Here is a 72,089-nt window from a genome sequence, read left to right on the forward strand (position 1 = left end):
ACACACACACACACACACACACACACACACACATATATACACACACACACATTCATTATAATTAGTGAAAGTGACATCACACTAGATACATTGTTTTGAAACCAATAGTGATTTATTTACTGTCTTCTATTATTGGACATTGGTTTGTAATGTTTCTAAGGATTGCTTAATGACTAGCACTAATTGAGAAATAGAGCAAAAAGTAGCAAAACATCTCACAATTCTGAAAAACTGAAAAAAATAGTTAAAAATTCAAATAAGATTGTGAAATCAATTAACAATGTGCCAAAATAAATGAACATGGAAAAGTCAGGATTTGGATATTATCATTTCTGATTTGTGATTCAAATCAATTTGGTGACAGTATCCTTACTTCTATCCATTTATCTTGTTGGGGAGGACGATTTCATTTTTTAAAAAACATGTTATCTGGCTCCAAATACCAGTCATTTTCTTTTCAGGCATGACCCTCTGGCTTCAGAATGAGAATCTTCATCACCTATAATATATAAGGACCTACTTTTCTGAGACAAGAGGATCAGTCCTTCTACCGACTCTGCCTGCATCTCTCCTCTAGCTATCTGCCAATATTATTTTGTTGTGATTAATATAAATCCATGTTCCGGTGTTATTTGTCCTCCCATAAGAAGGACTTCTTTAAAAAAAAAAAAAAAGATTTGGAGGCCCCAAAAGGACCTAGAAGTGCCCTCTATATGGTATTGGTAAAGAAAGGGATCTACTTTCTCCAGGAAGGTCCAGGCACAGCATCAGGGTGCATGGAGAGTGGGATTCCCCCCTATACCTTGTAAAAGGGTGGAGCTAAGTACTCCCCAAAGCCTGGAGTTGACAGGGACAATAGAGGAGCAAAGTGAAAAGGCACAAGAATCATGATGCCCTTCTCTACATACTCTTGGTGAGCACACATGAACAAAATCTGGAACTACCTGACAACAGGTTTTTTTTTTTTTTTTTTTTTTTTTTTTGAATGGGAAGAATGAATGATAGCATGCCTTGGGCATATCTGGTCAGCTCAAGAACACTCCAGATGGAACAGAGGATACTGTGTCTCCTGGTAACATTAGTGGATCCTGCTGTAGATGTTAGGATGGTGACCAACTATGTCATCAGAATCTGGACATTCAGGAGGCCCAAGACATAGAAGTTCTGGAAAAAGTCAGACTTTGGGGCACAGAAAATCCCCACAAACCTGCAGAGAGCACAGGAAAAGTCAGAGTTAGGAAGAATTGGGTCTCTGCAACTGTGTTTAGAAGTGGGGTTTTCAAAGAGGTGATCAAAGCAACATAAGGCTGTTGCTGTGTTACCTGATGATGTGACTGCCCCATGGTATGATTAAGGGGAAGGGTTTTGTTGTAGATATGAGAGAGAGACCATCCAGAGGCATCTAAAAGAATCCAGACCAGAGACAGAGAGCGAAGGTAGTAGACTAAACATGGCTAGCCAACTGGACCTGGCCAGGACAGAAACAGGAGCAGAGCAGAGGGAGAGAGGAGTAGGAGAGGCATCGATGAATGAGATGTGAAGACGAAGAAAGTGCAGGCGAAAGAGAGAGCAAAGAAGAATCCTAGCCAAAATAGCAGGGTTATAAGGAAAAGGAGTAGCTGGAGGAGAAGTTTAGAGTAGGGCAGGAGGTGAGAAGATCTAGGATGCCAGCATTGACTCTGAAATGTGTAACAGGCACTAGTGATACAGAGGGAGCCTGGAGGCCAGCTTATACTTTGGTGTGTTACTAGGCACCAGAGGTAGGCCATTTGTTCCTTCTGCCGCTGATAATAGGCATCACAGGTAGCCAATGGCTCTTTTGTTAGAGGGAACTGGATTCACAAGTTCCTAAGGCATACTGGCTTTGATCTCACCACCAAAATTTGTGAAAATGGAGTTTTCATTGGGCCTGGTGGTGTACATCCTAGTCAATAGAGCTGGCCCTCTCATACAAAGTGATGCCATAGGGCTGTGGTGACAGAAGAAAAGTTACCTGATGAAATAGCAAAAATTAGTCACCTTGGGCACCAAGGAAGTATGAAGCACCCTAGTCACCTCCTTGGTCTTGGATTTCCAACCTCCATAATTGTGTGTGCAAACAAATTAACTGTTTCAACCACCCAAATGGTACTGTTTTGTGATGGGAGTCCTAACTGAGCAACACAAATGTTTTAAGAGCTGTTAAGTACAGTGGAGATCAATGAAATGAGAGGAAGAGTGAAGGTGAGGGCATTCTACAGACTTCTTCTCATGTTGGCAGTCGGGAAACAGAGTGTTGAATGTGGGTGTTCACTCTGCTGTCTCCCTTTTCTCTTTTTATTCAGTCTAAGTCTCCAGTGCATGGCATAGTGCAGCCCACATTCAGGGTGAGTTGTTCTTCCTTAGTTAAACCTTGTGGAACACCTCAGAGACATACCCAAAAATTTGTTGGCTTGGTCATTCTTAAATCCAGCCAAATTGACAGTAAAGATTCACCATCTCAGTAGCCAATCCTGCTTCAGGAAGGAATATATCTTTAAATACTCTTAGGGCATATGCTAATGGCCTGGAAATCATTGACTCAATGATTCTGTCAGCTGATTAACACCTGTGTGCTCAGACCATGATCAGGGCATAATTGTAACCTGAAGCAATAACCATTCAAGAGTGAAGAGACTGAGTACAGTATTCTGCTGCCCAGAGGAGCAAAGTCAGACCTGGGAGGTCTTGGGACTGGGCTGTATGGTCCAATAACCTAGTTTTAGTTATTACATCCTTCCAAAAGATCCAATTAGACCAAAAGAACATGCTTATTCTCTCTCACAGTTTTCTCTCTCTCAGAGCTCAAGGTCAGGTAGTTACCACTGGGCACAGCAGACACCTGTTTTCACATTACAGCTATTCCAAAGACAGGAAGGTCTGCATAAACACCAAGGTTGTATTTTATTTTTAGGAACAAAGTAAAATACACCTTCTTATTTCATTATCTCAAGGATGGCATTGGTAAATGAGAGCCAGAACACCTGATGTGAATAAAAATGCTGCTGAGGGATGGACATTCTTAACTGAAGAGGGAGTTTGGGGTCACACAATCAATGTCCAGATCTGTGAAGTCAGTATAAAGACAGAGGTGAGCTGAAGAAACAGAGGTGAGCTGAAGGAGTCTGCATCTTTATGGGAGCTGTCTCATTGTTATAAAAAGGCATCATTCTCCATGTGCTTCATTCCTAGTAGTTCAATGCCAAGAAGACAAAGAATAATAAGACCTAGCCTCAGAATGACGACTTAACATGTAAGAGGATCTGACTGGCTCTGGATGACAGGGAAGCAGTTACATTTTCTAGTGAGAGAGGAAGTTGATTCAGTGAACCTGACAGAGATGATTCTGGAAGCTTGGGATTCTTCAAGCAAGAATGCTGTCGTGAGAAGAGAATAGCAAAGGGTTTTGTTTTGTTTCCAAGAGAGATGAAATAGGCAGTGTTCTAATTTTCAAGTTGTCTGCTCAGAGGCTAGCATTCCCAGAGGGCACTGCCAAGAGACCTTGAAGAGTATCAAAAGACTCTCATAAAGTCCTTCCTCTCCTCCTCCTCCCACTTCTTCCTCCTTCCTCTCTTTACCAACTCCATCTTCTACCTTCTCTTCCTCCTCACTTCGCTTTTTTTTTAGAAATCATGAATTAGGCTTAACTTTTTTCTCACTTTCCCTATCTTCTCAAGGACTCTTCTCAGGGTTCAAACAGTAGTAACACCCTAGTATGCCTAGACAAACACCCTGTGGCTCTATCTTCTTCAATTCTTGAGTTGATCAGAATCATACCAGTTTGGGACCCTAAAAGAAACATACTCTGGTGAAGGATCACAGAGGCATTAGGCTTTTGTGTGGTCATTAAAATTCTTGCAGTTTCTTTGCTAGACTCAGACTCATTTCTGATCTCTAAGGACATCTGAGCAAAGACTGCAACCTGTGCTTAATGCATGAGTTGAAATTCTTAATCGTGTTCTAGAAGAAAAATCAAAGGCTTTTATGGAAGGTATCACACATGTCAAAAGCATCTGTTTTTAAAAAGCTGATCTCCCCTCTGGCTTTTGAATATTAAAGAAGTTGGTACCTCCCATGTGAAGTAGCAAGGGACAAGAAAGAAAAAAAAAGGAAGAAATAAGTCTGTTTCCCATGCTCTGCTAACTGAGAAAAAGTTCCTCAGAGTTGAGGGGTGTCTACCTCAAGTTTGCTTGGTAAGGTGAAGTTTTTTTCTCATCTGACTATAGTTTTCCATGGGTAAAATGGGTAAGGTTAGGAGGATCGTCTCTGAAGGTTCTAGGAATTGTTAGACTGTGCTATTAAATGAGGAAGCAAAAGACAATTCTTTACATAGTTACCCATTTATGTTTGAAAAACTGCTGGGCAGTGTTACAGTCACAGTGTTGCCCTATGTTTGAATGCCCCTGCTGAATTGCACTTAGAAGGCTATGGAGCCTTTGGTAGGCTGGGTCTAGCTGGAGGAGGTGAGTTACTGGGGGTGGGTCTTGTGGTTTACTGGGACCCATTTCTAGTGAGTTCTTTGCTTCTTGTTGCATTAGACTGTGAGAAGGTGAGTAGTCCCAGGCACCTGTTCCTGCTACCATGGAGACTCTTCTCTGCTATAACGGCTTTTAACCATCAAAGAATGGCATGGATCATGTCTTCTCTGCTATAATGTCTTATATGCATCAAAGAATGAGTCAAAATAAGTCCTGCCTCTCCTAAATTGCTGTAGCCAGGCATTCTCACAGCAAATGCTAAAAGTAACAAATGGAAGATAACTACAAAAAGGTAAAGAATCATAAGAGTTAAGCTGTGAGATAGTGAGAAAATTAGAAAGCAAAATCAATAGCATTATCTATGGAAAGCAAAAACAAACAAACAAAAAAAACCAAACAACAAACAAAAACCCTTGCCAATCACATGCAGAGAAGGTATACAATATAATTGTTCACAATAACTGTCAATTATGTTGTGAAAACATTCTGGATCTGTAGGAAAACCTTATCACATGGAACCAAGGAGAGATGCTAAAATAAGAAAATGTTTTTAAGGCAAACTCTTACGATGGAGTTCTTCACTTGTTTGCTTGTTTTTTTTTCTTCAACAAAACCTACAATTTCAATTTAACATGCTAACAAAGCAATGGCTTCCAACTTGATAAGGTAAGAGTGAATCATGGACAGTGATGATAAACTCATTCAATCCCCACTATACCCTATTTGAGTTAAACTATGCCGGGCTGGCACAGGGAGAGATGACCTAAGGGATAAGGATAATGGAGTTCCAAAGTCATCACTGCTATTTAAGCACCACACACCTGGCAAGGATGAAATTCAGAGCTCTGGAATTTGATAGCCAGTGAGCTTTAGGAATATCCTTCTACAGTGCCTGCACCCCACCTGCCAGCATCCCCATAAAGAACTAAGGATGGCCCTGACACAATTAGATAAAACCACAAATAAAATGAAAATCCTTAAGAGAAAATGAATGTGAACAATATACAGGTGAGTGTTGAGCACAGCCATGAACAGCAGCTACTGGATGATAGAGAGCCAGGTAAAAACAAATCAGAAACCATTTCTTTGACACATATGGCAAAGATTAGTGACTTGATAAATGAGCAGAAAAATGAGTCGGAAGTGACAAAATAAACAATGAACATGAAAAGCAATTCAGACTTAGAAAAAGATTTAAAATACATACCAATATAAACAGACATATTATCATTCACTTGTCTCAGTGACAAATATCAAAATAATTCCTAATAATCAGTCTTGGTAAAAATATTAGTAGTTAAAATGCTTTCATGCATATTAGTAAGAGAAAAAGATATATGGCAGTTTCCAAACAAGTAGTTAACAGTATGTTGAAAATCTTGAAGTATGTATTGCTACAATAATACATTTCTAAGAATTCATGCAAGGTCATAGTCACATAAATTTCTAAAGATACATACACATTCAAGATAGATATTTTAAAGCAAATATTAAAGGTTTTTCAAGGTAACCTTTTAATGAAAAAATATAAGTTCCCTGGCTATGAAGTTAACCAGATAAATTTAAAACAGTATTTGTGATTATATTAGCAATGGAAAATATTGAAAACATTCTAAACCAGTGGTTCTCAACCTTCCCAGTGTTGTAACTGGACTCTTTAATATAGTTCCTCATGTTGTAATAATCCCCAACCAAAAAATTATTTTGTTGCTACTTTCATAGCTGTGATTTTCAATCCTCAGCTCAAAAAAAAGTAGAAAGCAATGAGTGTTTCTTTTTTAACCTTTCACTTCTAGTATTTCTCTATCATTTGGGATTCTGTAATATGTTTTTTAAAAATAATAGATTCAAGTTTAAGCAAATAATGATATTCAAATTTCAGAAGAAAATGGATGTATTCTTTTCATTATTTCTTGACAAGTATGATGTCCTTATTTCCTTAACATAGATATCTACTAAGATTACACCCAGTCCCAAATGACAGTGGATATTCCTTTGAAGGAGACTTGAAATATTCAGCAGATGGCCTCAAATCTTTTCATATTCCAGTCTGGCTTGTGAGGGACCATTCTTGGTTTCCTTTTTTAATAGCCCGACTCCTGGCCATGGTGGCCTTCTGACATTCAGATCTCAGACTCAGCTTAACCTCATCTTCATAGGAAGCGGTGGGAAAGTGTGGAGGGAAGGAGCGGGCAGCAGGGAGTAGGACCTGGGAATGTGCCAGGAAGACCACACCACTGTGAGCCACTGTGAGCCACGTGTGAGGACAACCAGGGCCTTAGGAGAGAAAAGCTGGTCTCAGTCATGATCTGGGTGCTACCACGAGTTCCTCTGATACAGAAACAGACTCCTAACTCTGTCCTCTTGATTGTCACCATCAGGTAGGTCTTCAGGACCCACCTCGACAACAATGAGACTCCACATGTTCCTCCTGGTTCTCTTTGCCATCTTCCAGGTACTGCACGGTAAATACCAACTACCACGGCCGTTCTCATTATATTTGCTATTTCCTCCCAACGTTAATGATTATTGGAAAGTAAAGCACTAAGGGATGACTCTGAAATCACCTGTGTGCCCCCAAAATCACGTGCATGGCACAGGATACTATGCCGGGTACTGCCAAAAGGGGGAGAAGGAAAGGCGAAGGGCCAGAAAGGTAAAGGAGGAAAGTTAGCTATGAACATTCCTTTGGCATATGATCCCCATGTCTTCATGATACTCCAGTCTTCTTAGGAAAGTCATCTTCAGCTGCCTCTCTACCAAATGAACGGGATGAGTTGACATCGAGACTTATCCACGTGGCTGCTGTAAATGTATGTGGTAGCAAAGACTCTTTCCATATGCCCTGGACAGAGACCTCCAAGCATTTTTACCACAGCGATGACATCAGTTTTTCTAGACTTCATACAAATGTTCTCTTTTGCTTTTTAGCTATCAGCAGTGTGCTCCATTTTGAAAGACCTTGCTACCTCCGAGGAGGCATCTGCCTGAAGCAGGGAACACCAAATTGTGAGCCTTTCCGGGGACCCTGTAGAGCTTTCACTGTTTGCTGCAAAATAAGAAATTGACACCAGAGGATCAAGGAACTGGATGAGGGATATGAGTATGGGTTCTGTTGTCTGAGTGACAGCAACACATTCAAGTCTAAATCACATATTGCCCTGTTATTGCTGTTGATTCAAGAAAGGGATGTTGCCAATGAAGAGGTAGGCAGAGGGAGAAAATTTTAAGAATTCATTTGTATTATATTTAAACATTTATAAAGACTTTTATTCACGGATAGAATCTTTGAAAACATTCTGGCGTATCCACCACATTTTATAGATGTAGAAATAAAATATTAACTAGGTTGACTAACTCACTCAAAAAAAAATCACAGACAATAAATTGAAACGCAAAGTTGAAGATTCTTCTTTCAATTTTCCAAAGACAACTCTGCCTACAATGGGAAGTGTCAGGATGTGAACGAGTTCACTAATATGAGGTGGATGTGGACTATGGTTGGCTTGAGACCAGCCACAGCAAAAGTGTTAACACAAAGGTTCACTGAGGAGGAGGTGGATGGCCCAGGGGCATTGGGCCGGAGGAGGAAGCCTCCTTAGTTGGGTTTCTATTGCTATGATAAATGCCATGACAAGAAAACAGCCTGTGGAGGAAAGAGTTTATTTCAATTTATAGCTTCTAAGTCCATCTTCCAGGATAGTCACAGGATGAACTCAAGGAAGGAAACTGGAAACAAGAACTGATGCAGAGGCCATGAGGAAGGCTACTTACTGGCCTGTTCCTTGTGGCTTCCTTAGGCTTCTTTCTTATAGAACCCAGGACCATGTAGCCAGGGTTACCAATGTCCACAGAGAGCTGGGCCCACCCACATCAATCATTAATAAAATGCCACACAGGCTTGTCCATACACCAGTCTGATGGGGTTTATTTTCTTACTTGAGGGTCACTCTTCCCAAATGACTCTAGCTTGTATCACAGTGACATAAAATTATCCACCATACCCTCAGTGTCCCTACACAGCCTATAAGAACCTGCTCTGTGTGGAAATGTGGTTAGAAGCCAGAGGAAAGACAGGAATTCAAATTACAATCTCAAGGCTTTCCCCGAAGGGCTGGAGTCTTGGAGTAGAGGTAACTGTTTTCTACCTTCCTTCGTCATTCTTTTGTCCCCTTCTGGACATTAGCTGGGGTATCCTAATCCTTTGTATTAGGCCTCAGTGAGGGACTTGACTGAGATGTATCTGTTCCTAGCTGGGATATACTATGCAAAGTTGGAATGAAGAGGAGATGGAAACAGGAAATATTACAGAGTAATCAGGGAATTGTAAGGCAGAAGAAAAAATGCCAGCTAGACCAATATATATATATATATATATATATATATATATATATATATATATATATATATATATATATATATATATATTTTTTTTTTTACCAGACACAGTACCATAGAAAGCAAGAGGTTGCAAGTGGTCTCACAACTTGTGACAAACAGGATCAGCTGTGCAATGTGTCCTTATCAATGGATAACTCATGTAAATGCAGTGCATGTTTGCAGGTCAGGGCAGGTTACCACATCTTCAAGTCAGTGTTTGTAAAGTGTTTGCAAAAATGTTGAGTCATTGGCATCAGCTCCCTATCCAGTCTGTTAGGAGGGATAAGCACAGGATTTTGAGTACCTGTCTTTTTGATGGTTATATTCTTGTGAATGTAAACATACACTGGATCCTAGAGGCAGTATGTGAGGATGGGAACTAAAACTCTAATCCAGACATTAGTCCCTTCTGGCGAGCAGCTTTGAAATCTCTAGCTTTTCATGGTAAACATAAATTATTACCTATTCTCCAGTTTCAGCCCATCTCCTGAATGATTTTAAGATTGCCTCTGCAGAGGCAGAGGTGGGAATGTTACAGCAGCAATAAAGGCTGATTATGGGAAAGTTCTTTATGGTCAAGGGAATCGAATCCCCGACCTGATGGAGACCTAACAATCCAGTTGAGTATGTCAATCACCCGGCCAAAGGAAGATGGTTCTACCTTAAGCCATGCTAAAGAGAGAGCAGGGATCATTGATGCCTTAATGAGCCAATGCATTTTTCCTTCCCAGAATCCCTGCCCCTTAACACAGTTGCTCTAGATGCCTTTAAGATTCTATTAGGTCTGTTCACCTTTCTGTGTCTTGATTTTCCCTGCTTTTCCCCTGTCTGATTTTCCTGTCAGGTTTTAGCCAGAGCCTAAGCCTGCTTTCCCTGGTCATTTGGGCATTTTTCATTCCTTCTTTATTGTCTGCCATATGGCTGACCTCCACGCTAACTGAGATGGTGGGGCTTTTGCTTTTCTCTCCCATTTCTCCCTCCTTTGCCAAGATCTAGAGCTAGCATTCTCCGTAGGTTTTATTTGAAATTCTATTAAAATTGTCCCTGAGCATAAAAACAATAACAAATAAGCAACATTCGGCATATTAAATCTTTACAAATGTAAGATTTCAAAAGCTATCCAGGGAGAGAGATATGAAGTGGTGATGGTTCTGGAGCTGGGTCTTCGTGAATGGCCTCACTGAATACATAAGCCACAAGTGGCTCTTCAGGGCCTGCTAACATCTGCTTGCCAGTTTGGCTGTTTAGTTCTTCTGAATCTGAAGCTGGTATCTCTGGGAATTATCAGATCTTCTGAAATCAAGGCCCAGAGAACAGATTTTGCAGCTCTGAGATCCGTGTCTGTTTCATTCATTCTTCATTAGCTAGCACTGTTATTCATACCATCCATTTGATTCATTTATTTGCTGCAAATCATATGTTCATATTAGTTGGCAAGCAAAGCTACATATATTTATTATATAATATGACATGTTGCCATAAGTATGCATTGTGGGATTGCTAAGTCAAACTATTTACCAGTGCATTTTTTTCACTTATTCTTTTCATGGTTTTTAAATAAATTTATTTGTTGACAGAAGTCTGTGAAACCTGCCTGCTGTTATACAGTCAGTCCTCCATGGGAATACTTGTATGTATTTTTAGTCTCAGAACCAATTGCTTAAAATAATTTATTGATGTCCTATCTTGAGGGTGTCAGGTTAAAAAAAATACCTGATTCCTGTTTTCCTCCATCCTACAACATGCTGGAACAAGCCACACAGAAAGCACTATAAGAAATTCTTTAATGCATCAAAGATGCCACCAAGGCTTTGGGGCAGACACCCATGTGGAACCCCTGACTTACTCTTTCTGCAGGCAGAGGCCCAGCAGCCCATGCTGTGAACTCTCGGATTAAGATCAGTCTTCAAGAAGATAGAAACCACAGATCTGCCTGAGAGTTCATGATGCCTGAATTGCTTTTGGTTAGTTACACCAAACAAACTTGTAGAATTAATAGACTCGATGAGCCAGGGCACACGCAACAATTCCTTCTTTACATGGAGCATAGCAGAAGTGGACTCAAAGCAATGAGGACCTGCCTCCCAGTACAAGGGTGCTCCAATTTTGTCCCATGAAAGATGTGCCCCACTTGTATCATGGAGTCAGTCAGCAGGGATATAGATGATGATAGTGGAACCAGGCAAAGCTGGCATTCTTTTTTTTTTTTTTTTTCTTCGAGACAGGGTTTCTCTGTAGCTTTGGACCCTGTCCTGGACTAGCTTTGTAGACCAGGCTGGCCTCGAACTCACAGAGATCCATCTGCCTCTGCCTCTCAAGTGCTGGGATTACAGGGGTGTGCCACCACTGCCCAGTTAAAGCTGGCATTCTTAACAACTTCACTGTACCCACAAGAGACCACAAGTGTTGCCTAGAAGCCATGTGCACTGTATATTGTAGTCTGAGAGACTCCACCACCTTCACTTCTGTCTGGCCTCCCTAGCATCTTGCTGTCGCTTGACTTCCTGACTCTTCTCTGAGGGGAATTGTTGGATCCCAGGAAGCAGCTTGGAGAATTAGGGGTAGAAATGGAACTTGTCTGAGTTTCTAGATACCCAAGTGCTTCCCACTTAGAGCTGCCCTCTTGGTTCATGAGAGTGAACACATTATAGCTGCCTCACATTCACCAAGAAGATGGAGACCTTCTACAAGAACTCATTTTAAATAGTACCAGAGACAAAGTACATTTTCAGTAGTAACTATTCAAATTAAAACATTTTTATATCCCCACACCCAAGTCGGGAGAGGGACGTAGGCTAGGGATGAAAGAGAATGGGAAGATGGTCACCAAAGGTGAGAGACACTAGGCTCTAATAATCTAGAGTCAAGGAAAGCTAGTGTTTGGGCAAAGCACATCGAGAATCTAACCTGTAAATGATGACTTCATTGCCACCACTCCTGCAGCTCTGACTTTCATCAGAAGAAATAATCAAAATCAAAGAATTTGGAGATTTCCATAAGAATCTCAGTTAAATCCCTTACAGTGTGTAGAAAGCTTTGCTTCCTCCTCCAGCCCCTGACATCTATGCACACAGTATAGGAAAGAAAGAGATGCAGGGATGCAGGTTATTGTCACCTGCTGAGCATTTGGTCCTTTTAATCAGGTCTCTCAGGTTTATGCAACAGTAGATTGCACCAACAAAGGAGATCTCAATGATCATACATGATCTTTGTTTATGATAACTGAAGCATTCTTGCAGTGATAAGAAATCCAGGGTTTACTTGAAAAGCAAATTTAAGTAGCCATATTTAAGTCCACATATGATAGATGAAGATAAGGTCCTAAGAGGTGAAATTATTTTTGCCAAGGACTAGGAAAATGCTGAGGCAAAAGACGAAATAGAAGGTGTTTTATCTATTCTGAGATTGCAATGAAAATAAGCAAACAATCCCAAACTACACAGCGATTTTAAAAACATACCCAAATCTTATGTTAATAAATGACAGGGGAAACAGAACTGTGAAACTGAGGCATTAGAAGCCTCAGAACCCGAGGAGGCAATTAGATGTGTTATGTTTGTTCAGGACAACAGGGACCTTGGGCTACAGGATTTTATGAATGATGGATGGATGGCAGTATGGAGGAGAGGATTTTGACCACAGAGCTTCACTGGAAAAAACAGGATCTAAGACTTTTTCTTGAGTTCCAGCTGGCTGGTGCAACTCTCGTATTCTCACTGTGCATCAGGGTATAATCTAAACAGAAGGTGCATTGTAAGCTCAAGGCTGTACAGTGAGGCATGCAGAGATGAGAAGCCAAAGGTCTTGCTTACTGAAGCAAGCAGTCTCCAGAGTGCATGCGTTCCCCAAAGTAGAAAAAAGGATATATTCTGTTGATTTTTAAACATAAATTTTCATTGTAATATTAAAATTTTCATTTTTAAGTACATCACATTGCTGACCCATTGTTGCCTCAATTCATTGCCAGCACTGTTTAATTTTGCAAGAATTGTAAGTCTTCTCATTAAAAAATAACAACTCACTAGCTCCTTTCTTCTTGCATGTTTGCTATACAGTCTGCCTCCAGAAGTTTTAAGGTGGTCCTCCCACCTCAAAAGATGTGGGTTTGGTGTGGGTCTTCCCACTTCAAATGAAGTACCCAGGTTCTTGGGTTTTAGTTAATTCCATGTGTAGTCAAGTTGACAACCAAGAATAGCATTCACAGATAAGCAGACAGACAGACAGACAGTATATCCCAGTTATTGTGAATAAAATTGCTATGTATGTTTGTGTACAACTAGTCTAGTCTTTACTTTTATTTCTTTTGGTTATAAGCTAAATAGAATTGCTAGGTTATGTGGTAGTCACACACACACACACACACACACACACACACACACACACACACACACACATGTGCGCCTTTTGATGACTCATCATATGCTTCCCATAGTCTTGTGATATCCCAAATTTTCATGAGCCCAATTTTTCCACATTCTCACCAACCCTGGTAATTTCTTTTCTTTTAAACAATAGTTTTCAGTGTGAGTTTCATGTGGTATCTTGTGGTAGCAAATCATTCTAAGACATCTATATTTATATTTTCTAGTAGATACATTCCAATGCATTGCATTGGACATTTTAAGTAAATAAACATATATGAGGTACTATCTGGCTTCTCATAAGGGGAACTACCAGAGAGAATAGATGATGAACATGAAGGAACTTGCCTTATTGAGCCATCTTGTGGTTCTGAATCCACAAACTTCCTCTTTCAGTCTGTCTGGAGGTGGAAAACACCAGTTAGACTGATTGTTAAAAAATTCTGAAAAGTCTTGGTAAATTTTTCAAACTCTGTGCCAGAAAGAGCTTGGCAAATACAAAATCTTCCTGTAGATATTAACAATTATTATGTCTTTTTCTGATGTTACGTATAAAAATAGTCTTGTTTACATTTTGCTTTTAAAATTTATTTTGAGATGGGTCTCATTCTATAGCCCAGGCTAGCTGGAACTCTGTCTCCTAACAGGTTAATCATATCTGACAATCCTGCCACCTCCTTATCCATAGTGTGTCTGAGGAACCCTGTCCTACACAACAAGAAGACTCCTGCAGTATTTGCTGCCGGTATATTTTCTCATTGAATGTGGAGTCCCATAGGGGCACTTCCCTATAACACTGTCTCTCAACAACTAAAACCTTCTCTACAGTTAAAGGATTAGTTCAATCCTAATTGGCACAATTATCGCTGTGTATTTACATAACAAAAGGATCTGGGATCCCATGAAAACATAAAATGTATCCTTTGCTGATGCCTTTGCGTGTGTGTGTGTGTGTGTGTGTGTGTGTGTGTGTGTGTGTGTGAATTCTAGAGTAAGACCACTGACTTCTAAACAAACAAACAAAAACCAAAGCCCTCTGCCAAGCATTAATAGCCTCATAGTGAATGTACTGACAAGAAGACCATCTACAATGCAGTGATGTCATCCATTTCCCAATGTCCCACAGTGAAGACCACCTTTTGGATAATTTAATCTCCATTTTGGGTTTCTTACAAAAAAGGAACTAGAGTCTGCTGGTTAGAATATCCTGTATCACATATAAACTATGTTGTGAGGAAACATGCTTTTTAAGATTATGAAATCTTTTCAAAAATTAAAGATTGCAAAATCATCTACTTCCTAGTTTTCACTATAAATTAAGGTACCTCAGGTTACAACCTCTTTTAGGTATGTCAGAACCCATTGGAAATAAAAAGATGAAAGGAAACAATTGCATATGAAAATAGATAAAATAATGTGTATCATTTAAAGGAAAAACATGTCAGGTGTATGTTTGCATTAAGGAGAAAAAATAGTTTTTTTTTTTCTGGAAAGAAATAAAATTGTAGAATTCCAGAACAAGAAAGAAAAGAAGTAAGACACAGACTAAACAGAGATAGAAAGTTACAGTGTGAGAAAATAATTAATGTATGATTAAACTGTGATGGTTAGATGGATTTGTTTACAGAGCATTCAGTAGACGAGGCTCATGATGAAGAGATCAGTGTCAGAATTTCATTTCCTTTCTATGTTCTCTGTTGTTGGTTGTTTTTTTACTCTTTTGAGGGGCAGCCCCCCCAGCCTCCCAAATAAACCACAGAGAGGCTTATTCTTACTTATAAATAAATGCCTGGCCTTAGCTTGGCTTGTTTCTTGCCAGCTTTTCTTAAATTGTCCCATCTACTTTTTGCACTTGGACTTTTATCTTTATCCCATATACCTTTCTTTACTTCTTACTCCATGGTTTGCTGTGTAGCTGGGTGCTGGCCTCCTGGAATCCTCCTTCTCACACTCCTTGATCTTCTCTTCCCAGATTTCTCCTCCTATTTACTCTCTCTGCCTGCCAGCCCCACCTATCCTTTCTCCTACCTTGCTATTGGCTGTTCAGCTCTTTTAGATATTTTAGACAAGCAACGTAACTCAGCTTCACAGAGTTAAACAAATGCAAAATAAAAGAATTCAACACATCTTTGCATTATTAAATAAGTGTTCCACAGCACAAACAATTGTAACACATCTTAAAGTACTATTATACAACAGTTCTCCTGCAATGTTGGTCAAAGACATCACTCAGAAGGAGCTTTGCCTTATCTCTTAAATAGTCTGCCTAGAATCTTCAGATTTGTTTGATCTTCTTTGCTGTCTTCTCTCCTCCACAGACCTATATTTTTATCCTGCCACTTTCCTGAGAGCATCAAATGCAGCTAGTATGCAAATATCAAGAGGTTCATAAAAAACACTGGCACATGCACAGTTCTAAAGACCACATTACCAGATTAGATATGAATTTTCAGACCTCGAATGGAAAACTTATAAAACGGCTCATCTGTCGTCAAGCATAGCAGCACTGTGTGACTGATGAATGAATCATATGGTACTGATTTTTTATGACTTTTATCATTGTTCTAGAATTTGGAAACTCCTGATGACTATTCTTGCCACAGTCATAGGACATCTGCAAAAATCCAATAAGAAGGTAGTCTCCAAATGGCAAGGTGGAATCAAGGAAGTCCTGGGCTTGGTTTCTTAGCACAGGAAGCTTGCTAAGGTTCCAGTGTGATATTCCTTAGTACCAAGTATATATATATGTGTGTGTGTGTGTGTGTGTGTGTGTGTGTGTGTGTGTAATATATTCATATATGTAATGTACATACATATGTGCATATACCTATATAAACTATGTATATAATGGATATTATAAAACTTTGAGTAAAAATAAAATTTAAAAATGTGCCTCAGTGCTATTATTGCTACACTTACATAAATCATCAGTTCAAACTTAACGATTTTATAAAAATAATCAGCTCTCCTGTGATCATGTTGAATAAAGCCAGTGCTAGCCATAAAGATTATTTTTCTATAGAAAATTTTCAGTTTGTCCTTAAACAATTTTACTCCCATGTATTTCTTGAGGCTTTGTCATCCATCTGTAAACGGGGTTAAATCCTCTGTTTTCTACCTGTAGCTGATGTATGCATGGCTTACTTATGTATGAAGGCTTTCAGCACTGATGGGCTGTTAAATTAGGTCACCCAGAGAGGACCTCTGGCTGTAAAAATCAGTGTCATCACCAAAGCATGCTGCCAAAGAACCTATTGGAAAGTCCCAAGGCAGGGGAAGAGGGTCAGTGGTGCACATCACAGATACGGGATATGACCAGGAATCAGGCTCCATAATTAGCATTTCAGAAAACTGAAGTGACTGTCCTTATTGTCCAAAGCCTGTGGGGATGTGGGAAAGACTCTAATGAAGATTTATAAGAGTAAATAGTGTGACTCTGGAAAAACCCAAAGTGGTCACCAACTGTTAATAACTCTAAAAAACATAATCTCAATTTCAGGACACAGATTTTAGCAGTTTAAAACCAATTAAATTAAATATGATTTACCATCCAAAAACTGTCAAGCAGAGAAACAAATCACAAAAAGTGGAGCCGGCAGGAACAATGAATCTTAGTTTGAACCCTCATGAGACAACAATACTATAAAGTTGCACCACAGAAGAGAACGGTTGATTAAGCAACAACAACTGCTTAAATTTGTAAAATACAAGTCTTCAAAATGAAAACTCCGCAAGTGATGGTGAAACTTACCAAAAGTATCTGACAGCTGTTACTCACAATCACAATTTCAGATCAGGAATTCAGCGTATCACCTAAAGGCAGACTCAACACAGCTGAGGAATCTTTGATGGAGCTGGAGAAGCCACTGAGGTTGCAGCACAGAGAAACAAGACTGAAAACAAGAATAAAATTAAGACAGCTGATATTATGCAATAGAAACAAGGACTGAGAAGATGGTATGAGGCAGTCTCAAGCAAATATGTAGCAGTCAAGGATGGGAAAGAAGCAACGTTTGAAAATACAGTGATTGGCATTTGGAGTTGCTGTTTAAAGACAGTGGTGCACAGATATGATGCACCTAAAGAGAACAGGAGAAAGAAATTTTAACCTTGACATACTGATTTTAAACCACAAAATTTACGAAAAAAGAAGAGAGACCAAAGTAGCCACTCTTCACCAGCAGAACCCAGCAAAGAGGAGATCCCACAACTTAGTGGACATAGTGTGGTGTGAGTCTGTGCTCTGCTCTGGAGGGGAAAGTGGCAGCTAGTAGCAAAGCATGCACAAACATGAACTTGCAAAGAAGGTATGAGTCCAGAGATTGTCTGCTAAAGAATATGTTAAGGGATTTGGCCTAACTACACACACACACACACACACACACACACACACACACACACACACACACACACAAACACACACAAGCTTCAGTAAGAAGTCATGAACAAACAGGTAACAAATGAAGAACAGTAAACCTTAAGAAAGAGCAAGAGAGCTGGGGGCTGGAGAGAGGACTCAGCTGTGAGGACTCAAGTTGGGTTCATAAGCACCCATGTCAGGTGGCTCAGAACTGCCTGTAACTCCAGCCATATGGCTTTAATTACTTCTTGTTAATGCATATTTTTGAAATATTTTATTTGTAGTTATAAGACTTACACAAAATACCATATAGCTGGTTTTTATGTCAGTAACAAACTGTTTTTATTACTGTAGCTCTACAGTAGAGCTTGATGTCAGAGATGGTGATGCCTCCAGAGGTGGCTTTGTTGTACAGGATTCTTTTAGCTATCCTGGGTTTCCTGTTTTTCCAAATGAAGTTGAGTGTTGTTCTTTCTAGGTCTGTGAGGAATTGTGCTGGGATTTTGATGGAGATTGCATTGAATCTGTAGATTGCTTTTGGTGAGATTGCCATTTTTACTATGTTAATCCTACCTATCTCTGAGCCTGGGAAATAGTTCCATTTTCTGATATCTTCTTCAATTTCTTTCTTCAGGGACTTAAAGTTCTTGTCATAAGATCTTTCTCTTGCTCAGTTAAAGATACTCCAAGGTATTTTTTATTATTTGTGGCTATTGTAAAGGATGATATTTCTCACATGTGGACGAATGGAATCAAATTGAAGACCCTGACATTAGCCCACACACCTATGAACACCTAATTTTTGACAAAGAAGCCAAAACTGTAAAATGGAAAAAAGAAAGCATCTTCAACAAATGATGCTGGCATAACTGGATATCAATATGTAGAAGATTCAAATAGATCCATATCTATTGCCATGCACAAAACTCAAGTCCAAATGGATTCAAGACCTCAATATAAAACAAGTTACACTGAATCTGATAGAAGAGAAAGCAGGAAGTAGTCTTGAATGTATTGGCACAAGAAACCACTTCCTAAATATAACACCAGTAGCACAGACACTGAGAACAATAATTAATAAATGGGACCTCCTGAAACTGAGAAGCCTCTGTAAGGCAAAGGACACAGTAAATAAGTCAAAATGACAGCCTACAGAATGGGAAAAGATTTTCACCAAACCCACATCTGACAGAGGGCTGATCTCCAAAATTTATAAAGAACTCAAGAAACTAGACATCAAAATAATACCCAATTCAATAATAAAAAAAAACGGGCTATAGAAATAAACAGAGAATTCTCAAAGAAAGAATCTCAAATGGCTGAAAGACATTTAATGAACTGCTCAGCATCCTTAGCCATTAGGGAAATGCAGATCAAAATGACACTGAGATACCATCTTACACCTGTCAGAATGGCTAAGATCAAAAACACCGAAGACAGCTTATGTTGAAGAAGATGTGGAGCAAGGGGAACATTCCTCCATTGTTGGTGGGACTGTGAACTTGTACAGCCACTTTGGAAATCAGTGTGGTTGTTTCTCAGAAAACTGGGAATCAATCTTCCTCAAGACCCAGCATACCACTCTTGGGCATATACCCAAGGAATGCTCAATCATACCACAGAGACACATGCTCAGCTATGTTCATAGCTGTATTATCTGTAAATAGCCAGAACCTGAAAACAACCTAGATGCCCCTCAACTGAAGAATAGATTAAGAAAATGTGGTACATATACACAATGGAGTACTACTCAGCAGAGAAAAACAATGACATTACGAAATTTACAATTGGATGGAACTAGAAAATACCATCCTGAGTGAGGTAACCCAGACTCAGAAGGACAAACATGGTATGTACCCACTCATAAGTGGATACTAGAAGTAAAGCAAAGGATAACCAGACAACCCACAACTCCAGAGAAAGTAGCTGACAAGGAAGATCTAAAGAGGGATGCATGGCTCACCCTGCGAAGGGGAAGTAGATGATATCTCCATGAGTGAACTGGGAGTGAGGGGTGGGCAATGGAGAGTAGGGGATGGGGGATGAGAACATAAGGGAATGGGATAGACAGCTGGAACAGGGATGGAGTAGGAAAGCAATGAGAGAGATGTCATGATGGAGGGAGATATCATGGGGACAGAGAAAAACACAATGCTAGGGAAGTTGCCAGGAATCCCCAAGGATGACCTCAGCTGGGACTACTAGAAATAGTGGAGGGTGTGCCTGAACTGAACTGGCTTGCCCCAGTGATCTGATTGTGAATACCCTTACTGTCATCACAGAGCTTTTCTCCAAGCAGATGCAGAGATCCACAGCCAAAAACCAACCAGGCAGAGCTCCATGAGTCCAGTAGGAGAGACAGAGACAGAGAGAGAGAGAGAGAGAGAGAGAGAGAGAGAGACAGAGAGAGACAGAGAGAGACAGAGAGAGACAGAGAGAGAGACAGAGAGAGAGACAGAGACAGAGAGAGACAGAGAGAGACAGAGAGAGAGAGAGAGAGAGAGAGAGAGAGAGAGAGAGAGAGAGGAGGGATTCTATGAGCAAGTGCATCAAGATCATGATGGGGAAACCTGCAGAGATGACCAAACCAAACTAGTGGGAACTCATGAAAGTTGGATCAATGGCTTTAGAGCCTACATGGGACTGGACTAGGGCCTCTGCATGGCCAGATAATTGTGTAGCTTGATTTGCTTGGGGGGGTCCCTGGCAGTAGAATCAGAATCCATCCCTGGTGCATGAGTGGGCTTTGTGGAGCCCACTCCCTATGATGGGACACCTCATGCAGCCTTGAGGCAGGGGGAAGGACATGGACTTACCTCTACTGGATGTGCCTCCCCAATGGAAGGCCTTGCCTTCTTGTGTGTGTGGGGGATCAGGGGGTAGGTTGGGGGGAGGCTGGGCAGGGACAGGAGGAGGGAACAGGGGAATCTGTTATTGGTGTGTAAAATAAATGAAAAAAATTTCTTAATAAAAAAATAAATAAAATGTGTTGAGAAATTTGAAAAAAAAAACCATATAGTAATTAACTGTCTAGTTTAATCTGATAACAGTTAAACTTAAAATGTGTTCTAAGATCTACACTTTTGGACTTCTCTGTATTACACTTGGTGCTACTGATTTTACAATTTATGTATTTTTATATTGTGCTTCCATGAACATTCCTGTAGTTATAGTTTCAATATTTTAGTCTTTTAATTTTTACCCTAAAATTAAAGCTGACTTGCCTGTCACTATTCTGTTATGATAGTCATCTGTATTTTTCTGTGAATTGACCTTACCAGCTATTCTTTCATACCCTTCCATGTTTAATTATTTTCATTTCACTTTGAAGAACTCTCTTTAGCACATCTTGTGTGACAAATCCTCCCAGCTATGTTTTTGTTAGGGAAATCTTTATATGTGCTTCCTTGTTAACATTTAAGAATATTTAAAAGAATATATAAAACAATATTTAAAAGAATAAATAGTTTTTTGAAAATTCAATACATTTATACACTGCATTTTGTCCTTTGACAATGTCATAAATGTATATAATATATTTTGATTATGTTATCCAACGTTTAAACCTCATGACTTCTTATTCTTTTAAAAACTTTTGAAGACTCTAAATTGCTTTAATTTCTTAGATGGTCTGTTTATCATAATTAAAATAAATTCAGAAATAGTTAAGTGGTTACAAATAATAAAGAAACTACGTTTTTGCTATAAATACTTTATGAACAGTTACTGTTTCAAACAGCAACATTTATGGGAAAGAGTAGAGTTGGTTTTTAGCTTTCCCCCTTTTTTCTGGATTAAAGATGGTTGTCTTCCAAACAGTCACTAGTCTACAGAAAGTTATTACTGGTAAGGTCTTGACGCTGAAAGACAATCATTGTGAAATAGTTAAGCTATGTAATATAGTGAAAAACCCAGTGCCCAGAGGCACATTGCTGAATGTAGTTTTGGTTTCACAATACACAAGCCTTATCACCATAATCAATACTTCTAAATTCATTTTCTCTTAATTCCTTGCAATTAGCATCAACACCTACATGCTGTAAGAGTAATATTTCCTTTTATCTATATGAAAAATTACAATATATTACTAATATATAAATGAAGAAAATGGATAATTAATCAAGATAGAAGAGGAAAAGATACAAAAATTTTGAGTAAGCCACTTCCCAAGGCACTTCTTAAAATGATTCATTGAGGAAAGCCCCTCAATTTTCATGTTCCCAAGGACTATTAGGTTTAGCAGTTCAAGGGCCAAGAAACATAAGGTTCTGTCCATCATGGGACTCCACCATCATCTGAAGAGAGACCTGAATCAGCAGGGTCATCCCAGGAGTACTTGACAGTTCTCATTGGTCCAGGTGGGTAGGGCCAGCCCTTGCTGAGAACAAATGGAAGGGAGCCAGCAGTGGCTGGGTGTGATGTGGATATCATATATTTTTGGAGACATGAATAACTGTATCCTAAGAGGAAAGAAACCCCAGAAGGAAGATATTAAGAGGTAAGCAAAGATTTTTATTCTCTTCAGGCATTTGGTCAATACTCTGATAATTGTGGAAATAGATTTTGAGTTAAGGGAGGGGATCATAATAGCTACTAAACACAGTACCACGAAGTAACCGAGGTTTTTCATAGGACAGATCGACTTTGTCATTTTCATTTTTACTACCTTTGTTTCTGTTCTTTCCTAATCCTTGATCCATTAGGTGCTAAGAAAAGAAATACCCTCAGCTATGTATCAAATGTTGTGAAGTGTTGTTTGAATCATGATTATTCACTGTCTGTATGTTTTAACTGGCATTACTGACACAATTGGACATTTCTTCAACATTCAGTTGTGCTGATTAAACCTGTAAAAAAGGACATTATATTTGTTTAACATTGTCATTGTTTATCTTGTCCAGGCACTTGAAGGCCTTTTCCCCTGAAGTTGGTGTCATGAAACTACTTTACCTTCTCATCTCTGCCGTCCTCTTTCTCTCTCAAGTCATGGCAGGTAAGCCCTCCTTAGCATCTTCTTATCTGAGTTCCAATGAGTTCAACTTCCCTAAGGATGCTTTTAGGGAGCAATAACTAGTGTAAGGTAGAAAGGTGTTAAAGGGAAAGTCTTATCAAATCATGTTTTCACACTAACCTTGAACTGTGAAGAAATGATAAAACCTAGGAAGAAGAGAGGAGGGGACTTTTCTCAACAATTCTACTGACTCTCTTATTGTCCCTCTATTGATGTGAATTTGAATAAGCAATCTTCACCATTAGCCACGATCTGGAGACATCATGTTTAAGGTCTGGCTGTAAAGTCAGGAAGACAAATCTTAGAGCTTTTTAGAAAAAGACACCCACACTATTGGAGCCTCGGCATTTTGGAGGAAACTTAGACAATTGTGTTCCCTACCTTGAGAAAAGAGTACCAGGGGTAGGATGAAGGGGAGACAGGTTTAACTTTCAACCTAGTGTCTACCTTACATCATGGTGTGGGGCTGTGGGTCACAGAGGAGCTTAAAGGGTTTCAAAGAACTTTGATTCCAATTTGGGAGGTAACTGAGAATTTGGACCTTGTCTCCTGCAGCAAGTTAGGTGTTATCCACACCCTAGTCTTCCTGCTCTCAGATCCTTTCCTCCCATTATTAGCCCTTTATATAAACACATAAAAACAAATATTTACTTCCCATATCTTCCTGTTAAAGATTCATTGTGATTTACAGGATACTAATTCGGAAGACCAATAGACAATGAGCTCGGAAGTTGGGAACAGATTGGAGCAGTTCTCTCCTTCATCCATGGTCCTTCTTCTGTCCTTTTATATAGCAGTAGTTTATTAACAATGAATGACCTACTGGGAATAAGTCATAATGTTGTGTCACTCAAAACAGTGATCCTGACTCAGTTTCCTTGTTGAGCTAATTTTCAGTCAAGTAGATGGTAAACTATGAGGGACTTTCCTGTGGAGGAATAAGGAGAGCGCTCAGCTGTTTCCATGAAGAGACACCTGCCTGCAGCATTTAGGTAGATGTGAGTTGGGCCCAGGAAGAGCAGGGGAATGTTACAAAATTTCTTAGTTACACTGGACTGTTGATGACACAGGATCCCACAATAGACACATGTGAAGTGTCTCTGCTATATAGTTCTAATCACTTCCCTTTCAGTGTATGGATAGAATGGTACCAAACTGGTCCATGGAAATAGGGCTGAGGCCAGGATAGGATGACATGGGATGGGTAGATCTTGCATTCAGCCCTGGTGTTGGTTTTCACGTAGGATGGTCATAGCCCAGAAAGCTACTCTGAGGAAGCTGGTGAGTCACCTCTGGGACATCTGCTGTGTGAGTTCTGGAGTTGGTAGCCTCTGCTGATGGTTCATAATAGACAAGCCAGACCACATGGAACACTGTAGCTGCTGCACTCAGTATGAGCTTTCCTTTTCTTCCAGATGAGAGGCAGGCAAGAAGCCAGATCCAACTATGAGTAAGGTGCAAGTTATTTTACTTAGGAAATATCCACCTAAGATTGTGTCTGTCCTTCTGAGTTCTTTGCTCTAAAAATTAATTTAGATCTGCAGTCTCATTTTCCCTACAACACATTTTATAAAAGCATGGTTTTATAAACCCGGAAATTGAGTATAGGTTTTGGAGTGTTGTTGATATCTCAAAAAGTTTGGGGCATATCATATATCTTCATACATTTTAATATCTGTGTCAATACAATCCTTTTTGGAAACAAGATATTGTATTATATTCTTAATGTTGTCCTGTCCTGAGAAGAGGAAAGCATAAGATCTTAATACATTGCTTCAAAATAGCATTTTGAGCAGTTCCATGGAAGAGCTCCAGTGGTAAATATACAAATTCCATGATATTCTGGCCCTATAGGGATATTTGAAGATTCTTACCCTTCAAATTATAACACAAATACCTTAATTTATAACTAGCTCCTAAAGGCTGTAAACTAGAAGGAGAGACTGAGTGGAAAAATTCAGTACAGAAGGAAGACACCTTCATCAACAGTGAGTTTGTGGGTTTCTGATCCTACTGGATGGTATCAATTCCGGCACAGGGAGCTTGAGAGTTTCTACCTAAAACAACTTATTTTCCTTCTGCAGATCATGATTACCATTACTGTGACTCTCACATAAGTGTGTGCCTGAGGAGGAAAACAAATTGTACTCGAATGCCAGGGTTGTGCCCTGGCAGGAGCTTCTGCTGTGTGAGAACCATGACCTGAGGAACGTACATTTCCTGTCCTTCCTGAAATATATCAGAACACCAAGACCCTGTGTGTCATTATCTTCATTTATTTACTAATTTTTAAACAACCATTGATCACTTTCTCTGTATCAGAATGGTATTAGTGATTTGGAGTTATAATCCAAGATCAGCTTTAATAAGAAACTTACAGGCATAGAAACTGTATACATTGGTAGATCAAAGTTATCTACGGGTATGTCATGCCAGACCAGAATCTTGAGTGTTAAGGACTATCCAGGCAAAGTTGAAGTCATTTAAATAATTTCTGTTGTGAAGAAAAAATATGTATGGCTTTCATGCCATAACTATGATTCCCCCACCATAACTTGAGGAACTTTAGGTACTAAAACATGAGAGACAAAACTTGCAAAGGAATAGCTGACATTTGGAGAATTTTGGATGCTAAGCTAAATGCATTTATCTTTTATACTATAAAGTAACACTGAAGAATTTTTAGTGATGTGGAGAGGGATTGGAAGACAGAAGGTAGAAGCATACAAGTCAGTATATTACACAACTTCAGTGGAACTATTTGGGGATTCAGGGTGTGGATTAAGGCAGTGCCAATGGCTTGTAGCTGGGCTTAGTAAAGAGCCAAACATGGTTGAACATGACAGTAATCTCAGTACTTGGGAGGTGGACACAGTGGATTAGGAGGTTTAAGATCATCCTCAACTGAGTAGTTTGAAGCCAACCCAGGCCACGAGACCCTGTTTAAGAAAAATAAGAGGAAAATAAAAGATACACAGGAAATGACAGCATAGAGGGATTGATCCTTAGAGATGTGGAATCTTGGAGGAAGACTTTAACTTTTGACTTGCTGAATAATGGACACTTCCAGGAAATTGCAGTTTCTTTAGTTTTAGAGTGTGATTTAGGCAGGAGGTGGTTATTTAAGAGACACTGGGACTCATCTTGTGTAGCAGATTAATAGTACTAATCTGTGAGAACACAGCAGTAGCAGAGAATATTGGGTGGGGAGGAAGATTATTGTCCTCTTGAACATCAACACTCAAGGTGTGGACCCAAGTTAGACATGGAAAAGGCACAGCAGTGCATTGGAGATGAGAGCACACTTTCCAGTTGTGGAGGGAAACAAAAAAGAGGGCAATGAAAGTCAGCCAGAGGTTTGAGGTACAGCCTGAGGGGGCTTCGCTTGTAGCCATCCTGATAAACTGCCCTCCTATGTCCATTTTAACAGCATCACAGGACTGCCATAGATCTATGAGGTTAAAAACATCTTAGTTGTGTATTCAATTCTCATGTCCCCTACTCTTAGCCATGCCAAACTTGAATCTAGATCACTGCATTGACCTCTGCTACTCCATCTTCTTTGTGGCATCACTGGGCTTTTAGAGGGTGGAATGTTTTCTTACTGTCCCCAGATTATGAAGAGTGGGCACCCCAGAGCTGTTCACAAACCATGCTGGTAATCATTGATGAGTTCTTTGTTTTGTTTTTTGAGACAGGTTTTCTCTGTGTAGCTTTGTGCCTTTCCTGGATCTCGCTCTGTAGGCCGGGCTAGCTTTGAACTCACAAAGATCTGCCTGGCTCTGCCTCCTGGGTGCTGGGATTAAAGGCATGCTCCACCACCGCCCAGCCCATTGATGAGTTCTTGTTTTTTTTTTCTCTCCTTTTTTTATTTATTATATTTGTGTTTTAACTTTACACATCAGCCATGGGTTCCCCTGTCCTCCCCCATCCTGCCCCCACCCATACTTTCTCCCTAGCCCTTCCCCTCCATCCCCATTTCCTCCAGGGCCAAGACTCCCCTAGGGATTCAATTCAACCTGGTGGATTCAGTACAGGCAGGTCCAGTCCCCTCCTTCCAGGCTGAGCAATGTGTCCCTGTGGAAGCCCAAGGTTCCAAACAGCCAGCTCATGCACTAAGGATAGGTCTGGATCCCACTCCCTGGGTGCCTCCCAAACAGTTCAAGCTATTCAATTGTCTCACTTATCCAGAGGGCCTGATCCAGTTGGGGGCTCAACAGCTATTAGTTCATAATTCATGTGTTACCATTAGTTTGGCTATTTGTCCCTGTGCTTTTCTAATCTTGGTCTCAACAATTCACACTCTTACAGCCCCTCCTCTTTCTTGACAATTGGACTCCTGGAGCCCCACAGGGCCTGGCCAAGGATCTCTGCATCCACTTCCATCAGTTATTGGATGAGAGTTCCAGCATGACCTTTAGGGTGTTCGGCCATCTGATCACCAGACTAGGTCAGATCAGGCTTTGTCTCCACCACTGCCAGTAGTCTACAGAGGATATATAATTGTGGATTTCTGGGGACCTCTCTAGCACTTTGCTTCTTCCTGTTCTCATGTGGTCTTCATTTATCATGGTCTGTTATTCCTTGTTCTCTCTTTCTCTTCTTGATCCAGCTGGGAACTCCTGCTCCCCTAAGCTCTCTTTCCCTCAAAACTTGCTCTTCATTACTCCCACTGTTGTCCAGGTTGTTCATGTAGATCTCATCCATTTCTCTGTCATTGGGCGATCCCTGTGTCTTTCCTAGGGTCCCGTTTTCTAGGTAGCCTCCCTGGAGTTGTGTAGCAGTCTAGTCATCTTTGTTTTACATCTAGTATCCTCCTATGAGTGAATACATACCTTGTTTGTCTTTCTGAGTCTGGGTTACCTCACTCAGGATGATTTTTTCTAGATCCATCCATTTGCCTGCAAACCTCATGATGTCATTGTTTTTCTCTGCTGAGTAATGCTCCATTTGGTGTATATGTAACACATTTTCTTTATCCATTCTTCAGTTGAAGGGCATCTGGGTTGTTTCCAGGTTCTGGCTATTATAAACAATGCTGATATGAACATAGCTGAGCAAATGCCCTTGTGGTATGATTGAGCATTCCTTGGGTATATGCCCAAGAGTGCTATAGCTGAGTCTTGGGGGAGATGGATTCCCAATTTTCTAAGGAAGTGCCACATTGATTTCCAAAGTGGCTGTGCAAGCTTGCATTCCCACCAGCAGTGGAGGAGAGTTCCCATTGCTCCACATTGAATTGAAGACCCTGACATTAACCCGAACACCTATGAACATATAATTTTTGACAGAGAAGCCAAAAATGTACAATGGAAAAAAGAAAGCATCTTCAACAAATGGTGCTGGCATAACTGGGTGTCAATGTGTAGAAGGCTGCAAATAGATCCATATCTGTCACTGTGCACAAAACTTAAGTCCAAGTGGATCAAAGACCTCAACATAAATCCAGTTACTCTGAACCTGATAGAAGAGAAAGTAGGAAGTACTCTTGAACGCATTGGCACTGGAGATCACTTTCTAAATATAACACCAGTAGCACAGACACTGAGAGAAACAATCAATCAATGGGACCTGTTGAAACTGGGAAGCTTTTGTAGAGCAAAGGACATGGTCAACAAGACAAAGCGACAGCCTACAGAATGGGAAAAGGTCTTCACCAACCCCACATCTGACAGAGGGTTGATATGCAGAATATATAAAGAACTCCATAAATTAGACATCAAAATGCCCAATTGTCCAATTAAGAAATGGGCTATAGAACTAAACAGAGAATTCTCAACAGAGGAAGTTCAAATGGCTGAAAGTCATTTAAGAAATTTCTCAACATCCCTAATTATCCAGGAAATGCAAATCAAGACAACTCTGAGATACCACCTTACACCTGTCATAATGGCTAACATCAAAAACACAGAAGACAGCTTATGCTGGAGAGGATGTGGAGCATTGATGAGTTCTTAATGCTCTGGGGTAAAGGGCATGAGGTCATGAGGCAGAGCATAGTTCTGAGTTATAGAAGATAATTTTTACTAAGGGGGAGATGGCTCAGTGGAATAGATATTCCTGTTGTACAATTGTGAAGCCCTGAGTTTGAATCACTAGATCCATGTAAAAGCTAGATCTAGTGACCGGTTCTTGTAACCTCACGATTAGGCAAAGTCAGAGGGGCAGGTTCTCCAGGGCTCACTAGCCAGCCAGTTTAGCTGAAATGGAGAGTGTCAGAGGAAGATGCCTCAACCAGCCTCTGACTTACACACACACAGACACACAGACACACAGACACACAGACACACACACATACACACAGTGACAAAAGAAATCAGGTCAATCATTACTGACTGTGTCCTTAGATTTATTCTCTAATATTTGGGGGCACTGGACATATTCTGAAACCTCTGCCTACTTTAATGTATCAGTGACTTCCTGTTTAATGAGACATCTCTTGAGAAGAAAGGTTGAGGTTAGTTTCTCGGAGGCAGCTCTGCAGTTTCCTAAGGGTTTGTCAAGACGGTCACTGCTGACGTCATCTCAACTTTACAGTGTTCATTTAATCATTGTCTTAGTCACTGCTCCATTGCTGTGAAAATGCCACGACCAAGGCAACTTATAGAAGAAATCACTGGACACTGGACTGGGGGCTTGTTTATGGTTTCAGAGGTTAGTCTATGATCATCATGGTCGGGAGCTCAGCAGCAGGAGAGCAGGCATCGTTCTGGAGCACAAGATTCACAAATTATAGGCAGGATGTAGGGCAAGATGAGACTGGGCCTTGTGGTATTTTGTAACCTCGAAGCCCTTCCCCCTGAGATGCTCCTAACAAGGTCACACTCCCCAATCCTTTCCAAACAGTTCCACTAACTGGGGACCAAGCATTCAAACTATGATCCAACAGGGGCTATCCCCTTTCAAATCACCACATTAACTGTTTCAACTTTGAGTCTCATTGACAAGTTTGCTCAGCCTTCTGTTTCAATTCCACAGATTTTCTGGTTTAGGTTTTCCTCAAATTAAGTACTTACTTTCACTGAGATGAGAAAGGCAGACAGGAAGCAGAAATTTCAATATCAACCTCCCTTGCTTTTAGCCCCAAACTTTCAGCAAAATTTCCTTGCTATGTTTGCAAATCTGGGTGAGCCTTTCATTTCTTGAATAAGAGGCTAAGAACCTGGAAACACTGGACCACAAACCCACCACCACCACATTCTCCCTTTTCAAGTTTACTGGCATTCCATCTAAAATTTATATCTTGGGAAGAGTACATGTGCATTATGATGTCTTTATTACTTGGAAATCAGAGCAGGTGCCTACTCTCACGCTGAATCTCACATGTCAGTGAGCTGCCATTAAAGCCTACAGCAGTGTTTGTATCGACTTTTGCATTCTGCAGGCAGGATGGAGCACCCATGGGTTTTTTGATTCTTGCACATGCCACCCATTTTCTCACATTGACGAAATCTCAAATTTCCTCTGTGCCCTGTAGGGAAAGGGGAGAGAATCGGTGAAGAAACAAAGCTTCATCAAAACAAAGATGCTATAATTTATTGTACCTAGCAAGGGTGCGAAAACCAGTCCACAAGACCCACACTAACTTTCTGATGGCTTGTGTGTCACCTGAGGTGGTAACCATTTTCTCACTGGCAGACTTTACAAAGAAAATTAGATGAGGGAGCTCATTTGATAATGTATGAAGTTCACATTCTAGTGTTGTTGTTGATCGAGACAGCTGGAAGACAGCCATGCTTACTCACTTACTCTCTGTGGTTGCTTTATGACAAAGACAGAGGTGACTTGTGGTTGCTGAGGCCATGAGTCACCAAAGCCTGTTTTTTTGTTTTTTTCTTCCTGTTCCATCTGAAAGCCTTTGGTGCCTGTAACTTAAGTTTCATTTTCATGTGAAGCTGCTTGGATCAGAGAAAACACCTCCCATGACTAACTTTGTCTCAAAAATCTGAGTGTAATTCACTTCCTTGCACATGTCCTTTATAAAGCCTTCCTAAAGTGCCTTCCTCCTAGACAGTGCAAAACTTGACTAGTGTGCAACAAATATCAGGCTATACACAGCCAGTGAATGACAGAAGAGGTGTGCTTCTGGGGTTGAATGCTGTATCTCCTGTGTTTGGTGTGGTGTATATGATTTCATACATGATATGCCATGGCACATAACCAGTGTCAACTGTCCTATGTCACAGTGAATTAAGCTAGGAAGATCTGAAGCCATAGAGAGAGTTAGGGAATAGAGAGAACCTGCATTATGTCCAAAAATCAAGAAAACCAAAGAATGAAAGACAGCCATGAGTAAATGCTGAGTATTGTTTCTATCAAAGCCTATGTTTTTGAGGTGCTATGTTCTGATGGAGAGCACAGCAACTGGGAATAAGAGACTTTGGTTCTAAATCTAGCTATCTTGCCACTATAGAAAGAAAACAAAAATAAACATGCAGATGCAGATATACGCTACTGTCATAGTCACCTCCACAAGCATATCTATCATCAGTGAATGTACCCATCATCCAGTTATCATCTATATGCTATCAATTATCTTTCCATATCCCCTTCCCCCTGTCTCTTCTATTAGGGTGTTCAAAAATTGGTCTGGCTCTCTATTGTCTCAACACAAAAATATGATGCTCTTATCTTTTGCCTAAGTACACATAGCTATGAGCCCAGCCAGTGTACTTTGAACAGAAAGGATGCCTTCTTGGGGCTCCAGTTCCTAACTATTAGTGTGAAACTCCTTGGATACTCTTCCCTTTTTCAGTGGGCAGCAGCAACACCCATGGTGGTGGCTGTTTTGTGAGCTTGGATTGCAGTGAGCAAAGCACCTCTGTGGCCTGAGCGGATTTGCACCTCAGCGAGGGGATGAAATCCCTTTGTTCTTAAGATGTCAAGGCTGGGCACATATGTTTCTCCATACAAGATCACCAGGTAAAAATGAGACTGCTTCACTAAATCTGAATTTTCAGGGAGGTAAGAATTATGCTATTAGAATAAACACACCTCAAACATTGCATGGGCCATATTCATACCAAAAATCAATCTTTGTTATTTATAGCATAATAAATAAACTTATTATCTAAGATTGTTGGGCATTTAATAGTATTATTTGCAGAACTGAACTATTTTTACTTGTGAATTTCACCATGTATAATCTCTGGCTTGAAGCAAATTATGTCATACCTACATGACAGCTATAAAATACCCACTCTATAACTATCACTGCAAAGAATAAAGTAGCTGCCTTATGTTGGAAGCCTGTGTTGTATCATGGTGATGTACATCTTCAATCCTAGCATTCAGGAGGCAGGGAGATTTGAGTTTGAGACCAGTGTGGTCTACATAGTGAGTTCCTGGCCAGCCAGAGCTCATAATATCTGAAAAATCTGTCTAAAAAGGGAGGTTTTTGGTTGGGTATTTAGCTCAGAGGTGGAGCACTTGCCTAGCAAGCACAAGGCCCTGGGTTCAATCCTCATCTCCAAAAAAAGGAGGTATTTAGGGATTAGAAAGATGGCTTGGCAGTTAAAAACACTAACCATTCTTTAGAATATACATGTTTGATTCCCAACATCAGGCTGCTTACAATGACCTGTAATTCTAGGTTAGGCGAATCTAATGCCTCCTCCATGGACATAATATTTAAAGGTAATAAAAATGAAATCTAAAAATTTTCAGGAAAATGGATCAACTTAAAATATATAATGTTAATTGAGATACAATCTTACAAAGAAAAAAATACATATGATCTCTCTCTTATGCAGAATCTATCTGTGTTTGTGTGTGTATGTGTGTGTGTGTGAAGAAGTGTACATGTGGGTGTGGTAACATGAATACACAAACAAGACGGAGTATAATGAGATGAGAAAGGACTGGATGCAGGTGTAGAGAGAGACATGAAGAGGATACAATTTTTTTTTATTCTAATCCTGTTGTGTGTTCTTTGGTTTCAGTAATGACTAAGTGCATGAAATATATTCAATCCTGACAGTGTACGATTGAGTGTGAAGCTCCACAGCTTCTGTTCTGAACGCCTTGTCTAACTGTACAGCAAGGCTCCACAGCTTCTGTTCTGAATGCCTCATTTAACTGTAGCAAGGCTCCACAGCGTCTGTTCTAAATTCTTCGTCTAACTGTAGCAAGCCTACTGAGTTGTCTCGATCTTGGGTCTCTTTAATATTGATGTGTGATGTTTTCACTTATTAGCAAGGCTTTTTAAAATAATAAAGTTTAAAAAATTCAAAATAAAATAAGAATTAATATTTGAATTTTTAAAAAGTGATATTTGGGAAGAGAAAGTTGTCATGATCATTTGCCATTGTTACTATTTGTGTTGGTGCTGTTTTCATTCATGTGGAAGTGATTTGTAACCTGAAGGACACATTGAAACTGTTGTCTGTCACAATTACTAGTTATTACCAGTAGAAGACCTCAGGGAAGTCTTTTAAAAATAACTGATGGAAGTGGATGCAGAGATCCTCAGCCAGGCCCCAGGTGGAGCTCCAGGTGTCCAACTGTCGAGAAAGAGAAGGGACTGCAAGAGCGTGAATTGTTGATTCCAAGATTGCAAAAAGCACAGGGACAAATAGCCAAACGAATGGAAGCACATGAATTATGAGCCAAAAGCTGTGGAGCCCCCCAGCTGGATCAGGCCATCTGGATAAGTGAGACAATTGAATAGCTTGAACTGTTTGGGAGCCACCCAATCTGTGGGACCAGGACCTATCCTTAGTGCATGAGCTGGCTGTTTGGAACCTTGGGCTTACACAGGGACATCTGCTCAGCCTGGAAGGAGGTGACAGGACCTTCCAGTACTGAATCTACCAGGTTTAAATGAATCTCCAGGGGTGTCTTGGTCCTGGAGGACATGGGAATGGAGGGGTGGGTGCGGGAGGGGGGAGGACAGGGGAACCAATGGCTGATGTGTAAAATTAAAACACATAATAATAAAGAAAAAAAAAGGAAAAAAAGTAACAAGATGACAAACTTAATAAAACTAAAATGAGTACAAAGGGTAAAAAAAATTCTTTAAGTTTCCCAGTGTTTGTAAAGTGAAACATTTCTACACACCTTCTTAGTTTCTTCTCTTTGTAAAGTGAAGCATTTCTACACACTGTCTTCCCTATCACTATAACAAAAGCAACTTAAGGGAGACAGCCTTCATTTTAGCTCACAGTGAAGTCATGTTGACAGGAACTTCAGGGAGTTGGCTGTGTTGTATCGATGTCATGAAGCAGAGGGGGTAAATGCATGTGTGTTAATGCTCAGCTGACATCCTCCACTCAGATATAGTCCAGGATCTATTGCCCAGGAAGCACATGGTTCTTCCCATATCAATTAAAGTAATCAAGACAAACCCTCCGCAGACATACCTAGAGGCTCTTATTCTAGACGAATCTGATTCCGTTTAGTTGACAAGCACCAAGGACCAGATATGTTATGCTTCTTATAGCCATGTCATACATTATGTTTCTTATAACTATGTCATATACTACTAGTATATATTTCATTTCATGATTGAACTATGGATTTGTTTAGTTTATTCCAGGCTCCAAAGTCATTGACCATCTCACCCATCCAGGTGAGTTCACAGCTTACCCGATCCTATCTGAGTAAAACATACAAGAAGGAGAAAAAGAAGAAACAGCAGCTTCATGGTGAGAAGTGAGTTCTTGGCATGGAAGGAGGCAGTATCTGAGGACAGCGACTCCTTCTTCAGTGCGCATCAATGATCTGGGGGGGTGGGGTGGAATGATTCAGCTAGAAGAAACGCTTATATTCTTAGTGCAGATGTTCAAATACGACCACAGTGTGATTGGGGATGTCTTACCCATGAACTCATGGTTACAAACCCAAGCTGCCCTCTGTCAAAAAGAGAAGCATTTAGCTGAGCAGGCCAGTTCACATTCGTAATTCCAAAACTTAGAAAGTAAAGGGTGGGAGGATTGTGAGCTGAAGCCAGTCTGGGTTACACAGTAAGTTACAACACAGCATGGGCTACATGGTAAAAAAAACCCATCTCAACAAAACCAAAGGAAGCAAGCTAAACAACAACAAGAACAAAAACAAAAAACAAAACAACAACAACAACAACAACAACAAAACCCTACATGAGATTTCCAGTAAGTCAGGATTTTCCAATGGATTTCATTTCTACTTGTGATTTGAAGGACTTACGTTTGGTTTTTGTTTTAGCTTGTTTGTTGAGACAGGATCTCTCTATGTACCACAGTGGCTGCCCTCAAACTTGCTGTGTAGACCAGAGTGACCTTGAACTTGCAGTGATTTGCTTGCCTCTATCTCTCAGGTGCTGGGAAAATAGGGATACACTCCCACCCCGGACCCAAGAAGCTAAAAACTAGAAGATATTTTATAAATGGAAACTCCCTTCTTTGCTTATTCAGTTTCAATATTTTGTGTTAACCAATTGAGAAGGGCTGCTTCTCTGCAGGTTCAGCTCTCTCCATGGCCAGCTCTTGGATAGCCCACAGCTGGGGAGGCATGCAATACCAGAAGATGTCTTAATACTGATGCTGCATCAAAGCCATCAATACATGGCTGAAAAAAATGTATGAGCAGATAGAAGAAGGCAGAAGGGAAGTAAAGAAGTGTTATAGTCTTCACGTTTGTGTCACCTGACAAGCTCTGTGTTGAAACGCCAGTCCTAAGGAGTGGGATTTGTGGGAGTCAAAAGGTTGGCATCAGGACCCTCAGAGAGATCCATGTCCTTACACAGATCTCCCGACACCTTCAACAGGGGTCCTCAACCTCCATGGCTATGAGAAATGAAGTGTGTGTGTGTGTGTGTGTGTGTGTGTGTGTGTGTGTGTGTGTGTGTCTGTGTCTGTGTCTGTGTCTGTTGTAGTTTGTTGTAGCATCTTGAAGGAACAAAGACATTAAGAAGTAAATGAAACAACAGAGTGAAGAAGAGAGAGTAGGATTAAGGGAAGGGCTTCAGAGACCCAAATCTCCCTACTCACTTGCTAGTGGTTGCCCTACACTGCTAAGTGATATCCCTGTTCGAGAATCAAGGGTAGGTGGTACTTTAGATATTGCCATCAAATAAATTGCTCCACCATCAACGGAGGCTTTAGGGGACAGGGAAAAAGGAATCTTACCTACTCATTAAAAGAGCTATGTGGTTAGATAAGACTGGGTTCAAAGACTGCTTTGCCCCTCACTGAGAGATCTTTTGCAAGTAATTCAACCTTTGAACACTTTAGTTCTTCCTCTGTTCTTGCCACACAGTTGAGTGTCTGTGTAGGAAAATGGACTCTTGGAGCACTCAGCAACTCTTTGTGTTGGTGATGATTATTTAACCAACTTCCTTCCTTCTCTACATCCCAGGAACGGAGGAGACTCAGGGCAAGTTGGTGGTGGACTTACACCTCTTCATGAAGAGTGTCTAGCTTTGCCTGATATCATGGCTAGGAGTTTCAGAGTAAACTGCAAAGGGATTAAGTAACCTCTGAGCATGTGTTTCCTCAGAGGAAAGCTAAGTGGTCTCAGAAACTGGGGGAGAAATGTAAAACTAAATAAAGACAGTCTGTCTCTCTTCCAGTCCAAAGGTGAAATGTCAGGTGGGAAACTGAATATGTGGGATAAAGATCCTAGAAATGAATTTGAATTGTAAACACAACCCCCCCCCCCGGATTTCACTTCTAAATATTGTCATAATTTAACAGCTTTATCATTTAATAAAATGATTTTGAACATCACCCATCACTCCAATAAAAGAATTTTCTTAAATAACTTTATATTCCAGAGTCTTAAATGTAACACTTAGCTCATACAGCATTCACGTAACATAGGTACTTTCTTCAAGCAAGACAATACATACTGAGCCTAGATCAATTTCAAAAATTACACTTTTAACAGTTTTTTTCTTGCTAAAATAATGTTTGCGGAATGAAGGATATGGATACAGGAAAACTCTGTGTGTGTGTGTGTGTGTGTGTGTGTGTGTGTGTGTGTGTGTGTGTTTGCACACATGAACAAATGCACATGCCTGAGAACTAGAGAGTATAAGATCAGAGAATGAAAGCTCTAGTCATCCTGTCGATCAGAGGGTAGATTGTGGTAGGCTGAGATGCTAAAGCAAGGTTATCAAAGTAGTAACTGTCTAAAGAGAAGGACATTCTAGATTTCAATGTTTTATTACTGATAGTTGCTGTGGAACCAGAGAAAGGCTAGGAAATAGAAAATATTGCTGCCTCGTCCCTAGGGAAACCTGTCATTTTGTGAGCATATTCCTGTGCTGCAGGGTCCTTCTCTCTCCTGCCCATCTCCAATTCCTGGAAATAACCCCAAACAGTGATGGACCACAATGGTTTTCTAGGACATGGTGATTATTGATGGTGTTGGCTTATCTTTTTCCAACTTGTTTGCCCACTTCCCTTCTCAGCCTAAGAATAAAGGAAACATGAGATGAGAGAATGTCAGTCGTGAGCCCCTGGGTTCCACTTGGAAGTCATCTCAGAGTTTAGAATTTATCTCCAAATTTACAGTAAAGTCAAATAACTCCCACTTTCAATTCTACACTATTATTCATAGTGCATCCCACCAAAACAGTGCTGATGCAAAGATTCCTTAATCTCAGAGGAGACTTTTAGAAAGGGTTTTCTGCTGTCTATTACTGACTGTAAAAATACATTTGTGTTTTTCCCCTTCGATCTCCTTCACCACAGTGTTTTTAGAGTGAGACTGGGGTGTTGATAAGTGACTCCCTCCACATACTGACTCTAGTGTCCCCTACTGGGTTTTGAGAGATCTGGAGAGAATTCATTACTCTGCTCTTCAGTGTCTCTGTGGGAGAACATTTACTTCCTCCCTGACCTCCTCCTCCTCCTCCTCAGCCTTCCACATTCATAAGGGAACTAATTCTACTCATGAGGGCTACCCTCATGGTCTAATCAAGTCCCCAAAGTCTCACTTCCTAATTCTGCTGCACTGGAGATTCTATTTCAATACACACATTTTGAGCAGACACAAGCATTCAGATGATAGCAAATGAGGAAACAAAAGAAAGCATGTGGTGAAGCTTTTCCACACTCCCCTCTCTCTTTTCACTTGTAGACGTGAAAAGCAGTTATCTGCTCCTCACCTCCTCTTTGCCACAAGGCATCTCCTCAGAACTTACCTAAGCAGTTGGCTCCCTCTGCCCTCCAGCGTGCTGCCTGTACTCTGAGGCAGGGCCGCTTGGGAGTAAGTGCCCATTATGATATAATTGAGAGTCAGGGAAATCATAGGCAGAGGGAGGGGCTTCATAAGACATGCACCATGACCCTGTTGACTTGTCAGACCTGAATGGGGAGAGGAGGGGAAAGGAAGTAGGGCTTGTGTGAACTGTTTCAAAGAGTTTCACTGAATAAAACTTACCAAAGCAATGCATAATAGCTGAGGGGTAATGTAGCATCACAGTTGTTTTTCTTTCTTTTTTTTTTGGGGGGGGGAGCTGAGGATTGAACCCAGGGCCTTGTGCTTGCTAGGCAAGTGCTCTACCACTGAGCTAAATCCCCAACCCCCACAAATGTTTTTCAGTGGAGATACTCAGTAGCGCGGTATGCAAGGTAAAGCCTTGTGGCCAAGGAGCCAAGCTCTTCTCCTTGGTTTTCTTGGACTACAAGTCTCCAGGGTGTCTTCCAGCTCTGTCTTCTATTAGATGGGTGCTTCTCACGAAGACTAAATGACCGGGAAGTTGTGATACATGCCTTTAATCTCAGCCCTTGGGAGGCAGAGGCAGAGAGATGGAGGCCAGCCTGGTCTAGAGTGTGAGTTCCAGGACAGTCAGGGCTATGCAGAGAAACTCTGTCTCAAAAAGAAAAAAAAAAAAAAGACTAAACAATTCATAAGCCATGGGAAAATTAAAAAATACAAGGATAATCAATAGAAAATGGCTTCCATGAATTCGTGAATTCCACAAACACCACATGCCTGACAGGCAGCAGGGATGAAAGTGAGCTAATCAGAGACCAGGAAATGCCAGCTTTAAAAAAATTAATGTTTTTTAAAAAAATTTTTTAAAGAAACATTACTTTTACATCTAAGTTGGACTTGCCTACTGCAATAAACATTGGACACACAGGCTAAAGTTTTATCAGTTACAGTTAGCCCAAAGAGGAAACCCCTGTTCAATGAACCCCAATTACAACCTTATAATTGGAGACTTTCAAAAAAGACCAAATCACCCCCAAAACTAATTCTTTTAAAAATCTTTCATGGCCCTTGGTTAGACTGAGCCTAACTAGGTGTCCAGTGGAAAGGATGTTCATGATTGACAGGCAGAAGCTGGGCCTAGAGTTGTCTCAAAACTCACATGTGTGTTAATGACTGAGCTGAGAGGGCTTGAGAAAGTCAGGGGGTGGGGAATCATTGGGCAGCCCTCTTTCATTCCAGATGGGCTCTCAAACAGTGATTTCAAAGTGATCAGGACTTGTACACTATGTTTAAAGGTTCACATCACAGGGCATGTTATATTCTGGCAACTAGAGAGCCATGTGGAAGATTCTCATCCTTTATGACATCAGAGGCTCTTCAGCAACAGAGACCACTTTCTTAGTACAGACAATTACAGTGGCCTATAAGGGAAGCAAGGGTAGTGTCCTCAAGCCACCTCTTGATGGAACATTTGGAAATACTATATCTTTCATGCAGAAGAGAGTGGAAACACATGAGCCACTCAGAGACTCATTTAAAAATGAGACCCAGCCAGGCAGTGGTGCACGCCTTTAATCCCAGCACTCAGGAGGCAGAGCCAGGCAGATCTCTGTGAGTTTGAGGCCAGCCTAGTCTACAGAGTGAGATCAAGGACAGGCACCATAACTACACAGAGAAACCCTGTCTCAAAAAACAAAACACACACACACACACACACACACACACAAAAAAAAAAAAAAAAAAAAAAAAAAAAAAGAAAGAAAGAAAGAAAGAAAGAAAGAAAGAAAGAAAGAAGAGAAACCCAAAGCACTTAAACTGGCCTCCCTCACCACAGGGCTCATCAGAATCTAAAGTTGGGACTGACCCTACTGGATTCAATAGGGCGGAGTCACTCAGGAATGACAGCTGTGCTGTGGCACAGTTGGCAGACACTCCCTCTTGTCCATCTTGGCACTCTGGCCTTAGACACAGAGAGGTGTTTGTTTCTCCTTCTGTACAACAGGCAAATGCCAAAGTGACAGTTTTCCTGTCAATCCTGGATGAGATCTTCCTTATTCAGGGCCAATTCTGTAAGATTTAGCTTAGAATACTCGTGCCTAAAAAGGGGTTAAATTGGACTAAGTCTTAACGTAATTATTTGTCTACATTTATCTGGATCTAACACATGTTAACCCATCTATTTGCCACATGAGTACAAAAACTTTTAGGATTTTGAAATAACCAATGGCTGTTGGTACTCCTAAGAATGATAATAGTGAGGATATATCTGTGGGTTTGGATCATATACTCTGTCTGGAACTACACATTTTCCAGGCATTGTTTCAGTAAGTTCTGCTCCTAATGTGAATCCATGTTCTCCAGCCTCCTGGGATCAGTCTTCACTCCCAGCCATGGAGCTAAAAATCCTAATGACGAATGTGAGCAAATTTTTAATGTTTCTGAAAAGTCTTCATATGCATTTACACCCAGCCTGCTCTGCTCCTATCCCCTCCCTCCTCCCGTGTCTCCTCAGCACCTCAGACATCTATTCTTTTCCTTGAATAGCTTCCTCTTCTTCCCCAAATCCCACCGTGGAAAAGTCTCTATTGCTCTGCCATATCCCACAGCAGCAGGATCCTGTGAACTTCTGGAGAGAGTGCACGAGGCCCTCTGTTGGTCAAGGTATGAAAGAGAAGAAATTAGCTGAGGACAGGAGCATTGTCCCGCACTGTGGACTCTGGGAGTCTCTCATTTCTTCATCTACAAAACACCCCTAAAGAGAATGTCTCTTTCTTTTGTCCTGTAGGAATAAGACTTTCCACACATATGACAGGCACATAAGCCTTCCTGTGAGGATTATTTTGAATTGGAAACAACTGTGTTTGCCTAAAAGTGATCTTGAACTCTGAGCTACCAGGGCTAACTCTAGATGTATCCATCCCTGAAAAAGCACTGAGTAGAATCTGCTCAACAGATTTACTAAACCGATTCGCATGTTCCCTAAGTTTTGCTCCCATCTTGCCGCCCCTACAAGACTGAGCAGTGATTCCCTTTTCTCTTCTGCTACTGTGCCCTTCGCTGAGAGGCGGCGTAAGTCTGTGTTCTACTGGCTTCCTCTCAGGGGATGTCTCCTGCACTCTTAAAACGTTTTCCTGCTATTTTGTCCCTTGTCACTTTAATTCCCATGACCATGACCAAGGGAATCCAGGAAGACAGAAGAAAATATCTCCCTCCCCCACATCCCTCATGGTTCCCAGTCCCTGGTGGTAGTTAACAAGTAAACTTTTGTGCAGGACAGACTTATTTGGGGTCCTCACTCTCCTTTACCTCCACAGTATATAGCATTCCAAGAAAAGACAAAAGGGACCAGCCATGTGAAAGTGGAAACTCATCTACTATTCAGGGATAAAGCTGCATTGTTTCTTCTAGTGACCAATTATGGAGGCACTATTTTTCCATATTACATTTAAGGAAATGATTTTGATGATCTTCAGATAAATTCCCTGAACAGGTCAAACCTCCTCCAAGGCAGCGTCTCACAGGGAAGACACTCTTTCTTTTAGGAATACAGAGATCCCCTTTGTTTAAGTCCCTGAAGCTCTGTGGTGCATCTCTGTGTGTATACCCCCTAGCTCTGCTTCTGTCAGAAAACCTAACAGCCCTTTCATTTTTAGAAATGAAAAGCCGTTTAACATTTTCTTGCTTTTTACCAATTTTCCCTATGCACTCAAGCATCTTGCCTTCAAAAACAAAATAGTCATTAAAGTCTTTTCTCAGGTAAAATTCGCTGCAAAACCTCGCAAATTGTGCCATTCTCTAGAAGCCAAGAATGACGGCTCCACTTCCTGCAGTAAACATCATCTCATTTCTGCAACCTAAGACAGTGACTTTGGATATCAGTAAAATGGCAAGTTTATTATAGATCAAAATATGAATTATCAAAAATAATTATTTGAAGACAGGCTTTGAATAGTCTAGTATAAAAGTGAGTAGTGCATTTACAAGGTCAGATATTATCCTTATATAAAAGTCAAAGCCGGGCGGTGGTGGTGCACGCCTGTAATCCCAGCACTCAGGAGGCAGAGCCAGGCGGATCTCTGTGAGTTTGAGGCCAGCCTGGGCTATCAAGTGAGTTCCAGGAAAGGCGCAGAGCTACAGAGGGAAACCTTGTCTCGAAAAACTAAAAAAAAAAAAAAAAAAAAAAAAAAAAAAGGCAAATACCTCCTTACTTTTATTTGTGTGTTTATGGGTGTGGTGTGTATGTGTGTGTTTGTATGGATATGTGCATGTGTACATGCATGTGAAGGCTAAATATCAAGTGTTTTCCTCAATCACTCTCTACCTTATTTTAAAAGTTATTATTATTATTTATTTTATGTGTATGGAGTTTTCCCTGTTTGTATGTCTGTAAATAATGTGTGTGTGTGGTGCCCACAAAGGCCAAAAGAAGGCGTTGGGTCCCCTGGAACTGGGGTTATGGAGGGTAACCATGTAGGTGCTGGGAATCTAGCAAGGTCCTCTAGAGCAGCAAGTGCTCTTAACTCAGGAGCCATCTCTGCAGTAGATCCATCTTTTACTTTCTTTTTTCTTGAGACAGATCTTTCATTGAGCCTGGGGCTCATCCATTTGGTATGGCAGGCTGACCAGTAAGTTCTGGGGATCCACATGTCTCCATCCCACCCCTCAGCACCAGAATTACAGATATGCTGCTATCCCTGGCTTATTGCATGGATGCTAGAGATCAAACTCAGGTCTGCAAGCTTGCACAGCAGGCATTTTATTGAGTGTGTCTTGTCTTCAGATCCCTACTTTTATTTTAAGGATACACTGCATTATGATATTTATCTTCAGTAAATAATCACTTGTTACACTTTGATCATTTGGCAAGTGCTTCTTGTATCAGTTGCATTTGTCCAAATGAAATAGTTTCACTCCGAGGTCTCATTTCTTCTTTCAGTCTGGAAGTATTGAGACTCTAAGGTATCATTCTGGAGCTGGCTTATATGCACAGACAGGGACTAAATGCACATTAACTGAAGAGTGAAGGTAAGGAAATAGAGAGCTTTGCCCAAGCAGGACCCAGAGCCCATCGTACATGTGAGAGCCCCAGTGGGAAGATCTGGCCTAGGATAGAATCTGACCTCTTTCCTTACTAACTATAATGTCATTCTCATCTTCACCCTGCTCTTCCTTTCTGTTGCTTTCAGTAGGGTCTTGTTTTCCTCTGAAGTTCTTTGTATCTTATATCTACATGTAAGAAAGCCCCTTCCTGACTCAACTTGCCTGTTGGATTTAAAATAACATATGATGCAATCTTTCCCTTCAGTGGTCAGTACATAAATGAATAAGGCCAAACCCACATCCTAGAGCTCTCATCTCCAGTGAGTGTATTAAAGTCTTAACTACAATCATCACGCAAGGCACAATTAACTCCGAGGCACAAGCTGGAGGGAAGCTGGGGCTGCCTTCTTTGGCTTGTGCTGGGATGCGATGGATGAAGCAAGAGGTTGGAGGACACACAGGGATGCAGAGGGCAGGGCAGGAAGAATGCTGGTTACAGGAAATGACCCAGCCTGTCAGGGACAGGGGCAGATGTCCATCAACTTGGGAAGCACAAGAGAGCTCTGCTTTCTCACTGACTGACTTCCTCAAGGGTTTTAAAATTCAACACATGAGAAAACAAACAGCAACTTCACACAGCCATGAGGAGGCAAGCTTTTGTATTTAAGGAAAAGACTTTAATTTGGTTTAAGTGTTGCACATCTTGATGGAGGAGCAGATCCTGGTATTTTATTTGTCTCACTGGTTCTTGGTCTTCTTAATTATATTTTCTTGCAACACCTGACTCTAGGAAGGCCACAGCTGCCGATCTGTCGAAAACCTTTACCGCATGCACCCCAGCATATGCCCCCATTGGTGATGCAAGTTATAGGATTTTTGATTCTTTGAGTAAAAGCTGAAAGATGAGTAAGAAAAACCATACATTAGAGTTGAAAGCATCATGCCAGAAATACACACCCATGTGCTATTCTCTTGAATAACTTCCAGCAGGTTTTCCCCCCAAGGCTGGGATATCTGTTTCTTCAGGACAGAATCCAGTTCCTGATAGAGACTGGCGCCGTTGCTGTGAGGGGATGCTGGCTTTCCTAGGACCCGGACGTTGAAGGGTCTGCTGCATACCCGAATGACTAAGCTCCAGGGCCACCAGGAAGGAGCTCAGCAAAGAATCTGTGTGAGTCCCCGGCTATTTCACAGCTGCCCTGCCTCCGCCTCCACACACAAGCCCCTTGGTTCTAGTATCAGAAACAAGCCAGCGGGGTATGAGTGTATGTGTGCATGGACTATGCGCACATACATACAGAGGCCAGAGGTCAGTATCAGGTGTGTTCAGCAGTTACTCCTTGCCTCATTTTCTGAGACGGGGTCTCTCACTGAACCCAGAACTCACTGGGTAGGTTTGTCTGGCTGCCCAGTGTGCCCCGGGGTCCTCCCCAGTGCTAAGGCTATAGATGTGCACCAGCTTGCTCTGCTTCTACTTGGAAACTGGACATCCAAACTCCAATTTTCATGCTTACACAGCAAGCGCTTTACTCACTGAGCAATCTTCTGATTTTTAACTAAGGTATTTTAACTCCTGTTGCCTATTTTTAACAAACTCTCTGACTGGAAGCTCAATGTATAGGACTTGTCTAATGATCACGTGATGCCTACATAACTTACAGTGGAAAGCAAAAATCAACAGTAAAAATAAACTTTTTCGATAGTTTCTAATGTCTAAAATTAGGTCTTAATCTCATCCTTTCTCCCTCCCTTCCTCCCTCTCTTCTTCACATTCATCTAAAATTCTAAAATAGTGTTTGGGTATGCCTTGGTACCCAGATGCTCCCCTGTAACCAGAGCCCATCAATGAAATTAGGTTTTCTCTCTGTAATTTATGTCTAATGCAGTTTCAGGTCTTGGCTCAGCCATCTCATTTTCTCTCTCACTTGTTTTAACCCCTCCTCTTGAGTTGTCTATCCCTTTTGTTCTTTTTGCCTAATGTCAAGGATGAAATACAATATTGGAGCTGGAAATAAGGCTCAGCAGTTAGGAGTGCATACTTCTGCAGAAGGCCTGAGATCAGTTCCTAATGTCCTTATCAGGCAGCCCACAACTACCTATAACCCCATCTCTGAGAGATCCAATGCCCCTTGATGAATTCTGTGGCTAATGTACTCCTCGGCACATACCCATACACAGTTACACACAATTTAAAAGAAAATTAACCTTTCTATAGAATACAATTAAGACAGAGTTTGGGAAGCTGTTTTCCACAGTTTCTCCTGGGCTGTGAGTCTCATTACCCCTATAGAGAGTGTGTGAAAGGGTCTTTCATGGGATTCTGGAGGACCCAAAGTTCTCAAAGAGAGACTGGGCTGGTTATTCTGTGAGATTCTCTAGAGTAAGCAGAGACTCTACTCCTTCAATGTAAAGACTTTTCAATAAACACTTTTTTCTTCAAATAAGAATCAAACTTTCTTCATGTTATTTTTTTTTAAGTTACTGATTAGAGACTCATTCCGCAATCTTAAATTCAGCATGAGGAGCTGGATATAGAAGTTGTGTGCTGCTGATAAGCTTAAAGTCTGCATTAGGCCCCTTCCAGGTCAGAAGAATGTGTCCTTGGTTCATGTTAGCACTGCTTAGAAGAAAGAAAGAAAGAAAAAGAGGGAGGTAATAAGGAAAGGATGAGGAGAGAGAGGGGGAGAGCAGAGAGTTGAAAAGAAAGGGAAAAGAGAGCGGGGAAGAAAAGGGAGGGAAGGACACACAGAGAGGGACAGACAGACAGAGACAAACACAGAGAGAGAGAGAGAGCAAGAGAGACAGACAGACAGAAAGACAGAGACAAACACAGACAGAGAGAGATAGACATACACACAGACACAAAGAGATAGATATACACACAGAGAGACAGAGACAGACAGACTTTGTCTCTCATTTCCCTTTGGAACCACCCCACTCCCCTGCCTCACCTGTAAGAGGTGACAGCAGCACCAGGAGAAATGTGAAGAGGAGGTAATGGATCCTCATGACTGAAGCCTGGTGAGTTGCAGGGACTCAGAGGGAGTCACGCTCAGTGCCTTATATAGGTCCAAGTGCTGGCCCATGGTTAGACTTCTATGCTGCTGAGAACCCCAGTAATTACAGTTATGAAACAAAGAACGCCTTACCTCTCTTGTCAAGGAGTGGCCCTTTGAGAGCACACTCATTGTCACTTATGCAAATGTGGGGAGCCCCCAAAAATTTCTTCCTACCCTGGAAACCAAAAAACAGCTTCCTGCCTTGTTTCTTTAGGTGTGAGGGACCCAGGCTGCCATGGGTCACAGACTTACTGGTTACAATTTGACCTTACTTGCCTGTTCCTCACAGCTTTTACTGGGTCACCAAGGACACTATAAGCAGATATCTATAATTTAAGGTCAGTTTTAACAAAAGCTGTTATGGAGTTCCAAGCAAAGAGATTCGAGGCTGGAGAAGGAAGAGTTTAGACACACACTAGACTGCTTCACTTCCACCATGATTTGAAAACCCATGGTATTAGAGATTGTTAAGAAATCATACACAGTAAGTATGCATTGTTGTGGAGTATGTATACTTTTTCAATGTATGCATACAGTGCGGATAATCAGAATAATTAGCATATCCAACCCTTCACATTGCATAATTTTACTATCCTGAGTAGCCTCAATCCCTTTTTGTAGCTATTTTGAAACATACAATAGCTCATTAGCTCCTGTGATATGACTATACGATAGATACAGTGGAAACCAGGACTTTGTTTTCCTGTCTTTTCTACCGTCCTTATCCCTACCTTTCTCTGTCATTATTAACCTACTCTGTCATTAGAATTGCTCTTAAAGGAAGCTGATGATTGATCTGTAATGATTTGGTCCAAAGAGGAAGTTTCTGATGGATCAGGGAATGACAGGGCTGGGTTAGGATAGTGTTGCAAGTTATAAACAAATTCCTATCTGGGGCTGGAGGATAGTCATATGACATCACATCCCTTGTTGAGACTTTGTTTCCCTGTGTGATGCAGGCAGACTTGTATTGAAAAGCTTGCTCATTCATTCCCAACACTGAGAATATTTCCTCCAGGCCAAGGAATCATATACAAAAACTCAACAGGAAAAGATAGTGGTCTGTAAATACACTGCCTGAATTAATTCTCCATCACTCTCTATTTGCCTTATCTCTCTCACTTTTGACAGTAAAAATTAAACTTAACAATTTTCTGTCAATGTGGCAAAATACTTTTGACAAATCAACTCCAATGGAAGAAATGTTACTTTGGCTCAAGGCTCAGAGATTCAGTGCATAGTCAGTTGGCTCCACTGTCTTGTGGTCTTTCATGAGCCAGGAAGTCAAGGCAAGGAGCATGTGGTGAGGTAAAGTCACTTAACTCCTGGCAACTAGGAAGCAGAAGGGAGGGGTTTGGAATGTCGGTACCCATTGCTGTGGTGTGTGTCCAAAGACCTCGCTCGTGTCTACTAGGCCCACTTGCTAAAGGACCCACCAACTCCCAGAGGAGCCTAGGCTAACCAAAACGTTAACACATGGCTTTTGGCAGGCATTTGGGATCTCAGTCAAGCCAGGTATGGCTGTGAATAGCCATAATCCCACCCATGTAATGCCATCCACTCAGGAGGCTGAGGCAGGAGGGCCTGAAGTTCAAAGCCCATTAGAGCTACATAATGACTTGGAGGCTAGCCTGAACCACTTATAGAAACCATGTCTCAAACTGGAGTGGACAAAAAGGAGCTGTGGAAGAGGAGCTCTGGTTTAAAGAGCTCTTGACTAGCACATACTAGGCTCATTGTTAACTCCCTAGTATCGTGGGAAAAAATTATTAGAAGTCCCGAGTCACAGAACTTCATTAAACTTTTTAAAAAATTATCTCATCTCATATCTTTTTAAAACATATCTCACATGTTTATTTAGGAAAAAATCCCTCATACACTACAGTCCTATTTATATATACCTTAATATAATTTAGAATCTGGTCAATATTCATAAACTTGCCATTTTCACAAGTAGGATCTCAATAACTATTGATTTTTTTTCTGGATCATTTTAAATCTAAAACTATTTATTTGTAGACTTCTGTTTTGTTTTGCTTTTGAGCAAGCAATCTTAAGGAATTCTTATAATATAGGGGAGAGGCTTTATTGGGCTTAGAGGTTGAATGAAGTTAGTGGTTATGCTTAGCCTTAACACGAACTCATCCTTTCTTGATGACTCATCTGCTTCCAATTACTGTTAAAGCAATGTGCTGTCATTTAAAGACCCACCCAAGTGTGAATTTCCCATAAAGTCCTGTTGCAATCCCAGGGAACAACCAGCAGCACTTTCCTGGGTGAAGTCTGTCCTGTTTTGAACTCAGCCAATGAGTGAGGCCTGGATAAAAAGGAAGCAAAGATGATTTGAAACACACACACACACACACACACACACACACACACACACACACACACACAAGAGATAGCGATAGATAGATAGATAGATAGATAGATAGATAGATAGATAGAGATAGAGAGAGAGAGAGGGAGGGAGGGAGGGAAGGAAGGAAGGAAGGAGAGAGAGAGAGAGAGAGAGAGAGAGAGAGAGAGAGAGAGAGAGGGAGGGAGGGAGGGAGGGAGGGAAGGAAGGAGAGAGAGAGAGAGAGAGAGAGAGAGAGAGAGAGAGAGAGAGAGAGAGAGAGAGAGAGATTAACTTTTCCCTCATCCTTTGAGGACAAACACCTCAAAGAGATGATGACACCAGCCTAGCTGTTGAGGACAGTGGCCTGAATGTCCCATCAAGAACTTTTGTGCCTGCAGTTTATACTTCCTGACATGGGCTAAGGTGACTTCTTGTGGCTGTGTCCATCCTACTAAGTCTGTTAGAAAGAAGCCCCCAGAAGGGAAGTTCTCCCTCAAAGAACAACTGTTCTGCCTCAGCCTAGAAGACCACACACCATCATAAACAAGGGCCCCTCACCACAATCGGGAGATGAGGTTGGTAGCTTTTAGAGTGAGTTTAGGTATAAATCTAAACAAGTTTTAATTATGAGCTTCATGCTATGGGTACAGTAGTAATTGACAAAGCTGGGAGCTTGGGGAGAGTAGACTCATGGCCCTTCTGTTTTGAGGAAAGATAAAGACTGTACCCCCACATCTCTCACCTACACCTGGAGAAAGCAAATAGATTCTGTGTCTCCATAGGGAGTAAGTAGCTCAGTCACTCAGGCAAAGGGAAAGCCTACTGATGATGGGTGCCGGAGATGGCATATGAAAAGCCTGACATGTTGTCAATGGAATCTGTGCTGGAGGTACCCGAAAATGAGGACATCAATCCCTCCAGGCCTGCCCTGGCAGATATTCTACTAAGCCTGCCTTCTGTGGGCCAGGGAGAAAACAACCCTTGTGTCCCGAGGGAAGACTTTATGGCATATGCATGTCATATTTCCACCCATCCAACTGTTAACTGGTTCTTGTAATCCTCCTACTCTATTTTTCTCTCTCCTGCAGTGGTTTCCATGAAACCAGAAATGATATTGAGATTGTGACAATGGCAGGAGTTAAAGCTGTTATGCAGGTCGTGGGAAAAACCCCGAAGGCTGGTGGCAAAAAACTGTAGATGGAGTGACATATAGATAGGATGAAAGACAAGAGTTGTCCAGAACTAGTTAGAAGACAACTGGATGAATTACGGAGTGATGAAGAAGGACTTAAGCTGAGAGGAAGCTGTTAGTCTGGTACCTTAAATCATTGCTTGTATTTTGTGCTTTCTGAAAAACCGCAAGTAGATGACCTCTGAGGTGATAACCTCAGATGTTCTGATAATTATTAACCTGCCAAAGAATAAACTGGTATGCTTTGGCTTTCTGCCTGGGGACTTCTATGTGCAATCAAGAGGCACCGGGTACACTTTGCTGATTTCCAAAGAGAACTTTTGAAACTATTGTGAAAAACACAATCACCTGTTGAATTTTCTCATCCCCTATTTCCTTGTATTAAGACAATAAAAGACTGGGGTTGAGTCAGATCATGAGGAGGCAGAGAAGATGCAGAAGAGTCTTTTCTTGCACCTGCCAGACATCCCTGCCCTTCGAGACCCTCGAAACTGCTGAGGCTGGTCCCCAGCAGATGGGCTTTCAAAACACAAAGCTTTTCATGGGTGTGATTTTTGGAAAATACAACTTCGCAGCATAGTGGTTTCAGTGTTTCTTTTTTTATATGGCTGTGGCTGTGGCTGTGGAGCCCCCATGGGACTGGACTAGGCCCTCTGGATACAGAAGACCGTTGTTTCCTCAAACTGTTTCAGGGGCACCCAGGCAGGGAGTTCGGCATCTGTTCCTGGTGCATGGGCAGGCTTCTGGGAATCCGGTGCCTGTGGTGTGTCGCCTTGTGCAGCCTTGGTGCAGTGGGAAGGGGCTTGGACCTGCCTAGGCTCAGTGTGATGGGCTCTGCTGACTCCCCATGGGAGACCTTGATTTGGGGGTTGTGGCTTGGGAAGGAGGGCTGGGGGTGGGAGGAGAGAGGAGGTGGGGTCTGTGGATGGTATGTAGAGTGAGTAGAAAATTTCTTTATATAGAAAAATTTAAAAAAAGAAAAGTATGTCTTCACCTCTGTGTAAAAGGTGGGGACAGGTATGAAACATTTCAGAAATTTTTATTATTCATTAAAATTAAAAGTGTTGCATGGCAGATTCTTAGTAAAGTGTTTTTTTTGTTTGTTTGTTTGTTTGTTTTTGTTTTTTTGACTGGGTGAATAACTGGATGCAGGGAGGTTACTCTGTTGCACCTTCCCCCACATTATTGAATAAGTGGGGCGGTAGAACAGGACTCCTCTGCCGAGTTTTGTTTATAGATACCTGATTCTGTTTTCTAAGAACAACTCAAATAGAAATGTGGCAACACTTGGCAAGGCACTTGTTACAAGTGCCTTCAAGTACTATCCATTGTAAGAAACATTGTCAAAGCATTTGGAATGAAAACTGATGATTGGTTATCTTGCAGATGTGGATTTTCTGAGTCAAATCAGTAATGGATACAAGTGCAGTCTCCCTAGATAAATGACCTATTTAATTAAAGAGTTAGTTGTTCTTTTAAAGGGAATGGATTTATCTTATGCATGATAGGTGTGTGTGTGTGTGTGTGTGTGTGTGTGTGTGTGTGTGTGTATGTGTGCACATGTGTGTGCCTTGTAAAACACAACTTTATGCAGAAAAGTTAGTAAGAGAAACAGACAGCTATACTATCTGTGTAAAAAGGCCAAATGAAAATTATACTTAGCCTTCTGCATCAAAAAAAAAAAAAAGAATTTTTTTCACTCATTTTACACACCAATTGAAGATCCCCTCTTCACTCCTCCCCCCCCTCCCCTCTCAACCCATCCCCCACTCCCTCCCACAAGTAGGCAAGGCCTCCCAAGTAGAGGCACATTCAGTAGAGGCAGGTCCAAGCCCTTCCCCCTGCCTCAAGGATGCATGAGGTGTCCCATCATAGGTAGTGGGCTCCACAAATCCAGCTCACGCACCAGGGGATTCTGAACCTACCACCAGGGGGGCTCCCAAGCAGATCAAGCTACACAACCATCCCACCATGCAAAGGGCCTAGTCCAGTCCCATGTAGGCTCTACAGCCATTGATCCAACTTTCATGAGTTCTCACTAGTTTGGTTTGGTCATCTCTGCAGGTTTCCCCATCATGATCTTGATGCATTTGCTCATAGAGTCCCTCTTTTCTCTCTTTGACTGGACTCCTGGAGCTCTGTCTAGTGATTGGCTGTGGATCTCTGCATCTGCTTCCATCAGTTAATTGGAGAAAAGTTCCACGATGACAGTTAGTGTATTCACCAGTTTGATCTCTGGGGCAAGCCAGTTCAGTTCAGTTCAGGCACCCTCTCCAATATTGGTAGTAGCCCAGGCTGAGGTCATCCTTTTAAAATGCAGTTTTTCATCTTTTGCTCTTGGATAGGGTTGAGGTGGGGTGGAATTCAGGGCTTGAATGTTGTGGGGTGTCACAAAGGGTCCTAAACTCAGAAGGTGGGTGGTGCTTGGTGTCCCACTCTGTGGCCATCATCTTAATCTTTTTCTTTTCTCTTAACTTGGCACTTTGTAAGTGAAGTGCAATGAGACAATGGAGCTAGCACTTCAAAGACTGGACATTTCTGGAGACAGAGTACACAGACTCAGGTCCAGAGGGCAAGGTTGACCTGGCCATCTTGAGCAACTCAGGAGCAGCCTCGGAATCTCAGGGTCCAGATATGATGATGGCAGCTGTGACCCCAGACCTGGAGACAAAGGGTGGTCTCTATGTGAGCCAACCTTGGAAAGTGCATTTATCCATCAATGGAAATATCCTGTGCCAATATGTGCACAAATGTTAATTCTGACCTGAACTCTGGGCTGGAACACCAAGGGTCCCAGCAATAGTGAAGGAATGATCTCAAACTAGATGTGATCATGTAAACAGGCAGAAAACCACCAGAGCTCTTAAAACTCTTATAGGAGTTTAGAAACTTCAGGGGCTTAGTACTACCTCAGAAATGGGGACTAAATGTATGAAGAGTCAAGTTCAATGGAGAAGAATGCCATTTTCACATGAAGCTTCAGATAACGTTGTTAACAAGGAGGGCCGCTCTGTCAGTGGTGGTGCACGCCTTTAATCCCAGCATTCCCAGAGGTAGAGCCAGGCTGATCTCTGAGTTCGAGGCCAGCCTGGTCTACAGAAAGAGTTCCAGGACAGCCAGGGATATGCACAGATAAATTTGTCTTGAAAAACAAAACAAGGTGGTGGCACATGCCTGTAATCCCAGCACTTGGGAGGCAGAGCCAGGCTGATCTCTGTGATTTCGAGGCCAGCCTGGTCTACAGAGTGAATTCCAGGAAAGGCACAAAGCTACACAGAGAAACCCTGTCTTAAAAAAACAAACAAAAAACGAAAAACAAAACAAAAAACCAAAAGAGATTATTTTAACTTTTACTTTTCCTTGATAGTGAAGATTCAGCAACTGAGTGCAGCAACAGAGTGCAGAATAAACTTTAAGGTATGGAACTGGGTTCACCATCTTACCTACACAAAACGGAAGCAGAAATGTTAAAAACCCTGTTATAGGCATTTCCACTTAAATTCAGGAACTGAAAAGATGGCTCCGTGATTAAGAGCATATATTGCTCTTGTAGAAGACCCAGGTTTGGTTCCCAGAACCAATATGGTAGCTTGCAACTGTCCATAACTCTAGAATTCTTGGAAATTCTACCCACTCCTCTCACCTCCATGGGCACATGGCGCATGGACAGAAATGTAGGCAAAACACTCGCATATAAAATAAAAGTAAATGAATCTTAAAATGAAGTTAGTAAAATTAAATTATAATCTACATGAAATAGACATTTAAATAACTAAATATTGGGATCACCATCTTCAAAATACATGTGCCACTTTTGAACACTAAACTGATATATCTGCAATACAACTCCTACACCTATGGCTCAGGAAACATCACTGAAGAAAGGTAGGAAAGATTGAAAGAGCCAGAGGACCAGGATATCAACTACAATACTGTATCTTCTATATATGAGAGGAAAGCTGTACCCAGGAAATCTTTTTTTTTATTAAGAAATTTTTTATTCATTTTACATACCAATCACAGATCCCCTTCTTCCCTCCTCCCACCCCTCTAACGCCCCAACCCCCCATTCTCTCCTACAACAAGTTAAGGCCTCCCATGGGGAGTCAGTAGAGCCTGGTACATTCAGTAGAGGCAGGTCCAACACCCCCGCCCCCGGCCCCCCCTACCCCCCCACCCCTCCCCAAGGCTGTGCCAGATGTCCCACCATAGGTAGTGCGCTTCCCAAAAGCCAGCTCATGCACCAGGGATGGATTCTGATCCTACTGCCAGGGGGGTTCCTTAAGCAGATCAAGCTACACAACTGTCTCACTTACGCAGAGGGCCTAGTCCAGTCCCATGGAGGCTCCACAGGTGTTGGTCTAAAGTTCATGAGTTACCACTAGTTTGGTTTGGTTGTCTCTGTAGGTTTCCCCATCATGATCTTGATGCCCCTTGCTGATAGAATCCCTCTTCTCTCTCTTCGACTGGACTCCTGGAGCTTGGCCTGGTGTTTGGCTGTGGATCTCTGCATCTACTTCCATCATTTACTGAAGAAAGACTCTGTGATGACAGTTAGGGTATTCGCCAATCTGATTGATTACTGGGGCAATTCAGGCACCCTCTCCACTATGCTAGTATTCTAAGATGGCACTCAAGAAATCTTAACAATATGATTCCCTAAACAACATCTGCACAGTGACATTACCAATCAACGTTTCAACATGCTTGGGGGGAAATCTCACAAGGGCCCACCTTTGCATAGGTCCCTGCATTTTTGTTCAGCACTGAGCTTTGTCAATGTATAGCTGGCTCTGTTTTGATCCCATGAATAGGAGTCACCTCATGTAATCCCCATTCACAAACCTGCCAGAGAAGAATGACTCAATATCACACATGAAAACCCCGGAACCTGGAAAAGTTAACAGACACCCAAGATCACTTAGCGAAATGACAGGGCTGTCACTGGAGAACAAAACCAGCCTGCTTTCCAAGTCTTTGCCGCCAACCCCCCACTCAATAACTTTACTCCTTCATTTTTCTACTATACAAAGACAGAAGGGTACTCTACCAAACACACCAGCCTTACCTGGCACTGCCTTCAACCCCTCCAGTCTCTTGAGAGGATGGAGAGCAGGGCTGAACCTGCTGGGAATTGGATTGCAGGCTACTGCCACCTTGTGGGGAGCCCTCACAGTCCATGCCCCCTTAAAATGCACAAGCTTTATCACTTCCCTGCTTGCCAGAAGCATGTACAAACCTGAGACATCTCATAAACTATGCTGACTTCAAGCTTGACATGGAGCCAAGGATGACTTTCATCTTCAGAACCTCATGCCCTCACCTCCTAAGTGCTAGGATTATAAGCATGAGCCAGCACGCCTAGTTTTATGCAGTGCCGAGCGTAGAACCCAGGGCTTCATGCATGCTAGATAAAGACTCTACCAACTGAGTCACATCTCCTGCCAAAATTCAGCATATTTTTATTCAGATATTTACTAGTCATCTCTGGAAGTTTCATTCAATCCTTTATATGCTTCATCTCTTTCCTCATGAACCGTTTTACCCTGGGCCTTGGGTATGCTTACAAATGACTCTTTTTATACCTCTGCTGGCTAATTCTACTATTCTCAGCTTCATTGGGTTCATCTGACTGCATGACCTTTCTTCTGGTAGTGGACTGTATTCTTATGCTTCTCTGCCTATCTGGTCATTTCTATGACATCTAGAACATTGGAACACTTGAGTGGTTGAGGATGGATTTGACCATCTTCTTTAAATGAAGGCTAGGCTTTATTTTGGCTCAGATATAGGTTTTTCTCAGGTGGGTCTTTCAAAAACATTTCTGAAACCTTGCCAGAGAGCTGCAGAAAATGTTGTAAAGAGCTCACCAGTGTTATGGTGCTATTTTATGAAGGTGGACTGCTCTCTCCACTTTGCTGGTGGAAATCCATTTTCCAGGCCTATGTACTCCTGATACAGCCACACAGTTCTTTTCTAATGTTTTCATATTCCTCTGGCCATGTGATGTTTTGTCCCAAGTGTCCTTGTGTCGCTAATCACCCCAGGACTGAAGTCCCCTCTACCCCTCTGGTGCAATTCTTAAGCACTGTCTCCATCTGAGGCCCTACCCTCCTTTTCCCACCTCCAAAGGGACTTGGGGGTGTATATTGAATTGTCTCAGTGGCTTAAAGCTGCTGAGTCTTGTGGTCTTGTGACTCCACCTCCCTGTGCCTTGGCTTAGAAATTGCCCATGTTAGTAAGTGCTGTGTTCATGGACTTGCCTGCCTACCTACCTTCCTTTCTTCCTCCATCCCTTCCTCTCTCTCTCTCTCTCTCTCTCTCTCTCTCTCTCTCTCTCTCCTTCTCTCCCTCTCTCCTTCTCCTTTCCTCTCCCTTTTCCTTTCCCTCTCTCTCTCAGTCTACACTATTAGTTTAGTGTCTGGAAACAGCCTTTCCCAACATCCTGTGGATGGAAGAGGAGTTCCATAAAGTGTGCAACAGGATGGTTCTTCTGCCCTAACTGAGAGCCTGGTTACCCTGTCTGTGTATCCCCCCAACTGGGTGCTACTGTCAGGGAAGAACACTAACTGGATGTACTGAAATCACTCTGTATCAACATCTAGAGAATACCAGACAAAACGAAGCACCTGTAAGCTATATGAATGTCCTTCAACTCAAACTACACTTGTTAACCAGTTCCATGGTAAGAGTACCAAGTGTCTAGGAATAGAGACAAAGTCCATGTTGTTAAAGAATCATGCAATCCAATGTGGATTGTGGCAATGTGTGAATGTCTGCAGATCAAAAACCAAGGAGAGTCATAGACAGAGGACTCGAGTCAGAACCTATGGAACATCTAAGGAAAGTTGCTCCTATTTGGGAAGCTTTCTGTTTTGAGGAAGAAGAGACAGGGAAACAGCCCCTTGAGGGGCACTTTAGGTTTGAGAAGTGAGTGGGTGGATGTGTATCAGGCAGGAAGCAGCATATTAGAGGCCCGAGTAGTGGGAAAGCAGAGAGAACACCAGGTTCCCATTTCTCTGAGCAAGGTTTTCAGAAGGGCTTAAGGCTGACTTCTGGGGTGAACTAATATTTTAGATTCAGGAAAATGCAATCTTAGAGAGAAGGCTGGAAAGATCAAAATATCTACAAGTAAGACGCAAAGGGGTATTTCAAGAGACAACGACTCCACTTCCAATGGAGTATAGAATGTACAAAATATAAAATGTCTGTGTATGTACATTCCATACATACACATATTTATATACATGTCAGACACACACAGACACATAGACACACACACACACACACACACACACACACACACACATGTACTCAAGCCCTGGGCCCCTGGAAAAATAAGCTTGGGGATCTTGTAGACAACTCCAGAGTTGCTGCTTCATTCAAATCAAACTGAGTCTGATGACTTCCTTAGTTGCGTATTTGTTTATGACGGCAATGACCAAAATGTTAAAAAGGATTAAACTATTTGTTTTTTTTAAGAAAAATATATATATTAACTTGATTTTACTTTTATACAACACCAAGAGGACTCCCCCCAAATGATGACATCCTCAGCCTGAATCTGGATCTTCTATTTCTTCTTTCTGCAGCATTTTCGACCTCTCTGAGAACATTTACCTATTTGTTCTTCTGTTGTAAGGCAGCTAATCATGGCACACCGGCCGCCTCTTTTTCTGCAGAAATACTTTCGGAGGGTTTTCTCGATGAATCCATCCCCTACAAGGGGAAAAAAATCAAAGGATATTTTAGAAAGAGTGTTAGAAAGACATTGGATCCAGCAAACTAGACATTGCTGAACCAGTTTCTCTCACTTCCATTTCTTTTCTCTTTTCTTATAAAATCAAAAGTAAAGTTAAAGGATGTCTAAGCAGAAAACAATGTCTCTATGGGCTGCATCTCAGCTGGGAGCACACAATAGCCTGGTCTCTAAGCTCTGCTCTAAGAACTCGGAGTTGGGGGCCACCATTGTCCTTAGTATCTTTCAAGCAGCCTAGTGTGTCTCCTCACCTCCAGCCACTAAGCCCATTTAGAATAGATATCTGTGGGTTTGGGTATCTGGCTAAATCGTTCATTTCCATCAGAATTAAAATTTCACATCAACTTTCTGATGATGTCTCATTAAGAGTGTTCCTGTGATGAGGTGGGTGGAGAGCTGGCATCTGTGGCACTACTTAGTCTTTTAGGAGTGGAGCAGGGCAGACTCAGAAGCCTGCCTTAATTAATGCTTTTAATGACTGCTGTCAGAAGGAAACATTGGCAATGTTTGATTTCCACTCAACCAATCCACCTGATTTCAGGCTCACCAGGAACAGAGTAGGGCTGATTAAATTACATGGTCTCAACCCTTTCCACCCCTTATGTCCCAACCCATCTTACCTGGAGCAGGGACCAAGAACAAGATGAGGAATACAAATAGCAGATAATGGAGCCTCATAGCTGACTGCTTCCCAACAAGCCGAGACTGAGCCAAAAGATGTGGTTGTCCACCTATATAACGAGGTAAGCTATGATTGTAATTCTTGTAATGTCATAGTGATGACAATATGACATATTTCCTGACGTACCTTTCCAATGTCTCTCACCGCAAAGAACACACCCACTCAGCCAGGCACTTACAAACCTGATGGGTGTAGTCAAGCTTGGTGGGACTCTTTTGAGGTCCTCCAGGCCCTGGGCACATTTCCAGATCAATTTCTGGCTGTAGGTTCAGATAGAACTGATATGGACAAGATATCTCTTTTAAGGGGCAGCTACAGAACATGTAGCTTAGGGCTCAATTGCCTTTGAATGTAATCTGCTTTCTGTAGCTACCAAAGAGCCCAAAAGAGACTAGAGAGTCTTCTTAGAAGCAAGCAAATTAATCTTTGGACATATTCAGAACTAGAGTTTAAAACTAGAGAGACAGAACTAGAATTTAGGTAGTGAAGATAAAAGGAAAATTGGGCTATGTTGAAAAGCCTTTGCTATGGGTGTACTCCAGTTTAAATGAAACCTATCTCATACTTCATCATTGTCTGAAAACTATCTAGAATCATGAGTGAGGGTGTTTCATTTTATCAGAGAGAGTGTCATGGTGATACACAATTCATCTTCTTTCTATACCAGAGAGGCTTACAAAGACAACACTGAAGACTTCTAGGAAATCTTGACCCTTGAACTTTTAAAGAAGGCCAAGGTTCAGTTAATCCCACTAGGCATAAATTCAGTAGCTGAAGAATCAACAGATATCTTGACTAATACACTCAAATGTTAGGATTCTAATTACTGTGTTATGTTCCTTAACAGTCTATTCAGTCAGGAGATCAAGTCATCCCAGAGAGCTCAGCTGTTGCAAGGTGTCAATGCAACTATAGAGGATCCAAGATTCTGGGTGTGTTAGTTCTAGGATGGAAGGAATTCAAAATACTGGGATACCTAGAAGGATAAGTAAACAAACTCTCATAGGTTCAGACTAGTCCGTGTGCTCCATGGTGGGGGCGGCAGGGCAAAAACCACAAAATAGGAAGAAGGAAAAGGCCTCATTTCTTCTCTCCAGGAGCTCAAGGTGGGCTGAGGCTTCTGAGCAGACTTTCAAGTCTGGCATGGATGCTGACAAGTGAGAACGGCAGTTATTCAAGCAGAGGACTATACGAATGGAAAAAATAGTGGCTCATGCTGAAGAGTGGGTTCCGGTCTGTAGATTCAGGAACACTTTGGAGCTATAGACACTGACATTTTAAAATCTAGTTTCCTCTTCTATATGGAATTAGAGACAACAGGAAATATTTTGAAAGGAAGTTGATGAGTATGGAGCAGGCTGGGTGTTGGCTTGGCAGTCTTGCTATATCTTAATTTATTACAAAACATACAAGGACTGGTCTGAGTGTCAGAGGATGACCAGATCCCAAGCCTTGTGTCACTGGGCCATCCTATCACTGGAGATGACTCACTTTTCCATGGGGAGAACGGGTTCCACAGGTGAACTTTTGGCTATGACATGTGTCTTTGAAGGCTGAGAGGCCTTTCTATCACACCATCATTGTCTCAGAAGAGGTTCATTAGGAATAATGGTCACTTTTCCTTATTAATCACCTTGCAAATTTTGTTTACTCTGCTTTGTGTATTCTTGTGGTCACATATCTCTCAATGGCATCTCAGCTGTGACTGCAACTTTAGAAGATTCTGCTTCCCCCACCTTTTAAGGCAAATTCAGAAAGCTACCTCACAATAGCTTTCTGAAGCTAGGGAAAACATAGGCTTTACTTCACACTGTGTAACTGAGTTGTGTGACACCACCAAGCCACTGGATATGCACTAATGTCCCATGCCATCACCAGACCAAAGGCTTTTCAGAGTTTTTACATCTTGCATGTAGGAATGCACACTGAGGGTCCTACAGTTTAAAAATCACTGAATTTTAAACACTGGTACTGTTTTCTATCCACCATACTCCATACACTATATCAGGAGGAGACAGACAGAGAGGTGGGGGCAGAATGTCCAAAGCAGGGATGAAAAATAGCACAAAGGATCCCTTGCTCATCCTGAGCCATAGGACTCAAGTTATGACCGACTCAATAGTGCAGGCAGTCAGACGGACATGATTTGTCCCCAGAAGCAAGATCACAGAGGTGGGAAGCACAGAGGCAGTTGGGAAAACAATGAATAGTGACCAAGATTTGGTTCAAGTTTGCATTTGAATTAGTTAAGGAAGTATGGTGTGGAGATCCCGAAACTAAGATTCAGGTTATCTGAAATTATCATCCTCCCAATAATTCCTTACATGAAGACAGAGGAGAGGGCCTGGAAAATTTCATACAACTTAGCTAATGAATCGTTACAAAAATCCTTGTGTTTATGAAATCTACCTGCAAATAATGCTATCTAGTGACTCCTGGAGCTTGACCACTGTGGGGTGTTCTACTCAACCTGGAAGCATTCACTGGGTCTTCAACGTTCTGCCCTCTGGTTCTCATAGCAAAGACATGGTGCAGAGCACAGAGTCTGATAGCCTAGGAACTTCTGTTTGGGAGACCAGCCCTACACAAGCAGTGTGCTCCCCCCCTCGCTCTTGTTAAGGACATGATCGAGGCCCATTCATGTGATGCAGTGATCTCACAGAGAGTTAATGAGGCTCCATCTTGGTAGACTACTACAGTTACCCTCCACTACCACTTGGGATCCTCTTTTTGTAAGAACAAATGCGTTCATTTGAAGAGTTGGTGTTTTCAGGGCTTACCACTTGATATTGGCTAACCAATGGGGGGGGCTTTTTTTTTTTTTCAAGGAAAGCTATTTTCTTCCATTCCCAGAATTCCTTAGCTGCCTGTAGTTCTTGGTCCAGAGTTAGAGCCCCATGAGATTTCCCCCTTCCATTAGGATGTGTGTTGCTGTTGTCCTTCTTCAGGTCTTCTTTGGCAGCCATGATTTTGAGATTTGATGAATGCAGCTTCCTTGATATTTCTAGGGCAGGGATTGTGCTTCAGGTAAAGGCCTCCTTCCAAACTTCTGTGCATCCACCACATCTTACTCTGACAGCAGTAGACACATGTGCTGCTTGGCTTTGGGAAGAGAGGATATCATTTCACAAAATGAGCACACATCCATATTGGTCACCAACACCACAGAGCATTCCTTTTGATCCCTTATCAGATCATAGGTCCAAGTCCCTCAAAATGCCCTCATGCTGTCTTTCAAGAAATCGTTATGCTTAGCTGATGCTGCCTGAACAAGCACTGCAAGAACAAAGAAAACCAAAATTTTGTGGAAGAATAGGGCCTCCAAGGACTACAGGGGGTGGAGTCTGAAGACTGTTGTCCAGAGGTCAAACCTTAAGGCAGTGAACACTATGTACAGAGATGAAAGGAGAAACCAGATTACTGCAGAGAAGCCTGGGAGTGAACATTCTAGCAAGCTCTGGGCAAGGGCAAACTATGGCTTATATGCACACTCAAGTTTGTTTCTATCAGGAAAAAAAATAGTAGTTCCTGAATTAATGCAGGTTTTTGTTAAATTAGATAACTTGATATCTGTGTGCAATAAGGAAACAGTTCATTCACAGGACATGATTTCAAAAGAAGATGAAAGGGACATACACAAGGTTCTAAAAATCAGTTCTTCCTATTTATTCACTGGGTGGCCAAGACCTGTGATCAAAACAAAAAGGCAGAGGTCTGCCAGATAGAAAAGATAGGGCACACATGATTCAAAATTCTGGGAGCCAATAAAGTGGCACCAAACCCCAGATCCACTCTGTAGCCAGCTGGTTATGCACTGTGTTTCTTGCAACAGTGAATGGAACCAGGCCCTGTTGATGGATTCTGAAATACAGACACCTGGGTAGGTGTCATAGGCCATGGATACATGCACAAACAACCTTTTCAGAGAAGCACTGCCTAGACACTCAGGATTCCTCATTCTTGGTTATAAGCAGTTGGTTCTGAAGGCATCCACAGCCTGTCTTGGCACAGTTTTTACTATGGAGTTTAGTTTAATGGGACCAGAACCCACCACTGGTGCCCAGGTTAATCTTCATATTTTAGACTCTTGCTCAAAACCTTGTTACTACCCATTCTTAATTCTTTTGTCTCAGAGAATAATCTCCTTTTGCAGTTGTGTTTCTGTACCCCTGGAACCCAGTGCTGAATCTTTGTTCCATTGCCACTTTGTTCAGCTCTCTTTCCTCTCTCTCAGCATCTATAGTGGCCTACACTATATATATAAAATATCTGTACATACCTATCTTACCCTCAGCTAATTGCCCATAAACCTTCTATTTCCTGGCATCTATCTCAATAACCCAACAAAGTTTTCCTTTTTAATTTCAATAATGAAATGAATTTTGCATATTCAATCCATTGGCTTTTTTGCTGAATCATCTTCCTTGATCTCTTTGCATCATGTGATCTCTGGGGGCATAGTCACGCCTGAGGCCACCCTTCTACGACAACACCCAGAAACCATTGAACACGCCCTCTCTCGGGACCTTAGGAACTGAGACTGTGCCAGAGTCAAACATAAGTAGTATTCAGTCTTTGAGCTCTATGTCTATCACTATTTCCAAGTTAGATTGTGGGAAAACCACAGAGACTGATGTGGTGAGACAATCCACTTTCTATTTCCTTCAGTCCTGATTGCTGCTTTCAACTCCTCATGGGCGGTCTCCTCTTTCTATGCCCAATCTTGCTAAAAGTAAACATCTTCAAGAATTTGACAACCCTTTTCTTCCTCTTCCTCCTCCTGTTTTTATCATCATCGTTAATTTGTGTTATGTACTGTGTACCATACACAATGCTAAGCAATATAAATGCACTTATTTCATTTGAATCATTCAGTAGTTAATAAAGTTATATGTATTTTACAGATAAGTAAATGGAGGCTTAGAGAAGGTGATAAAATACCTCATGCTCTTAATTAGAGATGTTTGAACTCTTTTTCCTCTTATCACCACACACAGTGTGGGGATGTGGGACAGACTGTGTTCCAACTTTTCTGACTGACTTCTGTACCTACTTGATTATCATGAGCATGACATCTGGGGCCTCTGTTGTCTCTGCTTGTAATAGATCCTTCAGTCTTTTTGTGAATAACACCTGCACATTTCAGTTTTCTTTGTTATGGAATCTGGGACTTCAAACCATTTTGGTTCTTCTTATTTCCTAATTATTCAAATGCATCACTTACTGTATCCATACAACTATTTCTGCATGGTGGTTTGCAGGATGTTCAGAGCCTGGCCCAAATACCAAGTCTTAATGACCTTGTCATCATGGTTAAAAGGGACCCCTCAATACTCTGCACTGACTCAGAGCACAGTTTGCATGACAGTTGGATCCTTTGCCTATTCCACAGTGGATATAACATGCTATTTGTAATAATTTCTGGTGATCTATATATTTACTGTCTTTTTTTTTGTCTCCTTGGATTCATGAGAAAGTAAAACCACAAGTCTTATATTTCCCTTACTTTTTGAAATAAAGGAACTTTTTGAAACATAGACACTTCAACTTAATTATTACTAAGAACAACTAATTCCAGCAGAGGGTGGGGGTTATAAATGAAAAGACCTTCATCAGACAAGGAAAATCACACAAAGTATTTGCAACAATACAACAACTAGAAACAAATTTAAAAGTAAATATAGCATAGAATGTGGGTTAGACGGTTGTGGAAGTGAAGACGAGGGGACTAAGCTCGCTGAGAAGTTGTCATATTTCAGTGCCAGTGGAACACACAGATGGACTTGAGGGTCACAGTCATTTAGAAGGAAGAGACAAAAGTTAATATCATGGTTACATTTGAGTGAAGGAAGTCATGAAAGGAAGCAGGCTGTGAAGACTGCCTGGCTTCTCTTCAGGACACAGGATGGAGGAATGTAGGAAACACAGCGTAGAGCAAGCATCAGAGAAACCAGGACTGTCAGTCATGCAGGGCCTGTTTTCGTCCAAGGAAGCGACTGATGCCTGGTCCCCCAGAAGGCTGGAGTGAATGTTGTCTGAAAACTTGGTGGTCTATTTGCAGTTCTATGGAGCCAGCCTTCCAGAATCTACCAAAATCCTGAGCATTATTTTGGCCCTAATCCCGAGCTTTGTCAGTGAATAGTACCTATCCTTACAAAAGATGTCCCATGTACTTTGTATTCTCTACCAATGGAATCTAGCCTTACACTTACTGCAAATTCTTCCTCTGAGGCCCTGAGCTCTGTTTTTTTCAGCCAAAAGAACTCAGTCTTATTGTAAAGGTCACAGATGCTTTGGTACTTTGTTAGGGAGTTTCTACATAGCTATGCCTAAAGCTTTGTTACGAGAACTGTCACATGGAGATTTCACCCAAAGTTTGGCTGTGTTTAAATGTGTAAGAGAATTAAACCCCAGAATCAGACTGTCTAGAAGTATTGATTCCATCTGACTGACCAAGTCTGGCTGTCCAAGTTTTCATTCTCATCTCTCCATGCTTTGCTTCCCTGCCAGCACTGATACCTGCAAGAACCCCACAGCAGATGAAGGTACCATTAGGAAGGAGAAATTAGTGGTAACACTTGCCAGGGAGACATGCTCTGGAGAGAGAGCCAGGACAAAGACACCCTACTTTTTATTGTTTGATAATTTCCTGCATGCATAGAATGTATTTTAATCAAATCCATCCTCATCCCTCCTTCAATTTCCACACTATCCCTCACTACAGTTCTCTTCTAATTTCATATGGTCCTTTTTCAAAAATCACTGCCTCCACTTAGTGTTGCCAGGATGTGCAGGTGTAAACGGCCATCTACTGGAGCATGGGTAATGTCTCAGCGGCCCCAACCCTGAAGATGACTGACACTCCCCCCTCCAGTAGCCATCAACTGCCAATAGCATGTCAGCTCAAGGTGGAATTTAGTGACTGCTTCCCCCACGCATGCTGGGATTTTGTCTGGTTTGATCTTCCACAGTCCTTGCTTATGCAGTCATAGCCGCTTTTAACATGCTCAAACTAGTTTAAGAATTTGATGCTTAGCAGTGATATAGTACTTTAGTCACAGTCTCCAAAATTACATCTGACCCAGCAGGGGCTGACTCCTGACTCTTAAGGCTGAAATAAAGGGAGAGAGAGTATAGGAAATTCTATATATGGTTGCCCCAAGGACATTCTCCTATACATCTAGCAGCGATAGGCTCATGCCCAGTGGGATGAATGCACAGTGACACCTCTTTGTTTACACGGTTACTCTCTCATTAGATCCTCCAACTGCATTTCACAGCACAGCCCCAGAGAGACCTCACCATGAAGCAATTCTTGCCAACAGCCTACACATCCTCTGAAAGAAGGTTTCTCAGGCAGGGGATTTAAAGGCACAAATGTTTCTTATAAAATGATCTTGAAGTCAACTTATTAATGGGCTGAGGACTGGGATCAAGGAAATAAGATACCCAAAGGCAAAAGGTGGGACTTCAGGGATTATTTTTATTTAACTTACTTATTTTAATAGGTTTTAATTGCAATAGAATTATATAACTTTTCCCTTGGCTTCCTCCCCTCCAGCCTGCTTCAGCTACCTTTCCTTGAACCCCATTTTCAGGTTGATAGCATCTTTTACTTTGATTCTTGCCATTATTATATATTACATACACATGTGTATTTGTATGTGTATTTCTGAATTTGTTTTTGGTGGTGGTTTGTATGTAGTTTCAAGGTTGACCATTCTGCTTTATAATAACTAATAAGAGGCTCATCCCTTAGAGAGGTTAATTCTTCTCCCAGCAATCATTACTTGTCTGTAGTTTTGTCTAGTGAAGGGACCTCAGTAAAACTTCACCCTCCTATGGTAACATGTCCATTGATATTGCCATTACTCTGGTCTTGTTTATGCAGCCATTTCTAGGAGAGACTGTTTCATAGCAGACTTCCTGATGTTCTGAGTCTTACAGTCTTATGGACTTCTCTTCTGAGTTGTTCCTTGATCATGGATTCATAGACGCATCCATTAGGACTGGACTCCATACAATCTTTGAATTATGTTCAGTTGTGGTTTTGAGTGATAGTCTCCATTTGTTGTAAAGAGAGGCTTCTTTGATAAGGGGTGGTAGCTGCACTTACCTGTGGGCATAAGATTTAGAATGTAGTAAGGAATTATGCTGGCTTAGTAAAGTGGCAGTGGTAGATTCTTGTCTAAGGTTCATGACCTCACTAGCTCCAGGAAGCTGGATAGATTTCCAGTATCTGGCATAATTCCTTCCTATTAAGTGAGCCTTAAAGTCCAATTAGAAAGCTCTTGATTGCTACCTACATGTAAGCACACTTGCTGCACATTTATGTATATCTTGCCATGGTGGTCATTGTTATGGTTCATAGGTGTTGCAGTTGGGTAATTGCTTCCCTCCCTTGGCAGCTTGCATAGTATTTTCTGGAACCATGGGAGACAGAGTGCAGTAAAGAGGCCTACGGGTCAGATCCAGTTCAAATCATCCAAGTCCTCCTGTGTTGTAAGTGTGTGGTGTCTTCAGCAATAGGGGGCCATCCTCAACCCCTGAGAGGCAACCAAGGCCTATATCTACAATCTATATTTTTGGGGACTCAGTCAGACTACCCTCACTAAGTCTATAGATCTTATGGGAAGCATTTTCAGCACAAAGTTAGACATAATGTAATTTTAGGTAAATATAAAATAATATGATTCCTTGAGGATTTATCAAATAATCCTGGTTTTGTTAGCCCCCCATGTCTCCTCCTTATGTATGGATCTCCCTCCCTCCTCTCAAAATCAGAGTCCCATTCATGTCATTTCACTTTCCATATCATGTGTATACTATCATTCTCCTCCCAACTTCCCTCTACCTATGGTTCCTTTGTACTTTCCTAGTTTCTATGGTTACTCCATGTTGTATCTACACTGTTCTGGCTAGTATTCTCTCAACTAGACACAAGCTAGAGTCATCAGAGAGGAAGAATCTTCAATTGAGAAAATGCGTATAGAAGTTCCAGCTGTAGGCAAGCCTGGAGGGCATTTTCTTAATGATTTATAAAGAAGTGCCCAGCCCATTGTAGGTAGGGGCCATCCTTGAGCTGGTGGTCCTGGGTTCTATAAGAAATCAGGCTAAACATGCCATGAGGAGCAAACCAGTAAGCAGTGCTTTTCCATGGCCTCTGCTTCAGCTCCTGCCTCCAGGCTCCTGCTGTCTGAGCTCCTGTCCTGACTTCCTTTGATGATGAAACAGTGATATGGAAGTGTGAGCTGAATAAACCCTTTCCTCCACAACTTGTTTTGGTCATGGTATTTCATTGCAGTAATAGAAACTCCAACTAAGATATACCTGAGAATTTAGTGCTAGACACTATTGAAAGAAAACACATGTAATGCTTGTCTTTCTGGATCTGGGTTGCTTTACTTAATATAATTTTTTAGGTCCATCCATTTACCTGAAAATTCCCTAACTTCATTTTTCTTTTCAGATAAATAGTATTCCATTTTGCATATTTTTATTATCCATTCTTCTGTTGAAAGATCTTTGGGTTGTTTCCATTCCCTAGCTATTGTGAATAGAGCAGCAACAAGTATGTCTGAACAAGTATTTGTGGAGTAAGAGGTCACATCATTTTAGCATATGTCAAGAAGTATCATACCTGGGTCATATGGTAGATACCTTTTCATTTTGGATGGGATTCTCCACACTGATTTCCAAAGTGGTTATGCCAATTTACATTCCCACCAATAGTGAATGGGGGTTCACTTTTTCCCACATGGCCATTTTCACAAAATAAATTCTACTAGTCCTTATAGGATGTCTTTCCACTTTCTAGTGTCCATAAAAATCTCTTTCTTCAGAGATTTGACATTTTCAATGTAGAGGTCTTTCATCTCCTTGGTTAGATTTATCCCAAGATATTTTATTGCCTTTAGTGCTACTACATAACTACCACAAACCAACCAATAGCACAACTGGAGCATTCTTTTTTTTTAAAGATATATTTATTTATTATGTATACAATGTTCTGTCTGCATGTATTCCTGCAGGCCAGAAGAGGATACCAGATCTCATTACAGATGGTTGTGAACCACCATGTGATTTTTGGGATTAATTCAGGACCTCTGGAAGAGCAGTCAGTGCTCTTAACCACTGAGCCATCTCTCCAGCCCCAACTGGAGCATCATTGATGCTACTGTAAATGGGAGTGTGCCATGATCTCTTTCTCAGTGTGTTTGTTGGTGGTGTATACAAAGGCTACTGATTTTTGTACCCTGCTATTTTGCTGAAATTGTTGACTGTTTCTGGTTTTCTGGTGTAATTTTTAGAATACCTCACATATAATATATACCATATCATCAGCAAGTAGAGATAACTTGACTTCTTGTTTTCTTATTTGTGTCCCCAGGGGTTGTTTTTAAGAGGATGTCTGACATAATCATGTAATCAGAACTGGTTATTGAAATGAACTTATTGGCTAATGGTGCAATGGGCAAGAATAAAGCATTAACTGTTTATGATGGCTGGTATCCATGGAGCTGTGATTATATACCTGGCCCTGTAGTTAGAACTGTGTTTTTAGTTTGAATTTTAATGCACTTTTTTTTTACCCAAATGGTGTGAAGTTAATATTATAATATGTATTGTAAGAAGGAAACCATAATATTTGAGCACAAATTTGAAGCCTAAGCCATCTGACTCACATACTGTTATACTAAAATCTCTTTCTACTACTTGAACTCAGTGTGATTATTTTTATGTCCACATTTTTGCCAAAGTTTGGGCAGTTCATTTTCTCAGTGTGAAGACCAGTCACTATAAGTGGTGGAAAATGAGTGAAAGAGATTTAGGGAACTGAAGACATGCCTCACATATTCAGTATAGACCACAGAACATTTCTGGTTTTGAGAATTTGCAGCTAAGCACTTTATGAAAGTGCAGGGTATGCTATCTATGATGCTGGTGCTGAAGAGAAATCTAGTCACAGCTGCTCAGTCTTCTCTTCTGTGTTCTTTAGAGTTTTGTGGTGTCATCCATCAGGAACCAGTTAGTCCTCTCTATAAATTCTAGATAGTAAGGACTTTTAGGTTTTTCTGGCCACACAATTTCTATTGCAACTACTCAACTTTGAAGGTATAGTGCAAAATATATCAGGAAGAATAAGCAAATTCCTATGGCTTTGTCCAATAAAACACCACCTGTGTGAAGAGGTGGCATCTGGTGTTAGCTGGTGGGCTGTAGCTTGCTGACCTCTGGCTTACATTCAGGAGAAAATGAGTCCGGTTGTGGGCAGTCTCTGCAATGGCACCAGTAGCCTCTCCACTTGATGTCCATGCTGTGTGCTCTGCTCCTTTGGACCAGGTCTTACTGCTACCAGTTACCTTCTGACCAAGCTATCTACTCAACCTTTTGCATACACATGAGGGCCTGAGTTCAATCCCCAGCACCCACATGAAAGCCAGGGACAGTGGTACACACCTGTTAGGTAATCCCTATGCTAGTTGTCTTCTGTATGTCAAATTACAAGTTGCTTATACCATCAGACATACCAACAGCTTAAACCATGTTTCAGCTTTTCTCTAAAATATACTGGGGTCTGCCTTTTTAAAAGAAGGCTATCGGGTGGGAATGGATAGCATGGTGTCCCTCTTGAGCTCTGCCCCTTTCTCACACTAGCGGTGTCATGAGGGTACTATGGAGTATTTCTTATCATAGACAGTCTTTATCCAAAAGGAAATGCCATTTTCTTTACACTTATTTTTATTTCTATGTATTATCTCTCTATTTTATTTCAGTTTCATTAAATAAGTAAAGTGGCAGAGAATTTTTATACCCTACATTTTATTTACTGTTTTTCTAAATGCCTGAACTTCCTCTGTTGACCTTCCTTAGGAAGATGCAACCATTTCATTGGATCCTAACTGGAAGAGTCCCGTGTCACTACCACAAATACAAGGAGAGAATAACAGTGTGTCTTAAGTGTCCCAGCAGATATAAGGTGGGATGGGGAAGATACCAAATGCATTTCTACACCTTTGGCAAGAGAGGAACTTCTTAGCAATAAGGGACCTATTTCCTCCATCACTGTCATTACAACTGTGCTATCCTGAAAAGTGAACAGCTGTCCTGAAGAGTGGTAAAGATACTCTGCCCAGCAAGTTTGTGATATAAAGAGATGAACTTCTCTGCACTCATGCTAATAAGCACCGAGAATGAAGCCTGGGGTGATGAACCAATGCCATTCTAGACAGAATGCCATTGAAATCTCAGCCACATCACTCATACTCCTCCTCCTCAACCTGAGCATCACTACACAGCCACAACTATCCTGCAGCTCCTCATGGTGGGTGATCCAGTCTGGTCATTTGAAAGGGTCCCCAGACAGGCATTCTTGAATTGAGTCAGGAATGGAGTTTCCAAGAGTAAGTGGGAGAATAGAGTAGGGCAGTAGCTTTGGGAAAAGAGACCGAGCCTGGAACACATAAGATACCAGTTTGAAAAACAGCTTTCTAGGGGGCTGAGGCAGGTGTATTTTCTTTTAGAATCCAAAAACATCATAAATTTGCTTGACTTTAGTATTTAACCCTTTCTAAGGAAACAGGGAAGACATTTGTGTTTGTATCTGACTCGTCTAGGGCAGGCGTGTTAGGAGGTTTGAGGCAATGAGGCATGATTATCATTGTTCTCTGTGAGCTACTGGGGAGGAAACAGTGTCTACTGCATATACGGGACAGCAACAGAGTGGCTGTGCTGAGGGAGGCAGGTGGGCTGTTCCGGAGGAACCAGGATTCCATAGTGTAGGTGATGGCCGTCACCTGGAGATACAAAATATCTTATTTTTTAGAACCTCGGTAACAATAGTCAAGGAGCTACACCAGTTGCATAGGTCAGATTCCTATGAAGGTACCTAGGCATGATGGTTTTTAAAGCTCTGAGGTTGGGACTGAGAGCATTCACAGCATTAGAGGAAGTGGATTCCTCAAAGGTGAGAACATACGCCTGGCAGGTATTGCCTAGTAACTGGCAGGAAGAACTTGTGTCCCTCCAGCCTCCTCCCCCATGACAACACAATGAGGGCCGCAGTGAAATGAGACACTTTCTGGTTCCCATGTTTATGCTCACCTGTGGTGTACACCACGCCTAGTATCGCGCATGACAGTGCGGCCAACTAAGTGAGTCATCATGACTCTCTGCTGCCAACTGGTTTGGCGAATGCAGGTTCCGGGAAGCCCTGGGTTGTCTCATCAGTGCCTTCCATCCGCTGGGAAATGCCCAGATCCCTGTTGTGTCTCACAGTGTACCTGCACCTGGATTGCTAACATCCACAGTGCTTTCCTGGAAGGAGGCGGGGCCACAAGTGTTCTGTGAAAGGAGTGGGCTCAAGAGCCTCGCCCTCTATAGAGGAAGACGTGCTTCCTTTGAGGACTTCAGCTTTCGAAATTTCCCGATTTTTCCTGCTTCTGCATAGTGACCTACACGCTGGACTACCTCCAAGAGCCTGGGAGCTTCCTCCTCCGCTGTCTCTTCCTTCCATTGGCTGCCCTGCCGTCTAGTCTGACAGCGATGCTTTCTTCTTAGCTTTCCTCATCCTACTGCTGGGAATGAGCCAACAAGAACACAGGACGGACAATGGGCCCCATGGACCCTCCCCATAGGCTGGAGGGTCTTGTCTAAGTAGCCATTCTGGATGCCAGTCTGGCTTGTGGTTCTTTTGTTTGTTTGTTTGGTTGGTTTTTTGGTTTGTTTGTTTGGTTGGTTTTTAACTCTCACCCATTCTTCTTTTGTTCCTTCCCTCCCCTCCTTTCCTGTAGCAGGAATCTTAGAGTAATAAAATCAAACCTGAGGCCAGTTATTGGGGTGAATGCTGGGAGATCAGAGAAGCAGAACAAGCCACAGCTTCCTCACCTCGCCAGTTCCTCAGCTGATTCTGTTTCCTCAGACTGGAAGCCTCTGAGTCCTTATCCAAATGAATCTCAGCTGAACTGCTGCTCCAAAGCCTGAAACCTTAACCAGCCAAATGCTTCTAGTTTCTGGTCCTCACGCCTTATATATCTTTTCTGGTTTCTGCCATCACTCCCTGGGATTAAAGGCATGTGTCACCATGCCTGTCTGTTTCCAGTGTGGCCTTGAACTCACAGAGATCCAGAGGAATTTCTGCCTCTGGTATGCTAGGATTAAAGGCGTGAGTGCCAACCATTTTCTGGCCTCTGTATCTAGTGGCTGTTCTGTTCTCTGACCCCAGATAAGTTTATTAGGGTGCCCAATATTTTGGGGGACACAGT

General features: G+C 41.6%; 3 protein-coding genes across 3 annotated transcripts; all 3 read right to left on the minus strand.

Annotated features, from left to right (window-relative positions):
- Positions 1–29,948: 29,948 nt before the first annotated feature.
- Positions 29,949–34,252, minus strand: LOC118597725 (beta-defensin 33-like). The gene is made up of 2 exons (XM_036209408.1): positions 34,195–34,252; positions 29,949–30,079 (listed from the first exon to the last, which is right to left on the minus strand). Exons 1-2 carry the CDS (start codon positions 34,250–34,252, stop codon positions 29,949–29,951), a joined length of 189 nt encoding a protein of 62 aa, XP_036065301.1.
- A 9,301-nt stretch (positions 34,253–43,553) lies between these two features.
- Positions 43,554–45,801, minus strand: LOC118569166 (beta-defensin 4-like). The gene is made up of 2 exons (XM_036166892.1): positions 45,744–45,801; positions 43,554–43,687 (listed from the first exon to the last, which is right to left on the minus strand). Exons 1-2 carry the CDS (start codon positions 45,799–45,801, stop codon positions 43,554–43,556), a joined length of 192 nt encoding a protein of 63 aa, XP_036022785.1.
- An 11,156-nt stretch (positions 45,802–56,957) lies between these two features.
- On the minus strand, positions 56,958–57,821 carry LOC118597706 (beta-defensin 14-like). Its single transcript, XM_036209370.1, has 2 exons — positions 57,764–57,821; positions 56,958–57,103 (listed from the first exon to the last, which is right to left on the minus strand). Exons 1-2 carry the CDS (start codon positions 57,819–57,821, stop codon positions 56,958–56,960), a joined length of 204 nt encoding a protein of 67 aa, XP_036065263.1.
- Positions 57,822–72,089: the final 14,268 nt, after the last annotated feature.

This window comes from Onychomys torridus, chromosome 17 (assembly GCF_903995425.1).
Source record: "Onychomys torridus chromosome 17, mOncTor1.1, whole genome shotgun sequence".
In the NCBI taxonomy this organism is placed as follows: Eukaryota; Metazoa; Chordata; class Mammalia; order Rodentia; family Cricetidae; genus Onychomys; species Onychomys torridus.

Coding starts and splice junctions, on each gene's coding strand:
- LOC118597725 (XM_036209408.1), bottom strand. CDS start 34,252: ATGAAGCTGCTGTTTCTTCTTTTTCTCCTTCTTGTATGTTTTACTCAG. Junction 30,080..34,194: donor TTTTACTCAGATAGGATCGG/GTAAGCTGTGAA, acceptor CTTTCCCTACAG/GGCACAGAGGAAATTTGAGA.
- LOC118569166 (XM_036166892.1), bottom strand. CDS start 45,801: ATGAGGATCCATTACCTCCTCTTCACATTTCTCCTGGTGCTGCTGTCA. Junction 43,688..45,743: donor GCTGCTGTCACCTCTTACAG/GTGAGGCAGGGG, acceptor CTCATCTTTCAG/CTTTTACTCAAAGAATCAAA.
- LOC118597706 (XM_036209370.1), bottom strand. CDS start 57,821: ATGAGGCTCCATTATCTGCTATTTGTATTCCTCATCTTGTTCTTGGTC. Junction 57,104..57,763: donor GTTCTTGGTCCCTGCTCCAG/GTAAGATGGGTT, acceptor TTCCCCTTGTAG/GGGATGGATTCATCGAGAAA.